Below are 71,817 nucleotides of genomic sequence, written 5' to 3' on the forward strand. Positions count from 1 at the left end.
CATGTCCTATACTCGGGAGTGCTCAACATGTAAAGTCTGCTCTTCCCCCAAATAACTCATCACCTCTGTATTTGTAACTTATCTGCAGAAGGGAAAGCTATCCCTGCACATTTCATCCTATTCTGCCAAGAAGTAAAAATGTTATTGCTAATTTCTTCAAACTACCCTCCCCCCCCATGCAATGGGATGTAACACAAACAGAGCTGTGCCTATGTTTCTGAAATCTGGCACACAGACTCCTCTCCTAAGGCCCTACTAAGCCTGCACATTTCATCCATAGCTCAGGAATGGTGCGTGGGGGGGGGGGAGTTGTAGCCATCGTTTTATTGCCCAGGCTATAAAACGATCAAGGCACAAAGACCCAGGTTTCCAAATCTCAATTTGGGTTGGCACCCAAGCTGAAACAGATATCCTCTGAATCGGGCCATTTTCTGAAGTGCTACATCAGGATCCAAGTGAAACCTTGCGGTCAGTGCAGACCTTTAATAGAAGCAGTCGCTGAACACGAAGAACATCAGAGATCAGATACTGTTATGGGAAGACTAAGGGCAGTAGTAGTAGTAATAACAACAATGACAACAATTTCTCATGGTAATTTTAACACAACCCTGTAAGGTCAGTATTATTATCGCCCATATTGCTGATGAGGGGACTGAGGCTGAGGCGTGGGGGTGGGGGGACTTGCCTAAGGCCACCAAGTGAGTTCATGGCAGTGACGAGACTTGAACCAGGGACTTCCTGATTTGTAGCTACACGTGCCTTTGATTTGATAGGGTTCTTTCCTCTCTGGGATATGAACAGAGTTGTCTGATTCTGCTGGGATTTGTACACATTACAGATACGGCCTGCAATCACCTTTCAGTTTGTCATTCTTGATCAAGAGGCACTTGGTCCTCAGCATCCCCTGGGTTGCCTCAGGCAGGGGCCAGAACAGCACCAGCTGCCAAATCAGAGGCACAGAGAGAATTTCCCTCCTACATCAGAGACAAGCAGAACTGACTGCGCAGGCCCCAGCAGGGGAATTAGATCTTAGCCAGAAAGGACCAGACACCGAGTGACCAGACACCACCCGGGCCGACACGGAAGGGCTCAGAGTGTACTTAGATTAAGCACGTTTTGTCCAGGATTTCTTTGTTACTGACTTGCTAGGTGGAAATCCATGGGGGACTCCTCAAGAATTACTGTCATTTTGATAATTCCAGGGTAGTGAAACAATCACAGCCCCAGAACGCTGGGCTCCCTTCGCACCGTTGAGCGGGGGGGGGGGGGACAACAGTTGGTGTCAATCTTTGCGTCACTCTGGGCCAGTTGGACTTGTCTTAATTTTCAGATTCTGGCCTTTGGCCTGTGTCAATCCGATCACCTGAACCTGATGGTGCAAAAGTTTATCTGCACGATGGAGATGGTGCCTGCTTGCAGCAGTGCAGGGCTGGGCAATACGGCACTGCTAGAGGACATGACTGGTCCGTCTGCAGTCATAACATCCTGCAGGGTGCAGAGGGCCGATGATGGTGGTCCACACACAGAGACCTGTGGGTTTCCTGAATGTTTGGGGAAGCTTTTGTTTTTTGAGGCCCTGTTCTCACTGCCATGCCAAAGTGTCCACTCTGGAACTGCGGGGCTCAGGTGGTTTACTGGATTTCAGGAGAGCTTGGGGCTATGAAGCAGGCTGGATACCACCTGGCGCTCCAGAGGCATGAGGATCAGGACAAATGTGCGTCAGCACAGTTGAGAGCACAATATCATGCCTGCCTACCATGTGGTGGTGGCAGAAGGGAAGGAGGCCACATTCTTGGCCCCCATTGCACCCACAAGTAGATGGATTTGACTGGAGCTGTCAGTGTCTGCCCTTGGCGCTGGGTGAAGCAGAGCCCCTAAAGCCAAGGTTCCCCCCTCAGGAATCAAGGCAACAGGGAATGTCGCCTGCCATGCCCAGGCAGATGTTCTGGTTGAGTGCTAGAGCAGCGCCCTGAAAACGTTAATGTGGACGGGGACCTGCGGGAACCCTCAGACCTTGGATGACACATTGCCTTAACCCCGTCTCAGATGACCCACTCTGCACTTTAATTGACCCTTGGCCTTCAGTCTTCTCAGGCTCCAGACAACATTGTGTGTGTCAGTGTTCCCCTATCTAGGGACTTCCAGATATTTTGGATTTAAACTCCCATCATTTGGATTTAAAATCCCATCACCAGTTTGGCCATTGGCTATGATTTGGATTCCAGAAAACAGACAAAAACTAGACAGCATCAGGTAGAGGAAGGCGGGTCTATACCAGGGATGCAAAACATCTCCAGGTTCAATTACATTTGAGTAGGGGTGTACGAAATCCACTTACCAGTCTGGTCCAGGGCATCCGCGGGGGTGGGGGAGGTGATTCGTCCCTTGCCCTGGAATCCTCCTTGGCCAGCTCCACTCCACGGCAAGTCCGTGGAGCCACCAGATGGGCTCGTCCACTTCCGGGCTGTGGACGCAAATGGACTAATAAAGTAAGAAAAAGCAAGACAATACAATGAAGGCATAAAACATACATTCCGTCAATCACCGGGAAGCCCATACTCTTCTCAGATCAGCTAATCAGATTGGAGCAGCGATGGACATACTCCAGTGGCCTGGCCCGTAGCATCTGTGCCGCTCGGCCTAGAGTGAGGTTCTGCCCCGGGAGGGCGCCAACACCGATTCGAGGGTCGGGGAGGGCGGGGTTGCTGTAGTCTATAGGAATGCAATCTCCCTCTCTAGGGTTTCTGCTCATTCGAGTGCAGATCTTGAGTGTTTGTATCTTGTGTTGGGTACCTGGGACAGATTAGGGATTCTGTTGGTGCGCTGCCCACCCCGCTGCCCATCAGACTCCCTGCCTGAGCTGACGGAGGAGGTCTCAGAGTTGGTGTTGAGGACCCCAAGTTGATGGTCCTGGAGGATCTCAACTTCAATGCCATGGCCACTGTATCTGGAGCGGCTCCGGACTTCATGGCCGCCATGACAACCATGGGGCTGTCCCAGCATGTCATCAGCCCAATGCATATAAAAGGACACACGCTTGATCTGAAAGTGGAGGAATCAACATCTGTCCCTTTGTCATGGTGAGATCACTTCCTGCTGAGGTTTAGTCTCCTGGCAGCCTTCCCCCTCTGCAAGGGTGGGGGACCTATTAAAATGGTCCGCCCACAGAGGCTAATGGATTCCGATGGATTCCAGAGGGGGATTTTCCTGCTGGTATGGCTGGTGCTCCTGTCGAAGCACAGGTCGCTCTGTGGAATGCAGAGATGACTCGGGCAGTTGAGGCGACCGTGCCCAAGCGCCCTCTCCCTCTGAGCAGAGCCCGGCCAGCTCCTTGGTATACACCTGAGCTGAGGGCAATGATGCAAGAGGGGAGATGGCTAGAATGCAGGTGGAGGAAAACTCATGCTGAGTCTGACCAAACACAGGTAAGAGCTCACTATCGAGCCTACTCTGTGACGGTGAGGGTGGCAAAGAGACAGTTCTTTTCTCTTAGCATTGCATCTTCTCAGTGTCATCCAGCAGAGATTTTCTGAGTGGTTCATGGCCGGTTACATTCTGGACCAGGGAGAGAGACAGTGGAACCTCGGTTGCACGCTGTGATGAGTTTTCAAGGCACTTTGAAGATAAAGTCGTTCAGATTTAGGGATGGCAGAGAATTTCTCCATGAATCTCCAGGAGGCCGAATGCCAACGCATTCGGCCCCCAGAAATTGTTGGGGAAATTCTCTGCCCCCCGCCCCCCCGGGATGGGACTTACCTCTGTCGAATGTCCCTCTCGGCGGCGGGTCCCGGTGGTGTTTCAGCGGCGACGGGGGCGGAGGCCGGTCTTCCGACTGGCTACCACCGCTGCCATTTCCCCATAAAGTAAAAAAAAAGAAAAAAACGTTATAGGCTATGTAACGATTTACGTAGCCTATCACGGCTAGATGGGCGCCGCCATTTGCATTCCTTATTTGGGCACGGGTAGTCTACATAAAGATTTACGTAGACAATGGCGAAAATAAGCGCAACGCAAATGGAGGCGGCTATGGCAGCTGCCATTTGCGTTCCCTTTTTTTCTGCCATGATAGGCTACGTAAATATTTACATAGCCTATCACGGCAAAACAGAGGGGCACAAATGGCGTAGTGGCTGCCATTTGTGCCCCTCTGTTTTGCTGTAATAGGCTACGTAAATATTTACATAGCCTATCACAGTGGGAAAAAAGGGAACGCAAATGGCAGCCGCCATTTGCGTTGGCTGTTGTTGTTTTTTTGCTGTGATAGGCTACGTAAATATTTACGTTGTCTATCACGGCAACATACAGAGATGCAAATGGCGGCGACTACGGCAGCCGCCATTTGCGTCCCTGTGCAGGCTGCCCAGCGGCTGGATGTCCGGCTGCGGGTGGCCCCAGCCGGTGGCTCCACAGAGTCGCCGCAAAGCGGAGCCGGTCAGGGAGTATTTCGGGGGGAGGAACGGAGCACCTCCCCCCCACTGCAAATGTCACCCTTCGAAAAGGTAAGTGACTTTCGTACATCCCTAGTTGCAGGACAGCTCCAGGCACTCTTGAATGAAACAGATTATCTAGATCCATTTCAATCGGGATTCAGGCCTGGATTTGGAACGGAAACTGCCTTGGTCGCCCTGTGGGATGACCTCTGCCGGGAGAGGGGCAGGGGGATTGCGACCCTGTTGATTCTTCTGGACCTCTCAGCAGCTTTTGATACCATCGACCATGGTATCCTTCTGGATAGGTTGTCTGGGTTGGGAGATGGAGGCACTGCACTGCAGTGGTTCCGCTCCTACTTGGACGGCCAACTCCAGAAGGTGATGCTGGGGGATTATTGCTCTGTGCCATGGAAATAGTGCCATGGGGTTCCACAGGGCTCTATTTTATCCCCCATGCTGTTTAACATCTACATGAAACCGCTGGGGGAGGTTATCCGGAGGTGTGGGCTGAGGTGCCATCAATATGCGGATGACACCCAGCTCTACCTCTCTTTCTCATCAAACCCAGGTGAGGCAGTGGCTGTTCTGAATCAGGGCCTGGGCACAGCAATGGACTGGATGAGGGCCAATAAACTGAAACTCAATCCAGACAAGATGGAGGTACTGTTAGTGGGTGGTTCGTCTGCCCGGCTAGGTGATGTTTAACCTGTTCTGGAGGGGGTTGCACTCCCCCTAAAGGACCACGTTTGTAGTTTGGGGGTGCTCTTGGATCCAGAACTGTCACTTGAGGCACAGGTGAACTCAATGGCACAGAGCACTTTTTATCAGGTTAGGCTGGTCTACCAACTACGCCCTTATCTGGACAGAGATAGCCTAGCTACAGTTATCCACGCTCTGATAACTTCTCGTCTGGATTACTGCAATGTGTTATACGTGGGGCTGCCTTTGAAAACAGTCCAGAAACTTCAGGTGGTCCAAAATAGGTCAGCAAGATTGTTAACAGGGACTGGCCAGTGAGCTCATATTACACCAGTACTTTTTCAGCTGCACTGGCTGCCAGTCCATTTCCAGGCCCGATTCAAAGTGCTGGTGGTTGTTGTTAAGTCGTTAAGTCGTGTCTGACTCTTTGTGACTCCATGGACCATAGCACGCCAGGCCTTCCTGTCCTCCGCTCTCTCCCGGAGTGTGCTCAAGTTCATAAAGTGCTGGTATTAACATTCAAAACACTTAATGGCTTGGGGCCAGGTTATCTGAAGGATCGCCTCCTCCCATATGTGCCTGCCCGGACCTTAAGATCATCGTCAGCAGCCCTTCTCCGTGAGCCCCTGCCAAAGGAAGTGAGGTGGGTGGCTACTAGGAGGAGGGCTTTTTCTGCTGTGGCACCCCGGCTGTGGAATGAGCTCCCTAGTGCGGTTCGCCTGGCACCTACATTGTATTCCTTTCGGCGCCAGGTGAAGACCTTTTTATTTTCCCAGGCATTTTAGCATTTTAGCTTTCTAGACTTTTAGCTTTGCTGTTTGAAATCTGTATTTTAAACTCCTGCACTGCTGCTAGGTTTTATTGTGGTTGTATTGTTATATTGTGGTTTTAATGCTTTATAGTTTTATTGTGTGCTGTTTGGTTTTAATTTTTGTGGACCACCCAGAGAGCTTCGGCTATTGGGCGGTATAGAAATGAAATAAATAAAATAAATAATATTTTATTTTATTTATTTAGGGACCTCGACTTGCACCTGCCCTGGAGTGAAAGCCGGGTGTAGATGCACCCCCTGTGAGTCTTGCAAGGAGTGGGGAGGGGGATGTCCCACCTTTTGCTGACGCCCTGTGAGCCATTTGGCTGAGCACAACCTAGCCGGCTGAGACTAGCACCTCCAACCCACTGCCAGCTTCCTGAGCCATTAGCCAAAGTTGGGAAGGAGTCCAGTGCGATGTTTTCCTGCCCTTAACATGTCTGGCTTTCTCCCCTCCTCCTAATGCACACCCATGTACATCTGGTCCAAAAGCCCCTTTGCTCGGAAGGAGGGAGAATGCTCAGGGATCTCAGGTGCGTGAAAGCCTTCCTCTCCCCCTCTCGAATACAGACCACAAATTAAGATGGTTTCACTTCTTTATTACGCAGTTAAATGGCAGCCAAGCACTGCACAATGAAACCACTGACAGAGGAGGGCGTAGCTCAGTGGTGGAGGCCCTGTTTTGGATGGCGAAGGACACACAGTTCGGTCCCCCAAATCTCCGGACAGGGCTGGGAAAGAGCCCCTTTCCGAAACCCCAAGGAGTTTCTGAGTGACGACAATTATCGTTAGGCTTCGATGGTCTGTCTCGGTAGAAGGCAGCCGCTGAGGTGGCTCGTTGTCTTCTGCTTTGCTTCCTTGACAGAGCACCTGAAGAGGGACTGCTTGGCCTTCTGTGGTCTGGAATATAAGCTCACAACGCACACGTCAAATTGTACAGATAGGCAATGCTGGGTGTGCTGACTGGGGCTGATGGGAGCTGTAGTCCAGCACATGTGGAGGCTGCCAGGTGGGGGAGGCTGCTCCACAGCACTGGCTCAGGCTGCTGCTGGCGTGTGCGTTTGTGTGGAGAGTGACTGTTCCTATGTGCTCATATCACATCACAGGAGGTGACGACACACGGGAGGGGGGGGGGAACCAGACAGATCTATAGCTTCATGTGCACCACGTCGCTCTGCCCTAATTGCATCCAACGCCCACCCCCATTTTACATGTTAAAACGTAAAAGCTTCTTCTGTTTTTGGACAAGAACATGAGGTGGGCCAATCCCCTTTTCAAAAATCCCACCAAAAAAGAAGCGGGGGGGCTTCCGGACGTGGCTTTTATCATGCCATTGCCCTGCCTCAGCCCCATAATTTTTACGGAGAGCCCAGGCATTGTTAAGGATGGACGAAAGTCCCTTACCTGGTCCCGCAGCTTGCTTTGCGGTGGGGGGAGGCACTTTGGTTATCCCCCCGAAGTTCTTGGCGGGGGTGAGGCACCCCGCCCCTCCCAGCCAAAATTCAGGCCAGGGGGAGGCGCCCCATCCCTCACCGCTGAAATTCAGGCCGGGGGGGAGTGCCCCGTCTCCCCGGCCGCGAAATAAAAAAAGTAAAGTAAAACAAAAAACAAAAAAACATGTGATAGGCTACGTAACGATTTACGTAGCCTATCATGGCTAGATTTTCAAAGTCAGCCGTGATAGGCTACGTAAATCTTTATCTAGCCTATCACGGGTGACTTTGGAAAAAAAAAAGCGCGTACGCAAATGGCAGCGCCCATGGGCGCCGCCATTTGCGGTCCTTATTTGGGAATGCAAATACTGCATGTAAGTGTTGCCCTTATTTTTGCCATAGTCTACATAAATCTTTACGTAGACTACCCCTGCCCAAACAAGGAACGCAAATGGCGGCGCCCATGGGCGCTGCCATTTGCGTACGCGCTTTTTTTTTTCCAAAGTCACCCGTGATAGGCTAGATAAAGATTTACGTAGCCTATCACGGCTGACTTTGAAAATCTAGCCGTGATAGGCTACGTAAATCGTTACGTAGCCTATCACGTTTTTTTTTTAATTTTATTTTACTGGGAAATGGTGGTGGCGGCGGCCGGTCAGAAGACCAGCCGCCGCCCCCGCCGAAACGCCGCCGAAACGCCGCCGGGACCCGCCACCGAGAGGGACATTCGAAGGAGGTAAGTCCCATCCCGGGGGGGGTGTGGCGGGGGTGTGGCGGAGAATTTCACCACCAATTTCGGGGGGCCGAATTCGTTGACATTCGGCCTCCCGGAGATTCGTGGAGAAATTCTCCGCCATCTGTAGGCATTGTCGCCTTTACCCTGTAATCCTCCCATGCTCTCCCACCTCTTCTTCTGAGGGAAATCCATTCAGGAAAGGCGGAAGAGCAGCACGAGGCCTTAGCACTGAGCCCTCGTCTTTACGTGAAGCACCCTCTTAAAGGCTGTCCATAACCCTCCCTCAGAGCCAGAGGCTCTCTCAGGGTCGTCTCTCCTCAGAGCATGGAGGCTGGGTCTCAGCAGGGCCTGCGTCCTGACTGCTCTCTCTTCCCGTCGGTTCTTCCTAATGGCTCAGAGGGGTGCCTGTCACAGAGTCTGTCACGAAATGTGCTCTGGGTAAGCGTTGCTTGACAAATCCCTTGACTGTCAAGTACTGGCTGTCCGTCCCCCCCCCCACATCCCCCAGCCATAGGGAGTAAGAGGAAAATGGAGCTCCAAGTCGGCCTCATGCTCCTTTTTGTGGGCCAGAAACCTGAACAGGCAGCTGAAGCAGGCACAAGAAAACTTTACTAATGAACACAACTATCTTTTAACAGAGGGGGGAAAGATCAGCCCCAAGCTAGCAAGATGTCACCTGAACAGTCATCTATAAACTGTCACAACAGACTAGCAGATGGGCTGTTCCTCTAACCCTGCAAACTTCCATCTGGCCTGCAAGATAAACAAACATCTGTTTAAGTGTTATGTGTCCGGGGGCGGGGTGTACCGTGGGTTAGTTATTGTTGTTGAACCCAGGCAGCTCCTGTAGATCTGGGGGTAGCAACAGTGGGTGTGCTGAAGAAAGAACAGTTGTGTTTGAGGCCTGGTGATTCTTGCAGTCATTGCTACTACCTATGCAACACTTTTTGGCAACAAGGATGGGGTCTGAGAGCTATACGGGCAGCATGGACTGTGAATCCAATGAATGCAGCTAACTGGTAAGCAGTCTGCTAGGCCCACTCCTGTGGGAAAACAATCAAAATGGCTGCCTTAGGTCATACTGAAGAGTTTGATGTGAGTCAACTTCTTCCTGGGATTCTTATGCAGAGCGGCTTTCTTTCAATCTGGAGGCAAATAAGATAGCTAATGCTGAACAAAAGCGAGCTGTGCTCTTAACTGTTTGTGGGCCACAGACATTGGCCATAATAGATTATTGGCCATAATCGGTAGTACATGCCCTGGTCTCCTCTCATTTAGACTACTGTAATGCGCTCTACATGGGGTTACCCTTGAAGACGGTTCGGAAACTGCAGCTGGTACAGAATGCGGCGGCTCACCTGATTAAAGGCAGCCGCCGGCGAGATCACATCACTCCAGTGCTGAAGGAGTTGCACTGGTTACCAGTTGTTTTCCGGGCCAAATTCAAGGTGTTGGTTTTGACCTTTAAAACCCTATATGGTTCCGGCCAAGCCTATCTTAAGGAGCGCCTCCAGCAGCACCAGACAGGCTGCTTAACAAGATCAGCCTCGGATAGCCTTCTCTCTGTCCCATCAGCCAGGACAGCTAGACTGGTGGGGACGAGGGAGAGGGCCTTTTCTGTGGTGGCCCCCAATCTGTGGAACTCCCTCCCTAGGGAACTCCGTCATGCCCCCTCTTTAATGAGCTTCCCTCATGCATTAAAAATGTTGTTGTTCAGGCAGGCATTTGGGGTGGATTAGGGTATTTTAGAAAATGTTTTTATTGTAGAATTTTATTGTTTTAAACTGTTTTTATTGTATGTTGTACATCGCCCAGAGTGGCTGGGTGACTAGCCAGATGGGCGATTAATAAATTTAATAATAAATAAATTAATAAATAAAATAAAAATAATAGGATCCCTCACTGCTCCTGTCTCCCCCAAACTAAGACATTTGATGAACTTCTGGGATTATTGAAGATGCATTTCTCACAAAATCCTTCAGTTATTGTGCATAGATTACAACTTCACAAACAAATGCAGCCATCTGGAGAGGGCATGGCCGCTTCTAGTGCAGAACTGCATCATCTTTCTCAACGCTGCAACCGTCAAGCAAGGAGGTGGGAATGTGATGGTTTGGGCCTGTTTTGCTGCCTCAGGACCTGGACAGCTTGCCATCATTGACACAAGCATGAAGTCTGCAGTGTTTCAGAAGGTTGCAGAGGAGAATGTGAGGCCATCCATCCATGAGCTGAAGCGGAATCAAAAGTGGCTCATGCAACAAGGCGATGATCCTAAAATACAAGCCGATCTACAAAAGAATGGCTGCGGAAGAAGAAATTCCGTGTTTTAGAATGGCTGTAGATGTACAGTATGGCTCCTTCCAAGGAAAGCTTCCACTTATAGTTGTGGAGGAGCAGAAGAAAGGCCAGGGTCTGAGGAATTGGGAGAACACAAGGGGAAGTCAGTGTCATTCCATCTGGATCCATCCATTGCACCAATCTGCATGAAAGCCAGGAATGAGCCTTTTGCATTGCGGGGAAAACTGAAGAAGAGCTTCATCCTCTCATCAAGCAAGGAGCACTAGAACCAGTTGCACAGACCCAGTGGGCTGCGCTCATTGTGCCAGCATTAAAACCTAATGGGGATGTGAGAGTGTGGGTGTGTTTCACCAGCGATTTACTCCAACCTGGCCGCATGTGGAGGTCACACAGTTTACATGATGTCATGGCCATCCAGCAGGTGTCCCGTACTTTATCGCAGAAAAACCAGTTCTTCTGAGACTGGTTAGAGTCTGACTTTTCCTCTTGACTTTGGCTTGGTTACAGTCCTGCTGGGGTGTGTTCCATCACCTGCACTTGCTTGGGTATCGTAGCCCTGCCCATGGGAGTGTCGCTCATCTGCCTGTGACCTCACTGACCCTTTCCCTCCCTGTTTTCTGGATGGTTCAACGCCATTTTGGAGCTGGATGGCAAGGGACCAACTTTTTAAAAAACATTGAAAATAAGCAAATTAAGCAAATAGATCACTAATGCATATAAGCGTGCTATCGCAGGCAAGCAAGTACTCCCACTACAGCCTGAAAATTAGGTTTATCTAGGGATATTGGAGAATTTCTCCACGAATCTCCGGGAGGCCAAATGCCAATGCATTCGGCCCCCCAAAATTGGTGGGGAAATTCTCCGCCCCCCCGCCCCCCCCCGGGATGGGACTTACCTCGTGCAAATGTCCCTAGCGGTGGCGGGTCCCAGCAGCGGTTCAGCGGCGGTTCGGCATTTCCAAGTAAAGTAAAAAAAAAAAAACGTGATAGGCTACGTAAAGATTTATGTAGCCTATCACGGCTAGATTTTCAAAGTCAGCCGTGATAGGCTACGTAAATCTTTACGTAGCCTATCACGGCTGACTTTGGGGGGGGGGAAAGCGCGTATGCAAATGGCGGCGCCCATGGGCTCCACCATTTGCATTCCTTATTTGGGCACGGGTAGTCTACGTAAAGATTTACGTAGACTACGGCGAAAATAAGGGCAACACAAATAGCGTTGCCCTTATTTTCGCTGTAGTCTACATAAATCTTTACGTAGACTACCCGTGCCCAAATAAGGAACGCAAATGGCGGCGCCCATGGGCACCGCCATTTGCGTACGCGCTTTTTTTTTTTCAAAGTCAGCCGTGATAGGCTATGTAAAGATTTACGTAGCCTATCTCGACTGACTTTGAAAATCTAGCCGTGATAGGCTACGTAAATCTTTATGTAGCCTATCAAGTTTTTTTTTTTTTTACACTTTACTTTTTTCTTTCGTGGCCGGGGAGACGGGGCACTCCCCCCCAGCCAGAATTTCGGCGGGGAGGGGCGGGGCGCCTCCCCACCCACCAAGAATTTTCGGGGGGGCAAACGGAATGCCTCCCCCCCACCCCGAACAAAGCTGCGGGACCAGCTAAGGGACTTTCGTCCATCCCTAGTAAGATTTGATCTGCCTGAAGAGGTGAGTCAGGAAGGGCTTCTAGCATAAGGACTTCCAATGGAGGAGGTACAACAAAATCTGGAATCTGAAGTGGTACCCGACTCAGTCCATCAGCATTAGCTCTTGCCTTTCCTGGTTTGTAGGCAAGTGTATAGTCATAAGCATGGAGCAGAATGCTCCAGTGCTGCATGTGAGGTTATAGTATGAAGGGAGTAGGCCTACCAGGAGAGATGATTCCTAAAAGAGGCTTGTGGTCTATGCGTATTTCAAAAGCATGGCCATAGAGATAGTTGTGGAACTTTTTGACTCCTGCAGTTAACAGCCGGGGCTTCTCTGCTCATTTGCTTTCAGTTTCTTTCAGTGGATGACATAGTCTTTGAATAATAAGCAGTTGGTGCCTCTGTAGCATCTGGAAATGTGTGGCTTAGCCTAGCACCAAGCCCATCATAAGAAGCATCAGTAGTAAGGATTAGTGGCTTCTTTTCATCATAATGTACAAGCACAGAATTTGAACTCAACAAGTGTTTCACATTCTGGAAAGCATTCTCATGCTGGCTGGTCCATTTCCATGGAGTTCTTTTTCCCAGCAAGCCTTGCAATGGCTCAGCAATGGTGGCCTTTTGTGGAAGAAACACATGGTAGAAATTGGGAAGTTCCCCGAAGGCTTGAAGTTCCTGCTTTGTTTTTAGAGCAGGGGCATCGTGAATTGCACGTATTTTGTCTTCAGTGGGGTGAATGCCAGAAGCATCGATACAGTGGCCCAAAAATGTTATGCTGGAGCTTCAGTTTCACATTTCTCCTTCTTTACATGAATGCTGGATGTGTCAGAACAATGTAGGACTTCTTGGAGTCATTCAGCAAGTGAATGACTTCCTCTGTTGAACCCATGATCAGGGCATCAGCAAAATATAGTAGAACACCTGGAATTCCAGAAAGTAGGATTTCCATGTATTGCTGGAACAGTCCAGAGGCCACAGAAATTCCAAATTGCAGACGCTTTAGTCGGAATGCCTCTCGATGAGTGATCATTGTTTGGGCACCTGCTGTAGCGTCATCAACGATCAACTACTGATACGTAGGCCAGATCAAGTTTTCCCTTCCCTTCACCAAGAAGAGCGAGGAGTTGATAGAAAGCAGGCACTGGATATGGATGCTGCTTAAGTGCTTATTCACAGTGTACTTGTAATCCCCACATGGGCCATGTTTCCATGACAATGGAAGGGTGAAGCAAATGAAGAAATACCGGAGTTTTCCTGGAATCGGCAGGGCTCCGTGCAGGGCTCCACAAAGGACTGCACCGCACCGTTATAAGTCACTGACAGAAACATACTTCCGGGTGGGGGGACGGGACTGGAAGTGAATGTCATCAGACTGGCATGGGCTGCTCAACTAATAAGAGAGGCTCCCCCCTCCAGGATCTAGTCCCCTTAATGGCAATCTCGGGAACAAGCATTATTGACCACAATGGGAGTTACTTCTGAGTAGACTTCCCGGACTAATGTTCCACCCATTTTCCCCCTTCCTGCTTTCCCTCTAAATACCAGGCTACCACCTTTGCAAGCACACCTGAATAAATGTGCTATCGCACAATAGCACAAGTGTGTGATAGTGCATTTTCAGGAACAAGACTCATTGACTGCAACAGGAGTCAGCAGGCAACCCTGAATTAATGTGCTATCGCGCGATAGCGCAAATGTATGTTAGTGCTATTTTGTGATAGAGTGATAGCGAGATACTGACTTAGAGGGTATGTGTACTGATGGAAGATCTGTGCAATGGTGTTATAATGAGATAGCACCTTCACATGTAATGCAAAAGCTGAACTATGAATCTTGCAAAATGGGACCAAAGGACACAAAGGAATATTAGCTGTGGAGACTCCACAGGTGGAATTTCTGGTGAAGTGACCTGAGATAAACCTAGGGATGGATGAAAGTCCCTTACCTGGTCCCGCAGCTTTTTTCGGGGGGGGAGGCGCTCCGTTTCTCCCCCCAAAATTCTTGGCGGGTGGGGAGGCGCCCCGCCCATCCCCGCCGAAATTCTGGCCGGGGGGAGGCACCCCATCCCTCCCCGCCGAAGTTCTGGCCAGGGGGGAGCGCCCCGTCTCCCCGGCCGCGAAAGAAAAAAGTAAAGTAAAACAAACAAAAAGCGTGACAGGCTACGTAAAGATTTACGTAGCCTATCACGGCTAGATTTTCAAAGTCAGCCATGATAGGCTACGTAAATCTTTACGTAGCCTATCACGGCTGACTTTGGAAAAAAAAAGCGCGTACGCAAATGGCGGTGCCCATGGGCGACACCATTTGTGTTCCTTATTTGGGCACGGGTAGTCTACGTAAAGATTTACGTAGACTATGGCGAAAATAAGGCCAACGCTATTTGTGTTGCCCTTATTTTCGCCGTAGTCTACGTAAATCTTTACGTAGGCTACCCGTGCCCAAATAAGGAACGCAAATGGCGGCGCCCATGGGCGCCGCCATTTGCGCACGCGCTTCCCCCCCCCAAAGTCAGCCGTGATAGGCTACGTAAAGATTTACGTAGCCTATCACGGCTGACTTTGAAAATCTAGCCGTGATAGGCTACGTAAACCTTTACGTAGCCTATCACGTGTGTGTGGGTTTTTTTACACTTTACTTGGAAATGGCATCGGCGGCAGCCGGCCACCGAAACACTGCCGAACCGCCTCCGGGACCCGCCACTGCGAGGGACATTTGGCCACGGTAAGTCCCATCCCGGGGGGGGGGGGTGTCAGAGAATTTCCCCACCAATTTTGGGGGGCCGAATGCGTTGGCATTCGGCCTCCCGGAGATTCGTGGAGAAATTTTCCGACATCCCTACCTTACATTCTTAAATCTCTGAGCCCTTCTGCCTCACAGGGAAGCCAAGAGTGGCACAAAGGTTTCCCTCCTCCCTCTGCTGTGCAAAGAGAGCTCAGTGTTCTGGGGCTATGTGTATTTCGCTACCCTGGAATTGTGAAAATGACAGTAATTCTTGAGGAATCCCCCATGTATTTCCATCCAGCAAGTCAATAACCAAGACATCCTGGAGACAACCTGCTTAATAACAAGACACGTGGGGCTGGGGTGGTGTCTGCTCACCTGGGGGCTGATCATTTCTTGCTAAGGTTTAATCCCACTGCTGGGGAGTGTAAACTCCGCTCCCTGTCAGGTTGTCTTTGTCACTGACCCAGGAAAGAAAGTCTCTGTGCCACTGATGACTTGGCTGCTGGAGGTGCTGCTGTTTTGGCTCCTGCCGCAGGCCACCCAGAGGATGCTGGGCACCACCTGCCTCTTGACCAGGCCGAAGGAACTGCAAGACTATCACAGCCCGGGAGACCTCCTTGTCAGTGGGAATTTCCCACTTGGCTTTTATTCTTATTCGAAGCCATCAGACTTCCGTAGGTTAGCCCCACCAAACCTCCTCACTTCTACTTTGTAAGTTTCCACAAGAGGGAGGTGGGATAGACGTTTGCCTGTTTTGCTTTCATATTGGTGGGCTCCTTCTAGGGATGGGGGAGAATTCCTCCATGGACCCCAATGAGACCGGATTCCAAGAATCTGACTCTCAGGTGTAACAGCAGCAGCAACAACGGCCTCCCTTCCGCCCTAAATTATGCTGCTGAAAGGAAGGAAGTTGGGGGTAGGCAGGAGCGGGGTCTTGTGTCCAAGGATTGCGAGCCCCCTTCAATTTTGGCGCTGAAAAGAAACTGAAAAGAAAAAAGAATAGTTTCATTCTAAGTTTGTGTGTCTTTTTTGCACCAGGCTCCGGTTGCGGGACCTTTGGGGGGCTAGTAAAAAAAAGGAAGTCGAGGAAGTCAGACCTTTGTTCCCTCTCGTTCAGTCTCACCTGCACTGAGAGGCAGCGGCTTTCCTTCCCTCTCCTACCTAGAAATGCTTCCAGGGATTGACCCTGCGGGCTTCCATGTGCAAAGCAGGTGCTCCTTGGGTCCTTTACCTAAGATTTTGGTTCTCATGTCTTCCGAATAAAGTCAGAAAGGAAGCGGCCTCATACTGGGTCAGCCCATAGATCTTCTCTAGCTCAGTACGTAGCAGTTGCTCTCCAGGGTGTGACGCCGGGGGTCTCTCTTATGGTGGCCTGTATATGCCAGGGATGGATCCTGGGACCAGCTGCATTTGATTGATGTGCTCTATCACTGAACTACATTCCTTCCTCTAAAGAGTAAACAAGTTTCTGCTCCTCATGGTTCTCAATGAAGGACTGATTTAAGTAGGAAGGTGTTCTATGCCATGTCAGGGCTTTGGCAGCTTTGGGTCAATCTTGCCTGCAATGACTGGCAGCTGCTCTCTAGGGTTTCAGAGAGGGCTCTTTCTCAGTCCTCCTGGGAGATTCCAGGGACTAAAGCTGCCTTGACCACTGAGCTATGGTCGTGCTCCACAGTAGTTCTGAATCACATGTGTAAAATCTTGCTTCACTACAAAGAGTTACTGGAGATGTAGTGATGAATCCTGGGTTAACTTTGCTTGTAAAAGAATTGGACAAATTCCTGGAGGACAGGCCTATTGGAAGCTCAGAAATAGAGATTCCACTGTTGGTGGCAGTCTACTGCTGATCATTCAGGAGCTGCTGAGAGGAGGGAGAAGAAGAAATTATGGCTGCTATGTTCATATCTCTCTTGTGGGGCACCCAGGAAGCATCTAAGTTGACCACAGTTGGAAAACGTATGATGAATGAGAGGGAGCACCTTGGTCTGATAGAACAGAGCTCATCTGATGTTCTTCTAACTATGTCCTTCAACCAATTCATGGAGAAGGCTGGTTGAACTGAGAACACTTTGCTATTGTTAATCCTGATAGAGCTGCACAGTGGGAAGGACCCTGTCAAATTGTTTATATATATTGTTTTTGCGCTTTGGTTTTATGTATAAGCCACCTTGGAAACATCTGTATCCTGGAAGTTGGAACATCAATAATGAAAATATATGGTAAAAAAAAAATTATAAATGAGCTGAATTAGATCTCTGATCCAGCAGGGCTTTTCGGGTGTTCCTGTGAAATGCATCCAGCAATAATTGGTGTCCCTCTGAGTCAAAAGAACAACTTGAATTTGTCTGTGAATCCTTCGTGTCGATGTCTGTGGTCTAGAAGTTTTGTGTCTGTACAAAAGGGTTAAACCAGATGGACGTTTTAACCCTGCACTTCTCGGCAGTTCTGTTGGGATCCTCACCCACCTCCCAATGTCACTCTCATCACTGCAGGATGACACTAAAGTACTACCCCCAACTCCTGGCCTTGGCATTCACCATCAAGCAGCTCAACAAGGATCCTGTTCTCCTACCCAACTGTACTCTTGGCTTCCGCATCTGTGACCACAGCAACATTGCAAGATGGATCTACTTGAACAGTCTGTCTCTCCTCTCCACACGGGGCCAAATGTTTCCGAATTATAAATGTCACAAGCATGATCAACTGCTCTCTGTTATTGGGGGTCTGGACTCCAAATCTTCAAGGGAGATTGCCTCCTTCATGGGAATCTTCAAGATCCCACAGGTGAGGGGATTCACCTGGGGATAGATGTAGGGGCCTGCAGAGCTCAGGAACACTAAGGTGGAAAGGCAAATACCTGAAAACATATCTGTCTGTGCAGTGCGTGGGTTGCTTTGATTCCGGGTGGCAGGACTGGGGGGCCTTCTTATTCTGGCTAACCTGCCACGCAATAGCTTTGGTGGTGGCTAGGAATCTCAGGTGGCTACTGCGTGTTTAGTAGCCACCCAGCCAGCAATCAGTCTGTTCAAAAGGTTTTGTATTGGGAACATAACATGGAGTTTTGCGACCTCTTAAAGAATCAGAAACGTGCAAGGTACCAAAAGGCTCCTGGTTGTTCTTTCTGCAGTTGACTCATGCAGCTTCCCCTCCGGGAATTGGGGGGAGCCCCTATGCCAGCAAGATAAAATGTGTCAGTGTTTCATGTATTGGGACACATTTCGATATACAATAGCTTCTGTTTCAGCCGCACACCTTATGATGCAAACAGAAAGTTTTTGGAGTGGTGGCACTTCAGGAATTTCTACTGAAGACCTGCTAACTTTGTGTGGACCTTTTTATGTTTTGTGTGTCATAATGTATGTTTGAAAAGAATGGAACCAGTGTGATCAAACTATCCTTGATGAGGAAGAAGCCAGAAAGCCCCCAATATGCTTACAATGAGTCACACTTCTTGAATATACACACTAGGGCCTATGCATCGCAATGGTTGGGAAATGTGTCTGGGTTACCTCCATAGAAGCACTGACATTTGTGGTGAGATCCACACAGGAGGAGGGGGCTAAACGTTCTCATCAAGCTTCACTCCATATTTCGATATCCATTTTAAAAAGGACAGCTTCCCTCTGGATAGCCCTTCATGCATCTGAAGTGGGCTGTTAAGCTCCATGGGAGCTTAAGTCATTAAAAATTGTGTCAGTCTTTACAGTGCCACAAAATTCTGACTGAACGGACTAACAGCAAATTCCTTCCTTCAGCTTGGATATGGCTTCTTCAAGACAACAGAATTTCCTTCCTTCTACCAGATTGATCCCAGTGAAACCTCCCAGTATGTGGGCTTAGTCCAGCTGCTCCTGCATTTCCACTGGAACTGGTTTGGGCTGGTTGCCTCAACTGATGACGCTGGTGAACATTTCATCCAGGCACTGACACCAATGCTCCAGCAGAATGACATCTGTGTTGCCATCACCGAAATGTTCAACCCAAGAAACCACCTCCTTCTACAACAAGCACTATCTGGCTCTGTTCCTCGTTCTTGGTTTGACCCTCAAGTGATGATTGCCTTTGGGGACCCCAATGTTATAAAGATATTAACAGTGTTCTTGGTTATTCATGAACGAAAGACCAAGATCTCATTTAGGAAGGTTTGGATACTGACATCCCACTGGGAAAGTTCTTCGACAGACCTGGCCAACCTCTTCCATGGTGCTCTTCACTTCAGAGTCCACAGGAGGGATGTGCCAGGATTCAAGCATTTTTTCTGGGCTTTAGATCCACACCAACCACAAGGAGATGTCTTTCTCCATCAATGGTGGGAAGATGTATTTGAATGTCAGTTTCTGAAACCAGGTCAAACATCTCCAAAGGCAGAGAGAAAATGTGCAGGGGAGGAGAAGGTACAGGATCTGGGGATCCATAAGTTGGAAATGACCATGTCCAGTCGCAGCTATAACACCTTAAATGCCGTCTATTCTGTGGCACATGCGCTACATTCTGTGTCCTCATCTGGACCCAGACGTGGAATGAAGGGGGAAGGCAAGTGGCTTCCGAATATCCAGCCATGGCAGGTAATGTCCTCCTTCATATCTGGCAAGCTTTTATAAGGTGCCTGGGTCTCAGTGGTCTGATCCTGGAAGCAAAGGGCAAGCCTGGGAGAAAGGCTATTAGTCCACTCTAAGGCTCCAAAGAAAGACATTTCCCATGGATATCCTTTCATGCCTGTCATTTCCCCTGAAGAGCCTTACGAAGGGAGTGAAGAGCAGCAGAGACTCACACTGTTTCTGTAACATTTATGTATTGACTAATGTGGCTATTGAGGAGCAAGAAATCAAGCAAGCCCTCACCCCAAAGCCATAGTGCTAATCTAGCAAGCATTGCTGGTCCCCCCACCTCAATTGGAAGAAGCAAACATCAGGCAACCCTCCCCCCACCCCCCGCCAGGCAGCTGCAGAACCCCAGGAGTTGCTTCCTTTGAGCATTCGAGTCTGAGGCCTCTGCCACCCATTCAAAGGCATGAGGGAGGCTCGTAGCAAGCAGATGCCAAAGGAAAAAGCCCAACCACTGGGCAAGCAGATCTGAGCAATTAGTGCCCCATGAACGCGTCTTGATGCATCTTAAGTGCACACTAAACAATGGAGTACAGAAAAAAAGAAGAAGTCTCATAACGTGATGGCACTTATGGTATTGACAGGTTTCAAGCCCTTCTGACCTGTGTATAGTCAGACAAAGTCAGTCTCCAAGTAAACAGGTTTTATTGAGCAAAGCAATCATTCTCTCAGCTAGTTGGGTGACAGATCTGGTCATCTTCTGACAGCCCAATGCTAAGGTCCCTGATCAAGCTGACACAACCCTAACCAGCTTATCTGAAGTTCACTCTGAGGGATGCACACCAGCAGAAGAGAACGTTGCAGTTCTGACTCTGCTCTACAGCACGAATCCGGAAGGGCTTCCTCAGTCCCGCCCTCAGGGAGGATCCTGCCCTAGAGACCTCCTGTCCTGGGCCAGCTTAAGGTGGAATGCCTTATTTCCTTGTGCTGCTCCTTCCTCTTGACTGTACACCTGATCCATGCATCTGTCACACTCACCTCCTCGCCCTCTGTGAGTTGCTGGGTTCTCACAGAAGGAGAAGTTAAGGTTGTGCTTTGATCCCACTGATTAGCCTGCCCTTGGGAAGGTCCTTCCATGTCTCTGTGAGCTACCTGAGGCTTGGGTTCCTCTTCCACAGTCTCTGCAGGGAGACTGGGCCCAATCCTGACAGGTATCTTGGAAGAGACCAGAACTCACTCCCAATTACCCCATTTTCTAATTCTCTCTTCCATTTCAGATTCTTGCCTCTTTGAGGAAAGTCCAGTTTAACAACAGCCTTGGAGAGGAAGTCTCTTTTTATAAAAAGGGAGAGAGATACGATATCGAGAACTGGATTTTCTTCCCAAACACATCCTTAGCTCCCAGGAAAGTTGGACAGGTGGATCCAGAAGCTCCCCCAGGCCAAGATTTCACCATTCACTCTGATGGGATTGTGTGGGCTACAGAGGTGAGTTTGTGGTGAATGTCACAGGAGAATCATAGAATCATAGAATAGTAGGGTTGGAAGGGGCCTACAAGGCCATCGAGTCCAACCCCCTGCTCAGTGCAGGAATCCAAGTCAGAGCATCCTTGACAGATGGCTGTCCAGCCTCATCTTCAACGCCTCCAGTGTGGGAGAGCCCACCACCTCCATAGGTCATTGGTTCCATTGTCGTATTGCTCTAACAGTCAGAATGTTTTTCCTGATGTTCAGCCGGAATCTGGCTTCCTGTAACTTGAGCCCATTATTCCGTGTCCTGCACTCTGGGATGATCAAGAAGAGATCCTGGCCTTCTTCTCTGTGACAACCTTTCAAGTACTTGGAGAGTGCTATCATATCTCCCCTCAGTCTTCTCTTCTCAAGGCTAAATGCCCAGTTCTTTCAGTCTCTCTTCATAGGGCTTTGTTTCCAGTCCACTGATCATCTTTGTTGCCCTCCTCTGAACCCTCTCCAGTTTGTCTGCATCCTTCTTATGCAGCCGGATTTCCGGCCACGGAGGGCTCTGGGTAAAAACAAAATAAAACACCCGCGTACGCAAATGGCGGCAGCTACGGCTGCCACCATTTGCATTCCTTCTTTTTGGCCGTCTTAATCTTCGTAAATATTTACGTAGACTATGACGGCGAAAATAAAGGGGAACACAAATAGCGTAGCGGGTGCTATTTGCATCCCTTTTTGATTCACTGTTTTAGCCTACGTAAATATTTATGTAAACAGCCAAAAAGAAGGAATGCAAATGGCGGCAGCCGTAGCCACCGCTATTTGGGTACGTGGGTGTTTTTTTTTTTTAAACCCACCCAACCATGATAGGCTACGTAAAGATTTATGTAGCCTATCACGTCTTTTTTTTTTTAAACCCACCCAGCCATGATAGCTACATAAATCTTTACGTAGCCTATCACGTCTTTTTTTTTTTTTTACCAAGACTGGAAATGGTGGTGGCGGCAGCCAGTTGGAAGACCAGCTGCTGCAGCCGGCGGCAGCGAAGCTGCCACCAGAGCCGCCGCCACTGCTGCTGCCCGGACGATCCGCCCCAAGTAAATCTCGTCCCGGGGGGGAGCCGTGGAGGGGCGGGGAGGGCAGGCCGTTCCACCACAGATTTCGGGGGGGGCGAATGGACTGGAATTCGGTAGGGATGGGGGAGAATTTATCCCCGAAACTTCGGGGGGCCGAGCGCCAACGCATTCGGTCCTCCGAAGGTTGTTCAGGGAGAAATTCTCCGCCCCCCCGCCCCCCGCCTCCCCCCAGGATGGGACTTACCTTTCACGAATGTCGCTCCCGCCGCCATTACAAGAAAGGTAAAACAAAAACAAAAACGCCCCTGTGATAGGCTACGTAATGATTTACGTAGCCTATCATGGCTAGATTTGCAAAGTCAGCCGTGATAGGCTACGTAAATCGTTACGTAGCCCATCACGGGGCTTTTTTTTTTTTAACTTTTCTTTTGAAGTTCGCACCCGGGGAGACGGGGCGCTTCTCCCCGGCCTGAATTTCGGCTGGGCGACGCGGGAAGCCTCCCCCCCAGCCTGAATTTTAGCTGGGCGAGGCGGGAACCCTCACCTCCCCGGCCTGAACTTCAGGGGGAGAAGCGAAGCGCCTCCCCCGCACCGCGAAGCAAGCTGCGAGACCAGGTAAGTGACTTTCGTACATCCCTACCATTCGGCCTCACCGAGATCTGTGGCGGAATTCTCTCCGTCCCTAGTTGTGCCCAGAACTGGACGCAGTACTCCAGATGAAGCCTAACCAGTGCTGAGTAGAGAGGAACTAGTACTTCCCGGGATTTGGAAGCTATGCTCCCATTAATGCAGCACGAAATAGCATTTGTCTTTTTTGCAGCCACATCACATTGTTGGCTCATATTTAGCTTGTGATCAACAACAATTCCAAGATCTTTCTCGCTTGTAGTTTTGTTGAGCCACATATCCCCCATCTTGTAAGGAGAAGGAAAGAATATCATAGTTCTGTCACTTGAGAAGAGAAGTTGCCTTTCTAGACGAGACCAAAGGCCTATGGAGTCCAGTGATAAAGAAAAATCTTTGCATGCAAAACCCCAGGTTCAGCCCAGGGCATCTCTAGGAAAGAGTGGAAAAATCCTCTCCTTCCATGCCCAGAGAGCCGCTGCCAGTCAGGGCTGACTATACAGGGTTAGTTGGATCAAGGACCTGACTTGGAAGAAGGGAGTTTCCAATGATCCTGCTTCTGTCTTAGAATATTTTTATATCACCATTTATTATGATGGTTCTAAAGAACCTGCAAGTTGGGATGGATGGACCCATCTCTGTCCAGGACGCAAAGGAGCTTGACGAGCTGCCCCTCCGCTCGCGCAACCCTGATCCACTCAGTGAGCCTCCCTGCTTCCCTGATGAGCCGCACGAGCCATGCCTCCTTTCCACGCCAAGTACTCCAGCAGTCAAGCCTTTGTGCTTCATGCACACAAGGGCTTAATGGCTGGAATCCTCTGCATGGCGCACCCCCCCACACTGCCAAGCACTCTAGCCCTGTCCTCTCAAGGAGGCCAGAGCTAGAGCACTGGATTGCTGCCAAGGCCCTTCCTGCCATGCCGGTTGTCAAGAGCTTCCTTGACAGCCGGCTGAGGAGGGACGGGTCTTTAGCGGGGCTGCCAGCCTCTCGCCAAGCTCTGGGGTGCTCGGTGGCCAGGTCCAGAAAAGATTCAACCTTCCTAAATTGGTGGTCCTATCCATCGTGTGATGGGAAACTTGTCTGAGTAACGCCAAGTGCTTTTTAGTGCGCTGCCTATCACATGTAAAACCTCAACGATTTCTCTCTTCCCTTTAAGAAGACACCCCTTGCCAGGTGTGTAGAGCAGTGCTCTCCAGGGCACCGGAGAAGAGTTCCAGAGGGGAAGCCCGTTTGCTGCTATAGATGCGATCGTTGTCCGGAAGGGACAATTTCTACCTCGACAGGTACCACAAACTTTGAGAGCCATGTAAAAGTGCAGAACATACTGTGGCAAGAGTCGAGTGAGGGCATAGGAAAACCAGAGTCAAGAAAAAGAGTGAGCCATTTCCCTGGGAATATTTTCTCCATAAATCCCACTATAATTTCCTAACTCAGTGGTTTAGTGGTTTGCAAGGTCTTCACAATTTCTTGAAGAAATCTTCTATTTAAATAATAAAACAGTGACTCTCATTACATTATTAATACTCGCAAGTATAGAATCTGTTGCGGTTTCTTAGATACTCACATTGGCCAATCTCTCCATACTGTATTTTTTAACACCGTACCTCCATTTTCAAATGTTTTGGGATCAGAGCTGAAGCTGTTTGGGCAGAACATCGATCAGGGCAGGTGGTTGGTCATCTTTGGAACACCTGGAGCATGTTTTCCCAATCTCAAACACGTTGCCCTTTCAATTGATAGCTATTACTTCAAGGAGTTTGCCAGCCTTTGCACCAACAGATCTCCTAAGAGGACAGTCCATCAGCTGAAGAAAATTACAGATCATTATTTCTTTACCCATTCAGGAGGCACTGCAGGTGTCCGATAGGGGTTCACTTCATACAGTCCCCAGATTTTCACTTCTACTTACAGCTTTAGGGGGTTTCTTCTTTACAGAATATTAAACATGAGCCTGGTACATGGGGCCATGACATGGAGGTGAAAAAAAGCAATTTCATAATTTTTCTGACTCTTGTCATATGAAATATGATGCTGATGTTTAAAGATAAAATAATAAAATGGAAGTTGTCCGGTAGGTGGAAAGAAAGCTATGGAATTGCTATTTCCATTTCCTTCTTTTGTTGGTTGAACTGCCGCTAGGGGTGCACGAAAGCCACTTACCTGGTCTCGCAGCTTGTTCGCGGTGGGGGTGAGGCACTTCGCTGCTCCCCCTGAAGTTCAGGCAGGAGGGGGGAGGCTTCCCGCCTTGCCCGGCTGAAATTCAGGCCGGGGAGGAGGCGCCTCGCCTCGCCTGGCCGCGAAATAAAAAGATAAAAAAAAAAACGCCCCCGTGATAGGCTACGTGACGATTAACGTAGCCTATCACGGCTAGATCTGCAAAGTCAGCCATGATAGGCTACGTTAATCGTCACGTAGCCTATCACGGGTGACTTAAAAAAAAAAAAAAGTGCCTACGCAAATGGCGGCCCCCATAGGGAGCCGCCATTCGCGTTCCTTATTTGGCTGCTGTAGTCTACGTAAATCTTTACGTAGACTATGGCGAAAATAAGGGCAACGCAAATAGCGTTGCCCTTATTTTCGCCGTAGTCTACGTAATCTTTACGTAGACTACAGCGACCAAATAAGGAACGGGAATGGCGGCTCCCTATGGGGGCCGCCATTAGCCGTATGCGCTTTTTTTTTTTTTTAAGTCACCCGTGATAGGCTACGTGATGATTTACGTAGCCTATCATGGCTGACTTTGCAAATCTAGCCGTGATAGGCTACATTAATCGTCACGTAGCCTATCACGGGGGCGTTTTTTTTTTTTTTACTGTTATTAGAATGGCGGCGGTGGCAGCCGGTCGAAAGACCGGCTGCCGCCTCTGCCCCTGTCGAAGACCTGACGAACCGCCGCCGGGACCCGCCGCCAGGAGGGACATTCGGGAAAGGTAAGTCCCATCCCGGGGAGGGTGCGGGGTGCGGGGGGGTGCAGAGAATTTCTCCCCAAAACTACTTCGGGGGGCCGAACACGTTGGCACTTGGCCCCCCGAAGTTTCGGGGAGAAATTCTCCCCCATCCCTAACTGCCGCGTATAAGAACATGTGTGTCACTTTTGAGATGCTTCCATTCCTTTTGCTCATTCCAGATGCAGATCGCTGTACCCCATGCCCAGAAGATCAACACCCAAACAGGAACCAAGACCAGTGCATCTCCAAGAAGATCCATTTCCTTTCCTATCAAGAGACACTGGGGTTGGTTTTAACTTCTCTTGCCCTTGCCCTGTCTCTGCTCACAACTGTAGTGCTGGCAATCTTCATTAAATCCCGTGACACACCAATAGTCAAAGCCAACAACCGAAACCTCACCTATGTACTCCTCATCGCCCTCCTGTTCTGCTTCTTCTGCTCTTTCCTGTTCATTGGCCGACAAACCACGGTCACCTGTCTTCTCCGACAAACTGCTTTCAGCCTCACCTTCTCTGTAGCTGTTTCTTCCGTGTTGGCAAAAACTGTGACGGTGGTTCTGGCCTTCATGGCCACCAAGCCAGGAAACATGGCAAGAAAACTCTTGGGGAGACAACTGACAAACTCCATTGTCCTGGCCTGTCCCCTCATCCAGGCTGTGATCTGTGCTGTCTGGCTGGTGACCCCTCCCCCGTTCCCAAATTTGGACTTCCATGCCTTGGCTGGAGAGGTCATAGTGGAATGTAATGAAGGCTCAGTCACCATGTTTTACGCTGTCCTGGCTTACATGGGCTTCCTGGCTCTCATCAGCTTCACTGTGGCTTTCCTAGCCAGGAAATTGCCTGACAGCTTTAACGAAGCCAAGTTTATCACCTTCAGCATGCTGGTGTTTGGCAGTGTGTGGATCTCTTTTGTTCCAACTTACCTGAGCACCAAGGGGAAGACCATGGTGGCTGTGGAGGTCTTCTCCATCCTGGCCTCTGGGGCCAGTCTCCTGGGTTGCATCTTTCTCCCCAAATGCTACATTATTGTGCTGAGGCCCCATCTCAACACCAGGGATCATCTTATACGGAAGAATGATTAAAAGAACTATCACTTTCGGAATATGCCTTGCTAGTCTAGTTCCCTGTCAATTATATCTACAGTGGCAAGAAAACGTTTGTGAATCCTAACAATAATTACAGAAATTCCATAGTTTAAACACAATAGCCTTCATCAATCAGAGCCAGTCCTTTTCTAAACATCTAATACAGTTTATTTCCCACTTGCATGTCTTGTGAAATAAAACAATGTATAAATAAGGCATATAATGAGTACTTAAGAGTCAGGAGATGTACAAAAGTAATTGAACCCCTGGTTGCATCAGCACAATTAAAGGGATTAATTAGAATCAGGTGTTTAATTAGGCAGACCTTCAGGGGTGAGTTTGGGAGGCCCTACCCTATATGAGGATCAGAAACTTCGGGAGTTTGGTATTGACCATACGGTTGTGTGTAAACATGTCATGCCATGATCAAAAGACATCTCTGAGGACTTCAGAAAAGTAGGTATTGCTGCTCAACAGTCCAAATAGGATTATAAAACAATTTCTAAGGATTTGGGGCTCCACCAATCCCCTGTCAGATCGACCGTCCAGAAATGGAGATGGTTCAAGGCCACAGTCACTCTACCCAGGAGTGTTTGTGCTACCAAACTTTCTCAAAGAACAAACTGGCACATTATCCAAGAAGTCAAAAACAACCCCAGGGTAACATCCCAGGATCTGCAGGCCACTCTCGCCTAGGCGTTCATGACTCAATGATCAGAAAAAGACTTGACAAGAACAGTGTTCATGGGAGGATAGCCAAGAGGAAACCACTGCTCTCTAAAAAGCACATTACTGCCCATCTGAAATTCGCTAAAGATCACATAGATGATCCCCAAGACTTCTGGAACAATGTTCTCTGGACAGATGAGTCAAAGGAATAACTTTTTGGCCTCAATGAGAAATGTTATGTTTGCCAAAAAAACAAACACTGAATTCAAACAGAAGAGCCTCATCCCAACTGTCAAACAAGGAGGTGGGAATGTCATGGTTTGGGCCTGCTTTGCTGCCTCAGGGCTTGGACAGCTTGCCATCATTGACACAAGCATGAAGTAGGGATGTCAGAGAATTCTGCGACAGATCTCGGTGAGGCCAAATGCCAGTGTATTCGGCCCTCCAAAATCCATGGCAGAACGAAGCCTCCACCCCCCCAACCCATGAAAGGCGTGTGGAGCCGAGCCCCCAACCCATGAAGGTGCGTGAAACGGAGCACTTACCTGCTGCCGTCCGCGCTGACTAGCGAATGGTGGCCGCCCTGTGGCCACTATTTGTTTCTTCTTCATAGCCGTAGTAGGCTACCTAAGTATTTACGTAGCCTATCACAGCAAGCCAAAAAAAAAAAAAGCATACCCAAATGGTGGCAGCTATGGAAGCTGTCATTTGCGTTCCCTATTTTTCACCATTTTATCCTATGTAAATATTTATGTAGGCAGTTACGGTGAAAAAAAGGAAACCGCAAATGGCGTAGTGGGCGCTATTTGTGTTCTTTCTTTTTTTCTCTGTTTTATCCTACGTAAATATTTACGTAGGCAATTAATTACGGCGAAAAAAGGGAACCGCAAATAGCGGAGTGGGTGCTATTTGCGTTCTTTTTTTTTCTAGCCATTTTTATCCTACGTAAACATTTACATCAGCAATTCATTATGGCAAAAAAAAGGGAACCGCAAATAGCGTAGTGGGCACTATTTGCGTTCTTCTTCTTTTCGCTGTTTTATGCTACATAAATATTTACATCAGCAATTAATTATGGCGAAAAAAAGGGAACGGCAAATAGCGCCCATTACAATATTTGCGTTCTTTTTTTTTCTCACCGTTTTATCCTACGTAAATATTTACATTGGCAATTAATTACGGCGAAAAAAAGGGAACCGCAAATAGCGTAGTGGGCGCTATTTGCGTTCTTTTTTTTTCTTCGCCATTTTATCCTATGTAATTATTTACGTTGGCAATTAATTACGGCGAAAAAAAGGGAACCGCAAATAGCGTAGTGGGCGCTATTTGCGTTCTTTTTTTTTCTTCGCCATTTTATCCTATGTAATTATTTACGTTGGCAATTAATTACGGCGAAAAAAAGGGAACCGCAAATAGCGTAGTGGGAGCAATTTGCATTCTTTTTTCCCCCGCCGTTTTATCCTACGTAAATATTTACATAGGATAAAATGGAGGGGAAAAAAAAGAACACAAATAGTGCTCACTATGCTATTTGCGGTTCCCTTTTTTTCGCCGTAGTTGCCTACGTAAATATTTACGTAGGATAAAACGGTGAAAAATAGGGAACGCAAATGGTGGCCGCCGTAGCCGCAGCCACTTACGTACACTTTTTTTTCTTTTGGCTTGCTGTGATAGGCTACATAAATACGTAGCCTATCATGGCAGCCTGTAAGGACGCAAATGGCGGCCGCTACAGCAGCTGCCATTTGCGTCCGCAGCAGCCTGTCTGCGGCCGGAAGTCTGGCTGCGGACGGCCCTGGCCAGCTGCTCCGCAGAGCCGCTGTGGAGCGGAGCCGGCCGGGCAGGATTCTGGGAGGGAGGACCGGATCGCCTCCCCCCCATTGAGGATTCCTGGGGGAGGGACGGAGCGCCTCCCCCCCACCGTGAATCAGTTCCATGAAAAGGTAAATGACTTTCATACATCCCTAGCATGAAGTCTACAGCGTTTCAGAAGTTTGTAGAGGAGAATGTGAAGTCATCCGTCCATGAGCTGAAGCTGAATCAAAAGTGGGTCATGCAACAAGGTGATGATCCTAAAATACAAGCAGATCTACTAAAGAATGGCTGCAGAAGAATAAATTCCATTTTTTGGAATGGCCTAGTCAAGCTCCGGACCAAAACCCCATCAAAATGTTGTGGCAGCACCCGAGGTGAGCTGTTCATGCAAAGTAGCCCGCAAATGTCACTGAGTTGAATGGGTCAGAATTCCTCAAAACTGATGTGAGAGCCTGACCAACAGTTACAGGAAACAGTTACTTGAAGTAGGGATGGACGAAATACTTACCTCCAGGTTCGGGGGGAGGGTCCGCGGGGGGGAGGCTATCCGTCCCTCCCCCCAGAATCCTACACGGCTGGCTCCACTCCACGGCAATTCTGTGGAGCCACTGGCCGGCTCTGCAGCGCCAGCGATACGCCACCATTGCCGTATCTCTGGCTGAGGGGGAATGTCTCTGGACATAAATGGCGTCCAGTACACCATTTGCGGCTGTAAAGGTCTTGGATTAAGGTAAATGCATCTGTAAATGGCTGCATTTAGCTTAAACTAAGACCTTGATGGCCGCAAATGGCGTAGTGGACGCCATTTGCGCCCCTGCTTTTTCATGCGATAGGCTACGTAAATATTTGCCTAGCCTATCGCGTGAAAAAGCAGGGACACAAACTTCCTTGTGCAGGGGCCCCTCTATGCCACCTGCCATTTTCAGAAGGACGGTTCACAAGTTACTGAGGGGAGCATGTGTCCTGTTCTCGCTTGGGCTCAACATGTAAAGTCTGCTCTTGCCCAAAATAACAGGGCACCTATTTATTGGCAACATAGCTGCAGAAGGGAAATCTATCCCTGTGAATTTCATCCCATCCTGCCAATAGGGATGGACGAAAGTCACTTACCTTTCCTCAAAGCTTTTTGCGGTGGGGGGGAGGCGCTTCACTGCTCCCCCCGCAAAGTTCAGGCCGGGGGGGAGGCTTCCCACCTCGCCCGGCCGAAATTCAGGCCAGGGGGGGAGGCTTCCCACCTCGCCCGGCCGAAATTCAGGCCGGGGAGGAGGCGCCTCGCCTCGCCCGGCCGTGAACTAAAAAGTTAAAAAAAAAAACGCCCCCGTGATAGGCTACGTGACGATTAATGTAGCCTATCACGGCTAGATCTGCAAAGTCAGCCGTGATAGGCTACATAAATCATCACGTAGCCTATCACAGGTGACTTTAAAAAAAAAAAGCGCATACGCAAATGGCGGCCCCCATAGGGAGCCGCCATTCGCGTTCCTTATTTGGTCGCTGTAGTCTACGTAAATCTTTACGTAGACTACGGTGAAAATAACGGCAACGCAAATAGCCCTATGGGGGCCGCCATTATCCGTACGCGCTTTTTTTTTTTTTTAAAGTCACCCGTGATAGGCTACGTGACGATTGACGTAGCCTATCATGGCTGACTTTGCAAATCTAGCCGTGATAGGCTACGTTAATCGTCACGTAGCCTATCATGGGGGCGTTTTTTTTTTCTTTTATTGGAATGGCGGCAGCGGCAGCCGGTCGAAAGACCGGCTGCCGCTCCTGCCCCGCACGAAGACCCGCTGAACCGCCGGCTGGACCCGCCGCCGGGAGGGACATTCGCCAAAGGTAAGTCCCGTCCCGGGGGGGGTGCGGGGGGTGGGGGGGTGGAGAATTTCTCCCCGAAACTTGTTCAGGGGCCGAACACGTTGGCGCTCGGCCCCCCAAAGTTTCGGGGAGAAATTCTCCAACAACCCTACCTGCCAAGAAGTAAAAATAATATTGGTAGTTTCTTTAAACTAGCCCCCGCCCCCCATGCAATGGGATGTAACACGAACGGAGCTCTGTCCACGTTTCTGAAATCTGGCATGCACATTTCATGCACTCCTCTCCTAAGAGCCTACAGAGCCTGCGCTTTTCATCCGAAGCTCAGAAATGGTGTGTGGGGGTGTGTGTGTAGCCATCGTTTCATTGCCCAGGCTAGTTTATCGAGGCATGAAGGCCCAGGTTTCCAAATCTCAATTTGGGTTAGTACCGAATTCAGAGCAGATATCCTCTGAATCAAGCCGTTTTTTGAAGTGCTACAACATGATCCAAGTGAAACCTTACAGTCAGTGCAGACCTTTAACATTTAGGTTAATCTACCAGCTTTACATCCACAAATGGCGCCCACTATGCCATTTGCGTCCCTGTTTTTTGACGTGATAGGCTACGCAAATATTTGCATAGGCTATTGTGTGAATGGGGACGCAAATGGTGTCCAGTACTCCATTTGCGTCCGGAGACTGACTTACAGTGATATGGCATGGCAGTGGCTGCCGCCTGTATCGACATTCGCCAGGGATGCAGAGCAGGCGGCCGGCTCCGCAGGATCGAGGCAGCGATGGATCCGACCCGGATGGATTCTGTGGGGAGGTGGAGGTGAGTGCTCCGTTCCACCATGGGCCCCAGTGGGGTCTGTGGCGGAATTCTCCCCCATCCCCAGTGTTCCATAGACCTCAGTGAAACTGTGCCTCCTAGTGGCTATTGTAATAGCGCACCAATGAATGTACACAGTAGGGACAATCCAGGATATTTAAATGTTTGAATAGCGCATTATCTTTGGATCTTTCTAACATGGGAGAAGCAGGAAATGCCACTGGATGTGCCCTGGATGTGCCAGCATCATGAAAATGACCCGCATACCCACCACAAGTGCATGATAAAAGCCTCGTGCGATGGTGCCCTGAGAAGTTTCTCTTTAGGGGAAGTTACAACGAGATTCCGGAAGAAAGGGAGAGTTCCTTTGGCTGACGTCTGTAGACTGTTTTAAAGTTGTGTTGTTTTAAGCTGTGTTGTTCTTTGGTTGGGTTTTTATTTTATTTTTTATTTTATTTTTGGTAAAATGTTTTTAGTTCAAAGTTGTTTTTAGTTATATGTTGTTTATATGTAGTGTCCACAGGTTTTTTTGTAAATGGCTTTCAAACGTCATATATTTTATTTTAATGTTTTAACTTTTGTAAACCGCCCAGAGAGCTTCGGCTAGGGGGTGGTGTAGAAATGGAATAATAAACTAATTAATTAATTAATAATACAATTTCCTAAAAATTAGAGGCTGAAATGATGGCAGAAACTTGGGAAGCTGTTTGAGAAAAACAAGTCCCGTAATATTTCCACAGATAAAATTTGAGTCCCGTAATATTTCCACAGATAAAATTCCCTCAACTAGGCAGAACTGAACTTTGCTCCCTCAAGACCGATAACGAAGCTCCCAGACAGCCAACCAGACCTGCCCATCACTGACTATGCTGACAGGCGGAGGCTCTGCAGGGTCTCAGAGAGAGGTCCTGCCCAGCTCTCCCTGGAGATCCGGGGGATCTAACAGGGGCCTTTTGCATGCAAAGCAGGGGCTTTATCACAGAGCTATGCTCCTTCCCCCACAATCAATTGAAGATTCCAGATCTCATGGTTCTGGATGTAACATCACGTTTCCTACTGTCAACACTGTGGGGAGTGGGGGGGAAACCATGGGGCCTGGCTTCATACCGTAGGGGGCTTGGTTTAGGAGAAAAGTGTTGACCCCAAACTCGCGTGTGGTGCCCCGAGCCCACCATGATCCATGTTCTCTGACAGGAAGTGGAGGAAAAGCTAATCGATCTATCATCTATCTATCTATCTATCTATCTATCTATCTATCTATCTATCTATCTATCTATCTAGAACTAGGATGTATTTAACAAGCAGGAAAATGAATACACCATTTCAAGGCTTTAAACAATAGCACTGAGGGGATAGAGTATGATTCTTGTATGGTGCGCAAAGGTCAGGTTATTTCTTAAGAACTGTCTCTAGGTCTCCAGTCGAGGACCCAGAGGTAGCTGAACCATCTCCGGGGAAGGACAGGATGCTACTTCGGCTGGTGCTGCCCTTCCCAGTCATTTCTTAGCCCCATGAGGACCTCTCTTCTCCCTCTCTCCCTGTCCCCCATTTCCTCAGGGACCTTCTTCACAATCTCATTCTCCTTTTATTCCTAAAACAAAACTCACCTGGCTGAAAAAATGGTTGAACGCGGGGGATTCCAGTCGGGGGCAGCACTGCAGAGTGAAAAAGGGGCTGCCTGAAAATAGCAGCATGGGAAGCTGCCTGACACCAAGTCGGGCCCTTGGCCCACCCCACTCAGTGTCGTCCACTCCAGCCTTCCCAACCTGGTGCCCTCCAGGTGATTTGGACTTCAGCCCCAATCAGCCCCACTCAACATGGCCAAGGGTCAAGAATGCTGCGAGCTGATATCCAAACCATCTGGAATGGCCCAGATTGGGGAAGAATGGAATACATGCAGCTATCTCCACTGACTGGCAGTGGCTTTCCAGTCCCAATCCTACCTGGAGATGCTGTGGATCACACCTGGGGCCGTCTACATGAACAGTGCCTGATCCCCCACTGACCATGGTCCCCCAGAATCCGTGCCCTTCCATGGGGGCTGGGGTGGTGTCTGATCACTTGGTGCCTGGTCCTTTCCAGCTAAGATCTAATTCCCCTGCTGAGGCCTGTAAAATCAGCTCTCATTCCGTTTCTGTTTGTCTCTGACCTAGGAGGGCAGCTTTCCCTGTGCCACTGTGGATTTGGCTACTGCTGTTGCTGCTTTGGCCCCTGCCTGAGGCCACCCGAGGTTGCTGAGGGCCAAGTGCCTCTTGAACAAGAATTATGACCTGAATGAAGATTATTACAGGCCATGTTTTAAAGTGCATACATTTGGGAGCCAAGCCATTTAGGACGTTGAAATTATGTACTGGCATCGAGAACTACACTGGGAGCAAATCACCCTGGCCATGCCTTGTTTTCTTAAGCCTAGAAATTACACCCAGAGTGAGGGACCCAGAGCCATCCCAAGACCATTTCCTGCCCGAGAGAGAACAGCGAATGGCACACGCAGACTTACACGCCTAACACGCACGCACCCCCCCAACACACTCAATACGCACCTGTAGCAGAACATCCCACAAAATCGTCTCTCTCAGTGTAAAACTACAAGAATCAGAACACATTGGGAAGTGGCGATGTGTTGTCCTTTCCTGACACCCCAAAGTAGTGGCTGTCTCACTCTCCCAGGTGGTAGGACGGATCCCGGTGGGACAGGACCTTTTCAGTGGTGGCACCATGATGGTTGTAAACATTCCCTCAAGTGTTTGGTTGGTTCCTACTCTATTTGAAAAGGATTGTGGGAATATTATTAATAATAATAATACTTCAAGTCTTCTAAGTGCCCCACAAGCATTAGAGAGCCAGTGTGGGGTGGTAGTCAGAGTTTTGGAATGGGACCTGGGAGATCCCGGTTCTAATCCTTGCTTGGCCAGGAACCTCATTGGGTAACTTTAGGCCAGTCACTGACTCTCAGCCTAAACTACCTCACAGGGTTCTTGAGGTAAACAAAATAGAGGGGAAGAGGACAATGTGAGCCGCCTTGTGTTCCTAGCAAGAGAAAAAAAAAGGCAGGATATAAATGTAGTAGTACTACTACTACTAGTAGTAGTAACAACAACAACAACAACAACAACAACAACAACAATTTCTCATGGTAATTTTAACACAACCCTGTAAGGTCAGCATTATTACCGCCCATATTGCAGATAAGGGACTGAGGCTGAGGGGTGGGGGTGGGGGGACTTCCCTAAGGCCACCAAGTGAGTTCATGGCAGTGGCGAGATTTGAACCAGGGACTTCCTGATTTGTAGCTACACGTGCCTTTGATATGATAGGGTTCCTTCCTCTCTGGGATATGAATGGAGTTGTCTGATTCTGCTGGGATTTGTGCACATTACAGATGTGGCCTGCAATCACCTTTCAGTTCGTCATTCTTGATCAAGAGGCACTTGGTCCTCAGCATCCCCTGGGTGGCCTCGGGCAGGGGCCAGAACAGCACCGGCTGCCAGATCAGAGGCACAGAGAGAATTTCCCTCCTACATCAGAGACAAGCGGAAGCTGAAAAAGACCCGACTGCACAGGCCCAGCAGGGGAATTAGATCTTAGCCAGAAAGGAACAAACACCGAGTGACCAGACACCACCCAGGCTGACATGGAAGGGCTCAGAGCATACTTACATTAAGCACATTTTGTCCGGGATTTCTTTGTTATTGACTCACTAGGTGGAAATCCATGGGGGACTCCTCAAGAATTACTGTCATTTTGATAATTCCAGGGTAGTGCAACAATCACAGCCCCAAAACGCTGGGCTCCATTCGCACTGTTGAGCGGGGGGGAAACGACAGTTGGTGTCAATCTTTGCTTCGCTGTGGGCCAGTTGGTTGTTGTTGTTTATTCAGTCAGTCGCTTCCGACTCTTCGTAACTTCATGGACCAGCGCACGCCAGAGCTTCCTGTTGGCCGTCACCACCCCCAGCTCCCCCAAGGTTGAGTCCGTCACCTCCAGAATATCATCCATCCATCTTGCCCTTGGTCGGCCCCTCTGCCTTTTGCCTTCCACTTTCCCTAGCATCAGCATCTTCTCCAGGGTATCCTGTCTTCTCATGATGTGGCCGAAGTACTTCAGTTTTGCCTTAATATCCTTCCTGCAAGTGAGCAGTCTGGCTTGATTTCCTGGAGTATGGACTGGTTTGATCTTCTTGCAGTCCAAGGCACTCTCAGAATTTTCCTCCAGCACCACAGTTCAAAAGCATCTATCTTCCTTCGCTCAGCCTTCCTTATGGTCCAGCTCTCACAGCCATAGGTTACTATGGAGAATACCATTGCTTTAACTATACGGACCTTTGTTGTCAGTGTGATGTCTCTGCTCTTCACTATTTTATCAAGATTTGTCATTGCTGTCCTCCCAAGAAGTAAATGTCTTCTGATTTCCTGGCTGCAGTCAGAGTCTGCAGTAATCTTTTTGCCTAGAAAGACAAAGTCTGTCACGGCCTCCACGTTTTCTCCCTCCATTTGCCAGTGATCAATCAAGCTGGTTGCCATAATCTTGGTTTTTTTGAGGTTGAACTGCAACCCAGGTTTTGCACTTTCTTCTTTCACCTTTGTCATGAGGTTCCTCAGCTCCTCCTTGCTTTCAGCCATCAAAGTGGTATCATCTGCATATTGGAGATTGTTAATGTTTCTTCCAGCGATTTTAACTCCAGCCTGGTAGCCTGGTATTTAGAGGGAAAGGCAGGCGGAATGGGTGGAATGGGGCATTGGTCCGGGAAGTCTCCTCAGAAGTAACTCCCATTGTGGTCAATGAGGCTTGTTCCCGAGATTGCCATTAAGGGGATCCTGGAAGGGGGAGCCTCTCCTATTGGCTGAGCAGTCTGCCAACCAATACGAGCCACTAAGAGACTGCCAACCTGCCAGGCTGATGTCGTTCACTGCCAGTCCCCCCAGCCCACCCGGAAGTATGTTTCTGTCAGCCACTTATAACGATGAAGTGCAGTCCTTTGTGGGCCCTGCATGGAGCCCTGCCGATTCCATGAAAACTCTGGTATTCCTTCATTTGCTTCACCCTTCCATTGTTGTGGAAACATGGCCCATGTGGGGATTACAAGTAAGAATGTACGAAAGTCACTTACCTTTTCGCGGAATTGATTCGCGGTGGGGGTAAGGCGCTCCTTGCCTCCCCCTGGAATCCTCCCTGGGGGGGGAGGCGATCCATAGGCTATTTATGTAGGCTAAAACAGCAACTCAAAAAGGGACGCAAATAGCGCCCGCTACACTATTTGCGTTCCCCTTTATTTTCGCAGTCATAGTCTACATAAATATTTATAAAATAAGGAACGCAAATGGCACTGTAGCCGCTGCCACTTGCGCACGGTTTTTTTTTTTACCAAGAGCCCTCCGTGGACGGAAATTTGGCTGGGGACGGCTCTGGCCTGGGCCTGGCTGGCTGCTCCATGGAGCTGCTGCGGAGCACAGCCGGCCGTGGAGTATTCCGGGGGGAAAGAACGGATTGCCTCCCCCCCCGTCAAGGATTCCGGGGGGAGGGATGGAACACCTCCCCCCCATCAACATAATCCATGGAAAGGTAAGTGACTTTCGTACATCCCTAAAACCAGACTTGGAACAACCAATTGGTTCAAAAATGGGAAAGGAGTATGACAAGGATGTATACTGTTGCCCTGCTTATTCAACTTATATGCAGAGTACATCATGAGAAACGCCGGGTTGGATGAATCACAGGTCGGAATTACGATTGCCGGGAGAATTATCAACAACCTCAGATACGCAGACGATACCACCTTAGTGGCAGAAAGCAAAGAGGATCTCAAGAGCCTCTTGTTGAGGGTGAAAGTGGAGAGTGCAAAAGCTGGTTTGAAACTCAACATTAAAAAAAACTAGGGGTGCACGAAAGTCCCTTACCTGTCCTCGAAGCTTTTCGCAGTGGGGGGGAGGCGCTTCGCTGCTCCCCCCACGAAGTTCAGGCCGGGGGGGGAGGCTTCCTGCTTCGCCCGGCCGAAATTCAGGCCGGGGGGGAGGCTTCCCGCCTCGCCCGGCCGAAATTCAGGCCGGGGAGGAGGCGCCTCGCCTTGCCCGGCCGTGAACTAAAAAGTAAAAGAAAAACAAAAAACACCCCCGTGATAGGCTACGTGATGGTTAACGTAGCCTATCACGGCTAGATCTGCAAAGTCAGCCGTGATAGGCTATGTAAATCGTCACGTAGCCTATCACGGGTGACTTAAAAAAAAAAAGCGCGTACGCGAATGGCGGCCCCCATAGGGAGCCACCATTCGCGTTCCTTATTTAGTTGCTGTAGTCTACGTAAACATTTACGTAGACTACAGCGACCAAATAAGGAACGGGAATGGCGGCTCCCTATGGGGGCGGCCATTATCCATACGCGCTTTTTTTTTTTTTAAAGTCACCCGTGATAGGCTACGTGACGATTTACATAGCCTATCACAGCTGACTTTGCAGATCTAGCCGTGATAGGCTATGTTAATCCTCACGTAGCCTATCACGGGGGCATTTTTTTTTCTTTTATTGGAATGGCGGCGGCTGCAGCCGGTCAAAAGACCGGCTGCCGCTCCCGCCCCGGACGAAGCCCCGCCGAACTGCCGGCCGGACCCGCCGCTGGGAGGGACATTCGCCAAAGGTAAGTCCCGTCCCGGGGGGGGGGTGCGGGGGCGGGGGGGTGCGGAGAATTTCTCCCCGAAATTTGTTCGGGGGGCCAAACACGTTGGCGCTCGGCCCCCCGAAGTTTCGGGGAGAAATTCTCCGCCAATCCTAAAAAAACTAAGATTCATGGCATCTGGCCCCATCACTTCCTGGCATATAGAAGGGGAAGAAATGGAAGCAGTGACAGATTTTACTTTCTTGGGCTCCAAGATCACCGCAGACGGTGACTGTAGCCATGAAATTCAAAGACGCTTGCTCCTGGGGAGGAAAGCTATGGCAAACCTAGACAGCATAGTAAGAAGCAGAGACATCACCTTGCCGACAAAGGTCTGTCTAATAATCGAAGCTATGGTTTTCCCAGTAGTAACGTATGGCTGTGAGAGCTGGACTATAAGGAAGGCTGAGCACCGAATAATTGTTGCCTTCGAATTGTGGTGCTGGAGAAGACTCTTACGAGTCCCCTGGACTGCAAGGAGGTCAAATCAGTCAATCCTAAAGGAAATCAACCCTGACTGCTCATTGATGGAGGCAGTGGAACTAGGGAACCATTTCCAGGTGCTTGAGGATGAGACTGGAGGACAGCCTGCAGAGGAAGAATTACAGGGGAACCTGCATGAGAGTGAGCAAGAGGCTGAAAGTCAGTCAAGCAGAGGTGATGAAACCCAGGCTTGCAACAAGAAGAAGAGAAGGGTAGTAATAATGGGAGACTCCTTGTGGCATGAGATCAAAACCCAAGTATGTCGCAAAGACCCATGGACTCGCCAGGTACGGTGTCTCCCAGGAGGATGGATTAGAGATGTGACTGAAGGGTTGCCTGCACTCATAAAGCCCACTGACAGGTATCCCTTTCTTCTCATACATGTGGGAACAAATGATCCCACCAAGCGGAGCTACGAAGAAATCACGTCAGACTTTGAAGCTTTGGGAAGGAAACTCAAGAACTTTGGGGCCCAGATAGTTTTCTCATCCAACCTTCCTGTAGTTAGAAGGGGAATAGAAAGGGACAGAAAAATACGCCGGGTGAATGACTGGCTACGAAGGTGGTGTCGTCATGAGTGATTCGGATTCTGGGACCACGGGCTATACTTCCTGGAAGATGGGCTGTTCGCAAGGGATGGGTTGCACCTCACAAAGGCTGGGAAGAATGTGTTTGGTCACAGCATGAAGAACTTCATCAGGAGGGCTGTAAACTGAATCCTACGGGGAAGGGAGATATAAAGCTGGGGGTAACAGTGGACATAGGCTCATGCAATGCAACAGAGGGAACAGCTCCAATAGCACCCAATAATAGTCTTCACAAACATGTAAGAAGAAAGCCAGACTATAAAGCACATGGTCTTCCATGTCTATACACTATTGCCCACAGTATGGGAAACAAACAGAAAGAACTTGAACTCTTAATACAGGAGGGAAATTATGACTTGAGAGGTGTAATGTGTAACTGAAACTCACAAGTCAGCGTGGACAGCAGCAGGTAAGTGCTCCATTTTGCGCACTTTCCATGGTTTGGGGGGGTGGGGTCTTCGTTTCACCACGGATTTCAGGGCGCCGAATGCACTGGCATTCGGCCTCATCAAGATCCATGGCAGAATTCTCTGACATCCCTAACTTAGTGGATAAAATAGCAGTTACAGGAACTCTGGGGGAAAGCGACCAAGTCATACTTGAGTTCTTGGTTCTAAAGGAAGCAAAAGCTGAGTGTAGCCAAAAACGTACCCTGGATGATAGGAAAGCTGATTTTAATAAACTCAGAACAATGATAAGTGAGGTCCCATGGCAAGTGGCTCTAATAAGAAAAGGAGTCCAAGATGGGTAGGAGTTTTTAAAAAAGGAAATTCTAAAGACACAATTACGAACAATTTTAACAAGAAAAAAAGGTGGAAGACAACAGAAGAAACCAATGTGGCTTCACAACAAGCTTCACAACAAGCTTCCACATACAGGAAGTGGATGGAAGGCCAAGCAACAAAGCAAGAGTACAGGCCGGTAGCACAGAATTGCAGCGATGGCGTCAGGAAGGCTAACGGTGAGAACGAGCTGAGGTTAGCGAGGGATGCTAAAAGCAAGAAAAAGACTTTCTTCACCTACGTACACAGTAGGGATGTATGAAAAGTACTTACCTTTCCAATCCGGAGCGTCCGCGGTGGGGAGGAGGCAGATTCGGCGGCGGTGGTTGCAGCGGCAGCAGCTGGTTTCCTGGCCGGCCGCAGCCAGGCTGCTGCCACTGCCATTTCCATCCTTGCTGCAGCTGTGATAGGCTACGTAAGAATTTACGTAGCCTATCACGGCTAACCCCCTCCCCAAAAAACCCCAGCGTACACAAATGGCAGCGGCTACGGCGGCCGCCATTTGCGTTCCCTATTTTTGGCCGATTTATCTTACGTAAATATTTACGTAAGATAAAACGGCGAAAAAAAGGGGAATGCAAATAGCGTAGTGGGCGCTATTTGCATTCCTTTATTCTTTGCCGTTTTAGCCTACATAAATATTTATGTAAGCTAGAATGGAGAAAAATAAAGGAATGCAAATAGCACCCACTACGCTATTTGCGTTCCCCTTTTTTTTGCCGTTTTATCTTACATAAATATTTATGTAAGATAAATGGGCGAAAAATAGGGAACGCAAATGGCGGCTGCTGTAGCTGCTGCCATCTGTGTATGCTGGGTTTTTTGGGGGGGGTTTAGCTGTGATAGGCTATGTAAATTCTTACGTAGTTTATCACGGCTGCCTGGCTAGATGCAAATGGCGGCCGCTATGGCGGTCGCCATTTGCATCCACAGCAGCCCGTCCGAGGCCGGAAATCTGGCTGCGGATGGGCCGGAGCCAGCCATAGAGGATTCCAAGGGGGAAGACCGGATCGCCTCCCCCCGCATCGAGGATTCCGGGGGGAGGGATGGAGCTCCTCCCGCCCCACCGCAAAAGATTCCGCAAAAAGGTAAGTCAGTTTCGTACATCCCTAGTGATGATTCAAAGCCAACATAGATTTATCAAGAACAAATCGTGCCAGATTAATCTGATTTTTTTTTATTAAGTAATGTTCCTTGTGGTGGACTGTGGGAATGTTGTGGACATAATACACCTCAACTGCAGCAAAGCTTTCGACAAAGTGCCCCTTGATATCCTGATGAGCAAACTAGCACAAAGTCGGTTAGATGAAACAACGATCAGGTGGCTCCACAGTTGGCTACAGAATCGGACTAAAGAGTGCTTATCAATGGGACCTTCTCCAACTGGGGAGAGGTAAGAAGCGGGGTACTGCAGGGCTCAGTCCTGGGCCCAGTGCTCTTCAACATTTGTATTAATGACTTGGATGAGGAGGTGCAGGGAATACTGATCACATTTGCAGTTGACTAGGGATGTACAAAACACTTACCTGCATCCACGGTGGGGGGGGGGCATTCTGTCCCTCCCCCTGAAATCCTCCCTGGCTGGCTCCGCTCCACGGTGACTCCGCAGAGCCACAGGCCGGGCCCCCCTGCAGCTGGACATCCTGCCGCTGCTGGGCTGCGCAGGGACAAAAATGGCGGCCTCCGTAGCTGCCGCCATTTGCGTCCCTGTCTTTTGCCGTGATAGGCTATGTATATATTTACGTAGCCTATCACGGCCTCCGCAAGGATGTAAATGGTGTCCCTGCATTAGCCGTAATAGGTTACGTAAATACTTACATAGCCTATCACGGCCATTCGTGGGAAGGCGAATGGCGGCCGCAGACGCAGACGCCATTCGCAGAGCACCGGACGGCCGCAAACAGGTAGGCTCCGTTCCGGGCCCATTTCGGGGGGTGGCAGGGGGAGTTGCTTCATTCTGCCACGGATTCTGGGGGGCCTAATTAACTGGAATTCAGCCTGCCTGGAATCCGTGGTGGAATTCTCCAACACCCCTAGAGATGACACAAAATTGGGAGGGATAGCAAACACCCTGGAAGACAGAAACAGAATTGAAAGTGATCTTGATAGGCTGGAGTGCTGGGCAGAAATCAACAGAATGCCATTTAATAGGGATAAATGCCAAGTTCTGCACCTAGGAAAAAGAAACCAAATGCACAGTTACAAGATGGGCGATACTTGGCTGAACAATACTACAAGCTACAAGGACCTTGGAATGGTTGTCTATCACAAGCTGAATATGAGCCAACAATGGTCTCAATGGTCTTATAGAATCATAGAATCATAGAATAGTCGGGTCGGAAGGGGTCTACAGGACCATCGAGTCCAACCCCCTGCTCAGTGCAGGCATACAAATCAGAGCATCCCTGACAAATGGCTTCCAGCCTTGTCTTGAATGCCTCCAGTGTGGGAGAGCCCACCACCTCCCTAGGTAATTGGTTCCATTGTCGTCTTGCTCTAACAGTCAGGAAGTTTTTCCTGATGTTCAGCCAGAATCTGGCTTCCTGTCACTTGAGCCCATTATTCCGTGTCCTGTATTCTGGGAGGATGGAGAATAGATGCTGGCCTTCCTCTCTGTGACAACCTTTCAAGTACTTGAAGAGCGCTATTCTATCTCCCCTCAGTCTTCTCTTCTCAAGGCTAAACATGCCCAGTTCTTTCAATCTCTCTTCATAGGGCTTAGTTTCCAGTCCCCTGATCATCTTTGCTGCCCTCCTCTGAACCCTCTCCAGTTTGTCTGCATCCTTCTTAAAATGTGGTGCCCAGAACTGGACACAGTACTCCAGATGAGGTCTAACCAGAGCTGAGTAGAGGGGAATGAGTACTTCCTGGGATTTGGAAGCTACACTTCTATAAATGCAGCCCAAAATGGCATTGGCCTTTTTTGCAGCCACATCAGATGGTTGGCTCACATTCAGCTTGTGATTGACAACAATGCCAAGATCCTTCTCACTTGTAGTGTTCTTGAGCCACGTATCCATCTTGTAAGTGTGCATTTGGTTTCTTTTTCCTAGGTGCAGAACTTGGCATTTGTCCCTATTAAATGTCATTCTGTTGTTTTCTGCCCAGTAGGGATGTACGAATCACTTACCTGTTCCGGTCGAGGCATCCGCTGGGGGGGGAAGGCACTCCGTCCCTCCCCCCAGGAATCCTCGATGGCTGGCTCCGCTCTGCGGGGATTTCGCTGAGCCGCTGGCCGGCTCCGCCAGCAGCCGGACATCCGGGCACTGGCTAGTAGGGACACAAATGCCAGCTGTCGTAGCCGCTGCCATTTGCTTCCCTGTATTCAGCCATGATAGGCTACGTAAAGACTTATGTAGCCTATCATGGCTGGGTCAAAACAACAACAACTGAAATTGAGGTATATTATGTCCACAGCATTCCCACAGTCCACAAGGGAGGTTACCTGATCAAAAAAAAAAGAAAAAAGAGATCAGATTCATCTGGTAGGATTTGTTCTTGACAAATCCATGTTGGCTTTGAGTAATCACTGCATTGTTTTCTTTCTTTCTTTTGAATCTATTTTTATTTTATTTTTATAAATGAAATAAACAATACCAACAACATAATCGGAATCTTCAGTTTCCAACAATACAATATTCTGGGGAGGGGGGGAGAGCAAAAGAAGAAGGGGAAAAAAGAAGAAGAAGAAGAAAAGGATTATATCTTAAAGCAAACCAAATATCCAAATATAAACCCACTTGCAGATTATACCTATACAGCACTCTTCCAAACATTGCAGGTATTATTAAATCTTCAATCCTCTGCACCACCAATGATGAACCTTATCTTTCAGTGTCATAACTTCCGTCTTATAGCAAGGGAACGGGATCAAACAATCCATTTCCATTGGCCGTATATTACCATTCAATTAACATGGTAGTTGAACAAGTTTTGAACAACTTTCACCCAGACTTGAATCTGCCATTTTGGGCAAGATCATTGAGTGGGTGGTGGTGTTTTAGTTGAAGGCACACTTGGAAGAAGCTGATTATCCAAACCCATCTCAATTGGGCTTCAGGCCTGGGCATGGGACAGAAACAGCCTTGGTCGCTTTGGTGGATGATATGAGGAGGGCTTTGGATAGGGATGAATGCTCCTTCCTTGTTCTCCTCGACCTCTCAGCGGCTTTTGATACCATTGATCACGGTATCCTCCTGGACCGCTTGGAGGGGTTGGGCATTGGAGACACCGTATTATGGTGGTTCCAGTCCTTCCTCTCTGGCAGGTACCAGAGGGTAGCACTGGGAGAGGAGGTGTCGGATCTGTGGCCACTCACGTGTGGGGTGCCACAGGGTTCCATCCTCTCCCCGATGCTATTTAACATCTATGTGAAGCCGCTGAGGGCTATCATCAGGAGTTCTGGGGTGCAGTGTCATCAATATGCGGATGACACACAGCTCTACCTCTTGTTCAAATCTTGACCAGGGTTGGCCGTAGAATCCCTGTCCAAATGTCTGGAGATGGTGAGTGGCTGGATGGGGAGGAATAAGCTGAAGCTGAACCCTGACAAGACCGAGGTACTTTTGGTGGGAGACAAGAGGAGGTTGGGGGATGCTGACCCGGTGTTGAAGGGGTATGGCTACCATTGAAAGACCAGGTCCGCAGCCTGGGGTTCATTTCAGATTCCCAGCTGTCCATGGAGGCTCAGGGGTCAGCCGTGAGCTGGACAGCATTGTATCAACTCCTTCTGATATGGCAGCTGCGCCACTACCTTCCCGACCATCTGCTCCCATCGTAGTACTTGCCCTGGTCGCCTCTCATCTGGTGCAGAATGCAGCGGCTCGCTTGAGTGAAGGCAGCCGCCAGCATGGTCACATCACTCTGGTGCTGAAGGAGTTGCACTGGTTACCAGTTGTTTTCTGGGCCAAATTCAAGGTGTTGGTTTTGACCTTATAACTCTATACAGTTCCAGCTAGGGATATCAGAGAATTCTGCCATGGATCTCAGGGAGGGCGAATGCCAGCGCATTCGGCCCCCCGAAATCGGTGGCGGAACGATCTGCCCCCCCCCCGGGACGGGACTTACCTTGGGCGGATCTTCCTGGCGGCTGCGGCAGCAGTGGTTCGGCGGTTCGGCGGTTCAGCGGCGGCGGCTGTGGCGGCCGATCTTCTGACCAGCTGCCGCCATTTCCAGTTAAAAAAACAAAAACAAAAAAAGTGATAGGCTACGTAAAGATTTACGTAGCCTATCACAGCTAGATTTTTAAAAAACACCGTAATAGGATACGTAAATGTTTTTATTGGAGAATTTTATTGTTTTATTGTATGTTCTACATCGCCCAGAGTGGCTGAGTGACCAGCCAGATGGGCGATTAATAAATTAATTAAATAAATAATAATAATAAATAAATGTTTACATAGCCTATCATGGCTGATTTTTTTTAAAAAAACAAACAAACGCGTGTACGCAAATGGCGGCGCCCATGGGCGACGCTATTTGCTTATGCGTGTTTTTTTCTTGCGTATTTGCGTATGCGCGTTTTTTTTTAAGTAGACTAAGACGGCAAAAGTAAGGGAAAGGCAAATAGCGTAAATTTTCACCGTCTTAGTCTACGTAAATGTTTACATAGACTAAGACGTGCCAAAATAAGGAACGCAAATGGCGGCACCCATGGGTGCGCTATTTGCATATGCACATTTTTTTTCTTTTAAATCAGCCATGATAGGCTACGTAAACATTTACTTAGCCTATCACGGCTGACTACAGGGATGCAAACGGCGGTGGCAGCTACGGCCGCTGCCATTTGCATCCCTGCTAGCCAATGGCCAGATGTCCGGCCGCTGGCGGAGCCGGCCAGGGGCTTCGCAGAATCCCTGCGGAGTGGAGCTGGCCAGCCAGGATTCCAGGGGGGAGGAACAGAGCGCCTCCCCCCCCGGCCAGAATTTCGAGGGGAGGGATGGAGCGCCTCCCCCTCACCACGAATGTCACCCTTTGAAAAGGTAAGTGACTTTCGTACATCCCTAGTTCCAGCCCAGCCTATCTCAAGGAGCGCCTCCAGCAACACCAGACAGGCCACTCAACAAGATCAGCCTTGGATAGGGATGTCAGAGAATTCCGTGACAGCTCTCGGTGAGGCTGAATGCCAGTGCATTCGGCCCCCTGAAATCTGTTGCGGAATGAAGCCCCTGCCCCCCCAACCCACGAAAGGCATGCGGGATGAAGTCCCCGCCTCCCCCACCTCACAAAAGGCGTGCAAAACGGAGCACTTACCTGCTCCTGTCCACGCTGCTTTGCGAATGGTGGCCATCCTGCGGCTGCCATTTGCTTCCTCCTCTTCAAGCAGTGAATTTACGTAGCCTATCACGGCGGGGGGTGGTGGAAACCCCAGCATATGCAAATGGCAGTGGCTACTGCCATTTGTGTATGCTGGGTTCCCCCCCCCCCCGCCGTGATTGGCTACGTAAATACTTACATAGCGGATCACGGCAGGAGGAAAAAAAACCCAGCATACACAAACAGCGGTAGCCGCCGCCATTTGTGTACGCTGGGGTTTTTCCCCCTGCTTTGATAGGCTACATAAATATTTATTTAGCCTATCATGGCTCAATACAGGGATGCAAATGGTGGCGGCTACGACAGCCGCCATTTGCGTCCCTGCAGGGCTGCCCAGCGGCCGGATGTCTGGCTGCGGGTGGCCGGAGCTGGCCGGTGGCTCCGCCGCTTGGCCACGGAGCGAAGCTGGCCAGGCAGGATTCTGGGGGGAGGGACGGAGCACCTCCCCCCCAACGAGGATTCTGGGGGGAAGGACGGTGCGCCTCCCCCCCACCACGAAGCAGATCCGCAAAACAGGAAGTGACTTTCGTACATCCCTACTATGAAATGGACCAGCCAGAGTGAGAATGCTTTCCAGAATGTCAGAGACTTGTTGAGTTCAAATTTTGTGCTTGTACATTATGATGGAAAGAAGCCACTAATCCATACTACTGATGCTTCTTCTTACAGGGTTGGTGCTGGGCCAAGCCACAAATTTCCAGATGCTACAGAAGCACCAATTGCTTATTTTCAATGACTATGTCATCCACTGAAAGAAACGTTGCAAAAAAAAATTGACACAGAAGCCCTGGCTGTTACTGCAGGAGTCAAAACGTTTCACAACTGTCTCTATGGCCGTGCTTTTGAAATACGCACAGACCATGAGCCTCTTCTAGGAATCTTCTCTCCTGGTAAGCCTACTCCCTGCATACTATCAGCTCGCTTGCAACACTGGACCATTCTGCTCCATACTTATGATTATACACTTGTCTGCAAACCAGGAAAGGCAAGAACTAATGCCGACAGATTGAGTCGGGTGCCACTTCAAATTCCAGATTTTGTTGTACCTCCTCCACTGGAAGTCTTGATGCTCCAAGCCCTTCCTGACCCACCTCTTCAGGCAGTTCACATTGCTAGGCTGACTGCTCGAGATCCTGTACTGGCTTCTGTTTTAAATTCGGTATGGAGGGTATGGCCAGATGAGGAACTGCCAGAGGAATTTAAGCCCTTCATATGCCATCAGCATGCGATGTCTGCCCATAAAGGTTGTCTGCTATGGGGAAACTGTGTTGTTACTGCAGATAAAGGTCATCAAACCATCTTGACATTCCTGCATGCAGCTCATCCAGGGATCATTTGTATGAAAGCATTGGCCAGAAGAAATGTCTGGTGGCCAGGTATTGACTCAGATATGGAAAACACTGTAAATGAGTGCAATACTTGTCAAGCCACTAGGCACAATCTACCAAGGGCACCTGTCTCTCCATGGGAAGTGACCAAGAATCCCTGGTCAAGAATCCATATTGATGTTTGCAGGACCATTTCAAGGAAAGCACTTCTTGGTTGTGGTACATTCTTACTCAAAGGAGCAAGGTAAGGGATTCGTACATCCCTAACCTTGGATAGCCTTCTCCCTGTCCCATCAGCCAGGACAGCTAGACTGGTGAGGATGAGGGAGAGGGCCTTCTCTGTGGTGGTTCCCACTCTGTGGAACTCCCTCCCTAGGGAAATCCACCATACCCCCCTCTTTAATGAGCTTCCTCCATGCACTGAAAACTTGATTATTCAGACAGGCATTTGGGGTGGGTTAGGGTATTTTTTTAAAAAAAAATATGTGTAATTTTACGGTTTTAAATTGTACTGCTGTACATCGCCCAGAGTGGCCGAGTGACCGGCCAGATGGATGATTAAGAAATGTAATAAATAAAATAAAATAAACACATATTAATAAATATTAAACATCGAGAGCATCTGGGTTGAAATAAATGGAGCAAAGAATAAAAGGAACCTGGTGGTCAGTGTCTACTACCGGCCACCCAATCAAGGAGAAGACAAGGATGAAACTTTTGAAAAGCAAATAGCCAATGTTTTAAGGAAGCATGATGTAGTAGTAATGGGGGACTTCAATTTCCCTGATATTTGTTGGGAGACAAATTCTGCAAAACATGGCCCCTCCAGGAAATTCCTGACTTGTGTGGCAGATAACTTCCTCCTACAGAAAGTAGAGGAAGGAACTAGAGGATCGGCTATCCTTGACTTGATCCTAACCAACAGAGATGACTTAGTGGATAAAGTAGCAGTTACAGGAACTCTGGGGGAAAGCGACCATGTTGTACTTGAGTTCTTGGTTCTAAGGGAAGCAAAAGCCGAGTGTAGTCAAACGCGTACCCTGGATTTTAGGAAAGCTGATTTTCATAAACTCAGAACAATGATCAGTAAGGTCCCATGGCAAGCGATGCCAGCGAGAAAAGGAGTCCAAGATGGGTGGGAGCTTTTAAAAAAGGAAATTCTCAAGGCACAATTACAAGCAATTCCAACAAGAAGAAAAGGTGGAAGACAACAGAAGAAGCCAATGTGGCTTCACAAAAAGCTTAGGGATGACCTGAAAACAAAAAAGGACACATATAGGAAGTGGAAAGAAGGCCAAGTAACAAAGGAAGAGTACAGGCAGATAGCACAGAATTGCAGGGATGGCGTCAGGAAGGCTAAAGCTGAGAATGAGCTGAGGTTAGCAAGGGATGTTAAAAACAACAAAAAGGCTTTCTTCAGCTACGTGCATAGTAAAAGGCAGAGGAAAGAAATGGTGGTTCAGCTATTAAATAAGGATGGCAAAACGATAACAGAGAAGAAGGCCAGGATCTCTTCTTGATCATCCCAGAGTGCAGGACACGGAATAATGGGCTCAAGTGACAGGAAGCCAGATTCCGGCTGAACATCAGGAAAAACTTCCTGACTGTAAGAGCAATACGACAATGGAACCCATTACCTGGGGAGGTGGTGGGCTCTCCCACACTGGAGGCCTTCAAGACGAGGCTGGACAGCCATTTGTCAGGGATGCGCTGACTTGGATTCCTGCATTGAGCAGGGGATTGGACTCGATGGCCTTGTAGGCCCCTTCCAACCCTACTATTCTATGATTCTATGATTAAAGGTTTAGCCAGAAAGGAATAGTAATAATCATAATCCCATAATGATGTTTAATAATAATAATAATATAAAGAATTTTAAGAAAGATTAAAAAATTAAAAAAGCAAACCATTTGTATAAGTAATATCATATCTAACAATATATTTTTATGTGTACAGGCATTTTATTACAATATAACATAAAAAAGGAGAAAGGAAACAGAAATATGCAAACATTTAGTCTGGCATACTGCCTAGACATCTTATCAACTATAACCCAAGCAGCACTTCAAAAGCACACTAAAGATTGCTAAATTCGAACTCCAGAGGCTGAGAGAGTTCGTTCCCTTGTTTTAATTTTAATACCACTAAGGAATGACTCTGCAGCATCAGATTTTAAAAACCTTTTTATCTGGCCTTCAAAACAAATGCAGAATGCAGCTGGATATTTAATATGATATTGCAGGTTAATTTGCTTTTCCAAACTTCTTGCCTTGGTCAGTTGCCTTCTTCTGTCAGCAATTTCTTGAGCATAATCAGGGAAGAGCATGATTTTGTCATTTGCTGGTCCCCTCTGAAGCTCACCTCGTTCTCTTGCCAGACACATAAGATAATTTTTTGTAGAGACTCGTGAAAATTGAAAAATAACAGTCCCAAAAGTCCCTTTAGTGCCACGTATTGAACCAGGAACACGATATGCATGCTCAATATCAAGCAGAAAATCAGATGCTAAAACCAATAGCTCATGCAAAAGTTTATCCATAAATTCAACCAAACATATATCAGTAGCCACGTCTTTCATACAAGGATACAAAGATTCGCTCTATGTGTGAAGGCCTCCAGTTGAGAAATTTGAGCAGACAAAATATTATGAGATGCTTCCATGGCAGTTTCATGAGCAGTAACCCGATCTTCGAGAGCATTAACCTTCGATTCCATCTTTTGAAAAGAGATATTAATTAAGTCCACAGCCCCTTGAGGGCAATGATTGAGTCCTGAAGTGTTTCAAGCTCCTTTGACTGCACTGATAGCTGAGAAGACATAGTTTTTATCAAAGCAAGCAACTCCTCTTCATCTCTGGTATTTCCAGAAATCTTTGCCGGGGGAGTAATTGGGGGTGGGGGTAGATGGTGTTCCCAAGCCTTTCTTTTTTTTCCTTTGGTACTGCCATCCTCCACTTTCAAAAGCACAACAAGCAAGTATGATTGCAGAAACAGAAAAACAAACACTTAAGCAGATTTAATTGCAAGTCCTCAGATATTGCTGGTAGTTTAAATTCAGAAATACTATTTGGAGTCGTCTGTCCTTACGTCTCCTTATGCTAGGAGTTTCAAACAGCATTCAGTAGATGATACTCCAGCGTCTAACCTTAGATTCCGGACCCTCTGTTTCTCCGCAGAAGCAGCTATTCTTCCAAGATTTCTTCCGGATGGTACTGTAAGCTTCCCCTTTTAATTCCAGGGGAAGATAAAAAGGTTTCTCAACCTTTTCATAGCTGTTTGAGATAAGCAACCTGCAGAGCTCCACAAGTCACTGCCGGGACGACTTGGCTCCGACTGGATGTTCCAAGAAAAAAAAAATCACTGCATTGTTTTCAAGGTGCTTCCAGATGGATTGCTTTATCAACTGCTCCAGAATTTTCCCAGGAATTGATGTCAGACTGACTGGTCTGTAGTTCCCAGGTTCCTCCTTTTTACCCTTTTTGAAGATAGGGACAACATTAGCCCTCCTCCAGTAATCTGCCACTTGCCCCGTCCTCCATGATTTCTCAAAGAGAATAGACAGCAGTTCTGAGAGTTCTTCTGCCAGTTCCTTTATTACTTTAGGGTGCATCTGGCCCTGGAGATTTGAACTCATTCAAAGTAGTTAGGTGTTCCTTGACCATATGCCTATCAATCTGAAGCTGCAATCCTGCCCCTTCAGCCTGTACTTCACCTTTGCCAGGGGACTCATAGACTCTCTTTCGGGAGAAGGCTGAGCCAAAGTAGGAATTGAGCACTTCTGCCTTTTCTTTGTCATCTGTGATTTTACTATGCACATAGCTGAAGAAAGCTTTTTTGTTGCTTTTAGCATCCCGCACTAACCTCAGCTCATTCTCAGCTTTAGCCTTCCTGTCACCATCCCTGCAATTCTGTAGGGATGTATCGATTCCCCACCATCTGTTCCAGTGGGGAATCTGGGGGGGGGGAGGCGATCCATTCCTCCTCCCAGAATCCTCACAGAGCAGCTCATTTCCGCAAGGATTCTGTAGAGCTGAGAGCCGCCCCATTCCGCCGTCCGCATGCCCCGGATTCCTCTGGTTTTTTTTGGCTTCCTGAACTTACGTAAATAATTCTGTAAGTACCACCGAAAAATCCTTTTCACATGCCCACCATCAGTCTCTGTAAGGGTAAAGCCCTTCGTGGGGATTCCCTACGTAACTTCTGGTCAGCTGACCTCACCTGACCTGACCTCACCTGACCTCACCAGACCTCACCGGACCTGACCTGACCTGACCTGACCTCACCTCCACAGGCAATTAACAGAAAAGATGGAGGATTTCCATGGACTTCGCGACACAGTCCCAGTGAAAGAAAGCCTCAGGAAAATGCCTCATAAAAAAGGTAATGCCATTTGCGTTCTTCTTCCTCCATTTCTGATTTATGGATTTCTTTTCATGTTTATTTTCGTAAAATCTGCCATTTGGTGGACAAAAAAAAATGGATCCACATCAGCTCTGGTCCAGGTAGACCGGGCCGCCCCATTCTGAGGAGGATTCCATAGACGGGATTTGTCAGAATTTGATCCTATTTAAAATTTGGGCGGAATTCTCTGACATCCCTAAAATTCTGTGCTACCTGCCTGTACTCTTCCTTTGTTGCTTGGCCTTCTTTCCACTTCCTATATGTGTCCTTTTTTTTTTTTTTCAAGTCATCTCTGAGTTTTTAGTGAAGCCATATTGGCTTCTTCTGGTGTCTTCCACCTTTTTTTCTTGTTGGAATTGTTTGTACTTGTGCCTTGGGAATTTCCTTCTTTAAAAGCTCCCTCCCATCTTGGACTCCTTTTCTCGTTAGAGTCACTTGCCATGGGACCTTACTGATCATTGTTCTGAGTTTATGAAAATCAGCTTTCCTAAAATCCAGGGTAGGGGTTTGGCTACACTTGGCTTTTGCTTCTTTTAGAACCAAGAACTCAAGGATAACATGGTCGCTTTTCCCCAGAGTTCCTGTAACTGCTATTTTATCCACTAAGTCATCTCTGTTGGTCAGGATCAAATCAAGGATAGCTGATCCTCAAGTTCCTACCTGTACTTTCTGTAGGAGAAAGTTATCCGCCACACAAGTCAGGAATTTCCTGGAGGCGCCGTTTTTGCAGAATTTGTCTCCCAACAAATATCAGGGAAATTGAAGTCCCCAATTACTACTACATCATGCTTCCTTGAAACATTGGCTATTTGCATTTCAAAAGTTTCATCCTCATCTTCTCCTTGATTGGGTGGTCTGTAGTAGACTCCGACCAGGTTTCTTTTATTCTTTGCTCCATTTATTTTGATCCAGATGCTCTCGATGGGGCTACCAGGCTCATCCTCCTGTATGTCTGTGCAGAGATATGTATTTTTCACAAACAGTGCAACCCCACCTCCCTAGGGATGTCAGAGAATTTCGCCACGAATCTCAGGGAAGCTGAATGCCAGTGCATTCGGCCCCCCCAAATTGGTGGCAAAATGGTCTGCCCCCCTGCCCCCCCGAGATGGGACTTACCTTGGGCGAATCTTCCTGGCGGCGGCGGCGGCGGCTCTGGCGGCTGTTTGGCGGCGGTAGCGGAGGCCGGTCTTCCGACCGGCTGCCGCCACCGCCATTTCCAGTAAAACAACAACAACAACAACAAAACGTGATAGGCTACGTAAAGATTTACATAGCCTATCACGGCTAGATTTTTAAAAAATACCGTGATAGGCTACATAAATCTTTACGTAGCCTATCACGGCTGAGTAAAAAACAAAAACAAAAGACCGCGCGTACGCCGCCATTTGTGTTCCTTATTTTGGCATGTCTAGTCTATGTAAACATTTACATAGACTACGGCAAAAATAAGGGGAATGCAAATAGCGTAGTGGGTGCTATTTGCGTTCCTTTTTTATTCGCTGTTTTACCCTACATAAATATTTACGTAGGCTAAAACGGCGAATCAAAAAGGGATGCAAATAGCGCCCCCTACGCTATTTGTGTTCCTCTTTATTTTCGCTGTCATAGTCTACATAAATATTTACGTAGATTCAGATGGCCAAAAATAAGGAACGCAAATGGCGGCGGCTGTAGCCACCTCCATTTGAGTACGCGGTTGTTGTTGTTGTTTTTAAACCCATCCAGCCATGATAGGCTACGTAAATCTTTACATAGCCTATCACGTCATTTTTTTTTAAAATCCAGCCATGATAAAGATTTATGTAGCCTATCATGTCTTTTTTTTTTTTTAACAAGACTGCAAATGGTGGTGGTGGCAGCCGGTCAGAAGACCGAGTGCCAACGCATTCGGTCCTCCAAAGGTTTGGGGAGAAATTCTCCGCCCCTCCGCCCCCCCCGGGATGGGACTTACCTTTTACGAATGTCGCTCCCGGCGGCGGGTCCCGGCGGTGGTTCGGCAGCTCTTTGTCAGGGGCGGGGGCGGCAGCCGGTCTTTTGACCGGCTGCCACCGCCGCCATTACAAGAAAAGTTAAAAAAAAAACACGCCCCTGTGATAGGCTACGTAACGATTAACGTAGCCTATCACGGCTATATTTGCAAAGTCAGCCGTGATAGGCTACGTTAATCGTCACGTAGCCTATCACGGGTGACTTTAAAAAAAAAAAAAGCGTAAATCTTTACGTAGACTACAGGGACCAAATAAGGAACGCGAATGGCGGCTCCCTATGGGGGCCACCATTTGCGTACACGCTTTTTTTTTTTTAAGTCACCCGTGATAGGCTACGTGATGATTAACATAGCCTATCACGATTCTGGATTCAGTTTCAAGCCCTCCTGATGAAGTTATTCATGCTGTAGCCAAACACATTCTTCCCATCCTTTGTGAGGTGCAACCTCTCCCTTGCCAACCATCCGTCTTCCAGGAAGTATAGCCCGTGGTCCCAGAATCCAAATCTCTCATGACGGCACCACCTTCATAGCCAGTCATTCACCCGGCATATTTTTCGTTCCCTTTCTATCCCTCTTCTAACTACTGGAAGGATGGATGAGAAAACTATCTAGGCCCCAAAGTTCTTGAGTTTCCTTCCCAAAGCTTCGAAGTCTGATGTGATTTCTTCGTAGTTCCGCTTGGCGGTATCATTTGTTCCCAAATGGATGAGAAGAAAGGGATACCTGTCAGTGGGCTTTATGAGTGCTGGCAACCTTTCAGTCACGTCTCTAATCCATCCTCCCGGGAGACAGCATACCTGGCGAGTCCACGGGTCTTTGCGACATACTTGGGTTTCAATCCCACACAGCAAGGAGTCTCCCACTACTACTACTCTTCTCTTCTTGTAGCTGTAGGCCTTGGTTTCATCGCTTCTGCTTGGCTGACCTTCAGCCTCTTGCTCGCTCTCATGCAGGTTCCCCTGTAATTCTTCCTCTGCAGCCTGTCCTCCAGTCTCATCCTCAAGTACCTGGAAATGGTTCCCTCGTTCCATTGCCTCCACTGATGCTGAGTGTCTTCTAGTTCTTCTGCTCCTGTCACCTTTTTCCAAGGAGTATCCTCTAGTTCACTTTTCCTCACCTCAGCAGTTTCCTCTTCTGCCTCAGCTTGCTGTTGCTCTTCTAGCTTCTGTTCTTTGCTTTGCTGCTGTAGTTCCACCATTCTGTCCAAGGACTCTTCATGTTCTCTTATTCCCTGGAAGGTCGACACTCGCCGCTCCAGTGCTCTTACTTTTTCTTCCAGCAGCGTAATCAACTTGCACTTGTTGCAGGTCTAGGCCATGTTGTTATCAGGCAAGAAAACAAACATGGCACACACCTTGCAGGTCCCCATCACTGGAGAGTCCTGTCCTTCCATAGTCTCTTTTCCCTTTTTGTGTCTAGCTTCCTGGTTGTCCTAGAGTAGCCTGTGCCTGGTCCTCTACTCACTGTAGGTTAAAAACAGAGTCCCACTGGTAAGGAAGTGTGTGTAACTAACAAGACAAATAAATTTTTAAAAAAGTTAGGGGCCTCCCCCCTTATAGGGCCCTTCCAACCCTACTATTCTATGATTCTATGAAATAGGGATGGCAGAGAATTCTGCCACGGATTTCAGTGAGGCCGAATGCACTGGCATATGGCCCCCTGACATCCGTGGCTGAACGGCCTGCCACCCCACCCCCCCGCAGATCCCCCCCCCGGGATGAGACTTACCTGGGGCGGATGTTCTGGACGGCGGCGGCTCCAGTGGAGGCTTCGGCGGCTTCGGCAGCTGGTCTTCCAACCTGCTGCCGCCGCCGCCATTTGCAGTCTGGTCTTTTGTTTGTTTGGGTTTTTTACATAGATGTGATAGGCTACGTAAAGACTTACATAGCCTATCATGTCTGGGTTAAAAAAAAAAACGCGTACGCAAATGGCGTTGTCTACGGCCGCCACCATTTGCGTTCCTTATTTTTCGCCGTCTTGGTCTACGTAAATATTTATGTAGACTATTACGGCGAAAATAAAGGGGAACACAAATAGCGTAGTGGGCGTCATTTGCGTTCCTTTTTGATTCACCGTTTTAGCCTACGTAAATATTTACACAGGCTAAAACAGAGAATCAAAAAGGAACGCAAATAAATATTTACATAGGCTAAAACAGCGAATCAAAATGGAACGCAAATAGCACCCACTACGCTATTTGCATTCCCCTTTATTTTCGCCGTAATAGTCTACGGAAATATTTACGTAGACTAAAACAGCGAAAAATAAGGAATGCAAATGGCAGCTGCCGTAGCCGCCGCCATTTGCGTACGCATTATTTTTTTTTAACCCAGACGTGATAGGCTACGTAAATATTTACATAGCCTATAACGGTTGAATATAGGGACGCAAATGGCGGCGGCTACAGCTGCCGCCATTTGCGTTCCTGCTACCCAGCAGCTGGATGTCCGGCTGCTGGCAGAGCCGGCTGGCGGCTCCGCGGAATCCCCGCGGAGCAGAGCTGGCTGGGCAGGACTCCGGGGGGAAGGACGGAGCGCCTCCCCCCCAATGAGGATTCTGGGGGGAGGGATGGAGCACCTCCCCCCAACCCCGAAGCAGATCCGCGAAACAGTAAGTGACTTTCGTACATCCCTACTATGAAATGGACCAGCCAGACTGAGAATGCTTTCCAGAATGTCAGAGACTTGTTGAGTTCAAATTTTGTGCTTGTACATTATGATGGAAAGAAGCCACTAATCTGTACTACTGATGCTTCTTCTCATGGGGTTGGTGCTGGGCCAAGCCACAAATTTCCAGATGCTACAGAAGCACCAATTGCTTATTTTTCAAGGACTATGTCATCCACTGAAAGAAACATTGCAAAAAAAATTGACACAGAAGCCCTGGCTGTTACTGCAGGAGTCAAAACGTTCCACAACTGTCTCTATGGCCATGCTTTTGAAATACGCACAGACCACGAGCCTCTTCTAGGAATCTTCTCTCCTGGTAAGCCTACTCCCTGCATACTATCACCTTGCTTGCAGCACTGGACCATTCTGCTCCATGCTTATGATTATACACTTGTCTGCAAACCAGGAAAGGCAAGAGCTAATGCCGACAGATTGAGTCGGGTACCACTTCAAATTCCAGATTTTGTTGTACCTCCTCCACTGGAAGTTTTGATGCTCCAAGCCCTTCCTGACCCACCTCGTCAGGCAGATCACATTGCTAGGCTGACTGCTCGAGATCCTGTACTGGCTTCTGTTTTAAATTCGGTATGGAGGGTATGGCCAGATGAGGAACTACCAGAGAAATTTAAGCCCTTTGTATGGCATCAGCATGTGATGTCTGCCCATAAGGGTTGTCTGCTATGGGGAAACTGTGTTGTTACTGCAGATAAAGGTCGTCAAACCATCTTGACTTCCCTGCATGCAACTTATCCAGGGATCATTTGTATGAAAGCATTGGCCAGAAGAAATGTCTGGTGGCCAGGTATTGACTCAGATATGGAAAAAACTGTAAATGAGTGCAATACTTGTCATGCCACTAGGCACAATCTACCAAGCGCACCTATCTCTCCATGGGAAGTGACCAAGAATCCCTGGTCAAGAATCCATATTGATTTTTGCAGGACCATTTCAAGGAAAGCACTTCTTGGTTGTGGTACATTCTTACTCAACGTGGCTTGAAGTAGTCTTAGAACCATCACATACATCCGCTGCAGCCATCACAGCACTGAACCACTTATTTGCAAGCCATGAGTTACTTTAATCTCAGACAATGGGAGTGCATTTACATCTGCTGAATGTAAAACATCTGCGGACAAGAACCTTATTTGGGCTGTCCCCATTGCACCGCATCATCCCCGAGCAAATGGCCAAGCTGAATGGGTGGTGCAGACAAAAAAGATGCCCTGAAGCACGTTGCGCGAGGAGACTGGCCAACACGCCTTGCCAGCTTTCTCATTGCTCAGCATTTTACTCCATGTGCAACAGCAGGAGTCAGTCCTGCAGAGTTACTTATGGGCAGCATCTAAAATCTTGCTTTCACTGTCTCCACCCAGATTTAGCTGAAGGCTTGCAAAGCAAAGGGGAGCAAGCTCTGCATGCTGCCTTCTCAGCTTCTACCCTCCGTTCATTTGCCCCACAAGTTCAGGTGTTTGCTAGGAACTATGGTGCTGGACTGAGATGGGTTCCTTCCTCTGTCACTGAGGTCACTGGACCTGTGTCATGCAAGGTCCAGTGTGCAGGTGGGTCAGTGTGGCATCGCTATGTTGAACAGCTAAGAAGGCGTTCTCCCCAGAGTGGGTTGTCTTCAGCAGAGGTAGGTGCTGAAGATCTATCTGGGACTGGTTTCTCTCACCACAGGTTGAAGGGCCAGAACCACTAAGTGGTGGGAGCAATACTCCTTCCTTACCCATGGCAGTTACTGAAAGAAAGTCATCTGAGCAATCTACACCTACTAGTCAAGTGCAGAGACCATGCCGGGAAAGGGCACCTCCTCGCTGGTTAATATAAAGACTATGATATCGAAGGGAGGAGGAACGTTATGTATCGGAGGGATGGGGTACTGTGGGTTAGTTATTGTTTTTGAACCTTGGCTGCTCCTGTAGAGCTGGGAGTAGCACCAGTGGGTGGAGAGTCTGTGAAGTTCTGACATTTGTGTGTGCTGAATAAAGAACAGTTGTGTTTGAGGCCTGCTGATCCTTGCAGTCATTCCTACCACCTATACAACATTAATCTTATACACAGAACTTGCATACGGTGGAACTCCAACTATCACTGAATTCTGCCACAGCCAACTCCGCCTCCCTCTCCACAGCCATCCATCTGGGCGAAAAAAAAACCTTTGGAAAAAGCCCAGACTCCATCTTGGTTGTTGTTGTTGTTCAGTCGTTCAGTCGTGTCCGACTCTGCGTGACCCCATGGACCATAGCACGCCAGGCCTTCCTGTCCTGCGCTCTCTCCCGGAGCGTGCTCAAGTTCATATTCATTGCATCCGTGATGCTATCTAGCCATCTCATCCTCTGCCGTCCCCTTCTCCTTTTGCCTTCAGTCTTTCCCAGCATCAGGGTCTTTTCCAGGGAGTTTTCTCTTCGCATTAGGTGGCCAAAATATTGGAGCTTCAGCTTCATTATCTGTCCTTCCAATGAGCACTCAGGGTTGATTTCCTTTAGGATGGACTGATTTGACCTCCTTGCAGTCCAGGGCACTCGTAAGAGTCTTCTCCAGCACCACAGTTCGAAAGCATCAATTCTTCGGCGCTCAGCCTTCCTTATAGTCCAGCTCTCACAGCCATACATTACTACTGGGAAAACCATAGCTTTGATTAGACGGACCTTTGTCGGCAAGGTGATGTCTCTGCTTCTTACTATGCTGTCTAGGTTGGCCATAGCTTTCCTCCCAAGGAGCAAGCATCTTTTAATTTCATGGCTACAGTCACCGTCTGCGGTGATCTTGGAGCCCAAGAAAGTAAAATCTGTCACTGCTTCCATTTCTTCCCCTTCTATATGCCAGGAAGTGATAGGGCCAGATGACATGATCTTCGTTTTTTTAATGTTGAGTTTCAAACCAGCTTTTGCACTCTCCTCTTTCACCCTCAACAAGAGGCTCTTGAGATCCTCTTCGCTTTCTGCCATTAGGGTGGTATCATCTGCATATCGGAGGTTGTTGATAATTCTCCCGGCAGTCTTAATTCCGACCTGTGATTCATCCAACCCAGCATTTCTCATGATGTACTCTGCATATCAGTTAAATAAGCAGGGTGACAATATGCAGCCTTGTCGTACTCCTTTCCCAATTTTGAACCAATCGGTTGTTCCATGTCTGGTTCTTACTGTTGCTTCTTGACCCTCGTACAGGTTTCTCAGGAGACAGGTAAGGTGGTCTGGTACTCCCATCACTTTCAGAATTTGCCACAGTTGGTTGTGATCCACACAATCAAAGGCTTTAGCGTAGTCAATGAAGCAGAAATAGATGTTTTTCTGGAATTCTCTTGCTTTCTCCATGATCCAGCGAATGTTGGCAATTTGATCTCTAGTTCCTCTGCCTCTTCTAAACCCAGCTTGTACTTCCGGTAGTTCTCGGTTCGCATACTGCTGAAGCCTAGCTTGTAGGATTTTGAGCATCACCTTGCTGGCATGTGAAATGAGCGCAATTGTGCGGTAGTTTGAACACTCTTTGGCGTTGCCCTTCTTTGGAATTGGAATGTAAACTGACCTTTTCCAGTCTTGTGGCCACTGTTGAGTGTTCCAGATTTGTTGGCATATTGAATGCAGCACTTTAACAGCATCATCTTTTAGGATTTTAAATAGCTCGGCTGGAATACTGTCATCTCCGCTAGCTTTGTTGTTACTAATGCTTCCTAAGGCCCACTTGACTTCACTCTCGAGGATGTCCGGCTCAAGTTCAGTGACCGCACTATCATGGCTATCAGGGACATTCAGGTCTTTCCTGTATAGTTCTTCTGTGTATTCTTGCCACCTCTTCTTAATCTCATCTGCTTCTGTTAGGTCCCTGCCTTCTTTGTCCTTTATCATGCCCATCTTTGCACAAAACGTTCCCTTGAGATCTCCAATTTTCTTGAAGAGATCTCTAGTCTTTCCCATTCTGTTGTTTTCCTCGATTTCTTGGCATTGTTCATTTAAGAAGGCCTTCTTGTCTCTCCTTGCTATTCTCTGGAACTCTGCATTCAGTTGGGTATATCTTCCCCTTTCTCCCTTGCTTTTCGCTTCCCTTCTTTAGTGAGCTACTTGTAAAGCCTCATCAGACAGCCACTTGGCTTTCTTGCATTTCTTTTTCTTTGGGACGGATTTCGTTGCTACCTCCTGAACAATGTTACGGACCTCCGTCCATAGTTCCTCAGGCACTCTGTCTATCAGGTCTAATCCCTGAAATCTATTCCTCACCTCCACTGTATATTCATCAGGGATATGATTTAGGTCATACCTGAACGGTTTAGTGGTTTTCCCGACGTTCTTCAATTTAAGCCGAAATTTTGCAAGAAGCAGCTCATGATCTGAGCCACAGTCAGCTCCAGGTCTTGTTTTGACTGACTGTATGGAGCTTCTCCATCTTTGGCTGCAAAGGACATAATCAATCTGATTTCGATATTGACCATCTGGTGATGTCCATGTGTAGAGTCGCCTCTTGTGCTGTTGGAAAAGAGTCTTTGCTATGATCAGCATGTTCTCTTGGCAAAACTCTATTAGCTTTTGTCCTGCTTCATTTTGTACACCAAGGCCATGCCTGCCTGTTATCCCGGTGATTTCTTGACTTCCTACTTGAGCATTCCAATCCCCTATGATGAAGAGGATATCTTTTTTTGGTGTTAGTTCTAGAAGGTGTTGTAGGTCTTCATAGAACCGATCAACCTCAGCTTCTTCGGCCTCAGTGGTTGGGGCATAGACTTGAATTACTGTGATGTTGAATGGTTTGCCTTGGATTCGTACTGAGATCATTCTATCATTTTTAAGATTGTACCCCAGTACTGCTTTTCCCACCCTTTTGTTGACTATGAATGCTACTCCATTTCTTCTAAGGGATTCTTGCCCACAATAGTAGATATGATGGTCACCTGAATTAAATTCGCCCATGCCTGTCCATTTTAGTTCGCTGATTCCCAAGATGTCGATGTTCAATCTTGCCATCTCATGTTTGACCACCTCCAGCTTACCTTGATTCATTGATCTGACATTGCAGGTTCCTAAACAATATTGTTCTTTACAGCATCGGATTTTCTTTTCACCGCCAGACACATCCACAGCTGAGTGTCCTTTCGGGTTTGGCCCAGCCGCTTCACTCTTTCTGGCGCTACTTGGAAATACCCTCTGCTCTTCCCCAGTAGCATATTGGACACCTTCCGACCTGAGGGGCTCATCTTCCGGCGTCATATCTTTTAGCATTGCGATACGTTCCATGGGGTTTTCTTGGCAAGAATACTGGAGTGGGTTGCCATTTCCTTCTCCAGTGGACCACATTTTGTCAGAACCCTCTGCCATGACCTGTCCGTCTTGGGTGGCCCTGCACGGCATAGCTTATGGCTTCACTGAGTTACGCAAGCCCCTTCGCCACAACAAGGCAGTGATCCATGAAGGGGTCCATCTTGGTGCTCAGCCTCAAATGGGAGTAAGGCCAAAACATGACAACTCAACTGGATACTGCCTGTAGTATCAGAGGCAGTAAGCCTCTGTACACTAGTTGCTGGGGAACATGGGTGGGAGGGTGCTGTTGCACTCATGTCCTGCTTGTGGGTTTCCCATTGACAGCAGGTTGGCCACTGTGTGAACAGAAGGCTGGACTAGATGGACCCTTGGCCTGATCCATCATGGCTCTTCTTATGTTCTTAAATCTCTGAGCCCTTCTGCCTCACAGGGAAGCCAAGAGTGGCACAAATTTTCCCCTTCTCCCTCTGCTGTGCAAAGAGAGCTCAGTGTTCTGGGGCCGTGTTTATTTCCCTACCCTGGAATTGTGAAAATGACAGTAATTCTTGAGGAGTCCCCCATGTATTTCCATCCAGCAAGTCAATAACCAAGACATCCTGGAGACAACGTGCTTAATATAAAAGCACCCTGAGGCCTTCCACATGGGGCTGGGCTGGGGTGATGTCTGATCACTTGGGGGCTGATCATTTCTTGCTTAGGTTTAATTCCACTGCTAGGGACTGTAAACTCTGCTGTTTCGCAGGTTGTCTTTGTCACTGACTGGGGAGGGAAGGTCTCTCTGTGCCACTGATGACTCGGCTGCTGGAGGTGCTGCTGTTTTGGCTCCTGCCTCAGGCCACCCAGAGGATGCTGAGCACCACCTGCCTCTTGACCAGGCCGAAGGAACTGCAAGACTATCACAGCCCGGGAGACCTCCTTCTCAGTGGGAATTTACCACTTGGCTTTTATTTTTATACAGAGTTACCTGACTTCCATAGTTCAGCCCTACCATACATCAGCACTCTTCCCTTGTAAGTTTCCACAAGAGGGAGTTGGGATAGACTTTTGCCTGCTTTGCTTTCACATTAGTGGGCTCCTTCCAGGCTTATCACAATTTGGCTTCAACCCATAAGGAGAGTCAGAGACTTGAGGCTTCTTCACTGGCTTGCTAGGGACATAAGAAGTTGCCTCATAGTGAGTCAGACCCTGGGTCCATCTAGGGCAGTACAGTCGACACTGCCTGGCAGCAACCTCTCCGGAGTTTCAGGCAGGAGTGTTTCCTGGCCTACTTGGGGGAGCCGGGGATTGAACCTGGGACCTTCTGCAAACAAAGCATGTCCTCTGCCACGCTGAGCTGCAGCCCCATTCCGAGCAAGAGGAGAATTCCCCGTTGCCCCTCTGGAACAATCAGTGGTGCTGTGGTAAGGTCACAGGCACCCTGGGAACTAAAATTTCCAGGGAGTGAAGAGCCAAGCCCTGCTGCAAGGCAAGAGATGTGGAAAGTGGTGTGTGTATGCGCACTCATGTGCGTGCATGACAGAAAACTTGGAGGCTGGGATTTGGAGCCTCAACTGGCAGATTAGGGGGAACATTTGGACCTTCGTCCACCACCAGTGAAGTGACTGGAGACTGGCCTGCTTGCAACTGAGTTTAGAATAAATTACTTTCAGATTTTGAGCTTGCTTTACAAAGCCCTGCTCTGAACTGAGCTGAGTGACCTACGGAGAGTTTGCTGTCATCTATCCACATCCCTGCTCACTAAGAGAACAACTCACCACACTCTGGGCTCTTGAGTAGGAGGGTAGGCAGAAAAAAGCTGAAATGTGGTTTCATGTTAAGAATTGGAAAACAACTAAGAAATGCCCCTCCGAGCCTATTTCATCTAGTCTGGATCAACTGATAGGTCTCTGGCTGATCTGCAGTGGATCAGCAATCATTGCTGACTCCCAGTTGTATAACAACAGCAGCAACAAGGGACTCTCTTCTGCCCTAAATTATGCTGCTGAAATGACGGAAACTTTGGGGTAGCCAGGAGTGGGGTCTTGTGTCCAAGGACTGTGAGCTCACTTTAATTCTGGTGCTGAAAAGAAAGCCCTGGGCTCAGAATACTTTCATTCTAAGTGGGTGTGTCTTTTTTGCACCAGGCTCCAGTTGCAGGACCTTGGGGGGCTACTAGAAAAAAAGAAGGCGATCTCGCAAGCTCGAAGTCTGCCCACTCCTGACCTAAACGAGTGGTTCCCAGCCTTGCATCCCCAGCTTTTAGACCTCTATCATCCATGGCCAGGGAGAATGGGAGTTATAGTGCAACAGCATCTGGGGACCTGAGACTGCAAAACACAGAAAGCATCCCCGTGGCTGGGTGCTTTGGGCATTTTGCAGGATGCATAAGGAATTGTGTAGCATGCAATAATTGTATGGTTTTTCTAGCCCAAGAGATAAGTCCTCCCATAATCAAAGGCTGAAATAATCAACAGTTAGTCAGTAGTATATTTATTGCAAGGAATAGGCTATTACAAAAAACATCAAACATACTGAAATGCATGTTGCACTCAACACTGACAAATTTTTGAACGGACTGAGCGACCTTGGGGGTTGCCTTCGAGGAAGTCAGACCTTTGTTCCCTCTTCTTCAGTCTCACCTGCACTGAGTGGCAGCAGCTTTCCTTCCCTTCCCTTCCCTTCCCTTCCCTTCCCTTCCCTTCCCTTCCCTTCCCTTCCCTTCCCTTCCCTCCCCTCTCCTACCTAGAAATGCATCCGGGGATAGAACCTCAGGGCTTCCATGTGCAAAGCAGGTGCTCCTTGTGTCCTTTACCTAGGATTGCGGTTCCCACGGCTTCCAAATAAAGCCAGAAAGGAAGCAACCTCATCCTGGGTCAGCCCATAGATCTTCTCTAGCTCAGTACATAGCAGTTGCTCTCCAGGGTGTGACACCGGGGGTCTCTCCCATGGTGGCCTGTATATGCCAGGCATGGATCCTGGGACAAGCTGCATTTGATTGATGTGCTGTATCACTGAACTACATTCCTTTCTCTAAAAAGTAAACAAGTTTCTGGTCCTCATGCTTCTGAATGAAGGACCGATGCAGGTAGGAAGGTGTTCTATACCATCTCAGGGCTTTGGCACATTTGGATCAATCTTGCCTGCACTGACTAACAGTTGCTCTCTAGGGTTCCAGAGAGGGCTGTTTCTCAGTCCTGCTGGCAGATTCCGGGGACTAAAGCTGCTTTGACCACTGAGCTATGGTCCTTCTCCACAATAGTTCTGAATCACATGTGTAAACTCTTGCTTCACTACAGAGAGGTACTGGAGATGTAGTGATGGATCCTGGGTTGACTTTGCTTGTAAAAGGATCAGACAAATTCCTGGAGGACAGGCCTATTGGCAGCTCATAAACATGATAGTTAAATAGAGATTCCAGTGTTGGTGGCAGTCTACCACTGATAATTCAAGAGCTGCTGAGAGGGGTGGGAGAAGAAGAAATTACGGCTGCTATATTCATATCCATCTTGTGGGGCATCCAGGAAGCATCTAAGTTGACCACAGTTGGAAAACGTATGATGAATTAGTGGGAACCACCTTGGTCTGATACAGCAGAGCTCATCTGATGTTCTCCTATCTATGTCCTTCAACAAATTCATGGAGAAGGCAGGTTGAACTGAGAACAATTCGCTGTTGTTAATCCTGATAGAGCTGCACAGTGGGAAGGACCCTGTCAAACTGTTTTTATATATTCCTATTGCACATTGGTTTTATGTGGAAGCCACCTTGGAAACATTTATATCTTGAAAGGTGGAACATCAATAATGAAAATATGTAGTAAAAAAAATAAATTATAGATGTGGTGAATTAGAACTCTTATCCAGCAGGGCTTATCAGGTGTTCCTGTGAAATGCATCCAGCAATAATTGGTGTCCCTCTGAGTCAAAAGAATAACTTGAATTTGTCTGTGAATCCTTCGTGTCGATGTATGTGGTCTAGAAGTTTAGTGTCTGTACAAACGGGTTAAACCAGATGGACGTTTTAACCCTCCGCTTCTCCGCAGTTCTGTTAGGATCCTCACCCACTGCCCAATGTCACTCTCATCACTGCAAGATGATACTAAAATACTACCCCCAACTCCTGGCCTTGGCGTTCACCATCAAGGAGCTCAACAAGGATCCTGTTCTCCTACCCAACTGTACTCTTGGCTTCCGCATCTGTGACCACAGCAACATTGCAAGATGGATCAACTTGAACAGTCTGTCTCTCCTCTCCACAAGGGGGCAAATGTTTCCGAATTATAGATGTCACAAGCATGATCAACTGCTGTCTGTTATTGGGGGTCTGGACTCCAAATCCTCAAGGGAGATTGCCTCCTTCATGGGAATCTTCAAGATCCCACAGGTGAGGAGATTCACCTGGGGATAGAGGTGGGCAGCCTGCAGGGCTCAGGGACACTAAGGTGGAAAGGCAAATACCTGAAAACAGATCTGCCTGTGCAGTGTGTGGGTTGCTTTGATTCTGGGTGGCAGGAGTAGGGGGCCTTCTTATTCTGGCTAACCTGCCACGCAATAGCTTTGGTGGTGGCTATATCGAAATCAGATTGATTATGTCCTTTGCAGCCAAAGATGGAGAAGCTCTATACAGTCAGTCAAAACAAGACCTGGAGCTGACTGTGGCTCAGATCATGAGCTGCTTCTTGCAAAATTTTGGCTCAAATTGAAGAACATCAGGAAAACCACTAAACCGTTCAGGTATGACCTAAATCATATCCCTGATGAATATACAGTGGAGGTGAGGAATAGATTTCAGGGATTAGACCTGATAGACAGAGTGCCTGAGGAACTATGGACGGAGGTCCGTAACATTGTTCAGGAGGCAGCAACGAAATCCGTCCCAAAGAAAAAGAAATGCAAGAAAGCCAAGTGGCTGTCTGATGAGGCTTTACAAGTAGCTGAGGAAAGAAGGGAAGCGAAAAGCAAGGGAGAAAGGGGAAGACATACCCAACTGAATGCAGAGTTCCAGAGAATAGCAAGGAGAGACAAGAAGGCCTTCTTAAATGAACAATGCCAAGAAATCGAGGAAAACAACAGAATGGGAAAGACTAGAGATCTCTTCAAGAAAATTGGAGATCTCAAGGGAACGTTTTGTGCAAAGATGGGCATGATAAAGGACAAAGAAGGCAGGGACCTAACAGAAGCAGATGAGATTAAGAAGAGGTGGCAAGAATACACAGAAGAACTATACAGGAAAGATCTGAATGTCCCTGATTGCTATGATAGTGCGGTCACTGAACTTGAGCCGGACATCCTAGAGAGTGAAGTCAAGTGGGCCTTAGGAAGCATTAGTAACAACAAAGCTAGCGGAGATGGCAGTATTCCAGCTGAGCTATTGAAAATCCTAAAAGATGATGCTGTTAAAGTGCTGCATTCAATATGCCAAGAAATCTGGAACACTCAACAGTGGCCACAAGACTGGAAAAGGTCAGTTTACATTCCAATTCCAAAGAAGGGCAACACCAAAGAGTGTTCAAACTACCGCACAATTGCGCTCATATCACATGCCAGCAAGGTGATGCTCAAAATCCTACAAGCTAGGCTTCAGCAGTATGCGAACCGAGAACTACCGGAAGTACAAGCTGGGTTTCGAAGAGGCAGAGGAACTAGAGATCAAATCGCCAACATTCGCTGCATCATGGAGAAAGCAAGAGAATTCCAGAAAAACGTCTATTTCTGCTTCATTGACTACGCTAAAGCCTTTGATTGTGTGGATCACAACAAACTATGGCAAATTCTGAAAGTGATGGGAGTACCAGACCACCTTACCTGTCTCCTGAGAAACCTGTACGAGGGTCAAGAAGCAACAGTCAGAACCAGACATGGAACAACCGATTGGTTCAAAATTGGGAAAGGAGTACGACAAGGCTGCATATTGTCACCCTGCTTATTTAACTGATATGCAGAGTACATGATGAGAAATGCCGGGTTGGATGAATCAGAGGTCAGAATTAAGATTGCCGGGAGAATTATCAACAACCTCCGATATGCAGACGATACCACCCTAATGGCAGAAAGTGAAGAGGATCTCCAGAGCCTCTTGTTGAGAGTGAAAGAGGAGAGTGCAAAAGCTGGTTTGAAACTCAACATTAAAAAAACGAAGATCATGTCATCTGGCCCTATCACTTCCTGGCATATAGAAGGGGAAGAAATGGAAGCAGTGACAGATTTTACTTTCTTGGGCTCCAAGATCACCGCAGACGGTGACTGTAGCCATGAAATTAAAAGACGCTTGCTCCTTGGGAGGAAAGCTATGGCCAACCTAGACAGCATAGTAAGAAGCAGAGACATCACCTTGCCGACAAAGGTCCGTCTAATCAAAGCTATGGTTTTCCCAGTAGTAATGTATGGCTGTGAGAGCTGGACTATAAGGAAGGCTGAGCGCCGAAGAATTGATGCTTTCGAACTGTGGTGCTGGAGAAGACTCTTACGAGTGCCCTGGACTGCAAGGAGGTCAAATCAGTCCATCCTAAAGGAAATCAGCCCTGAGTGCTCATTGGCAGGACAGATAATGAAGCTGAAGCTCCAATATTTTGGCCACCTAATGCGAAGAGAAAACTCCCTGGAAAAGACCCTGATGCTGGGAAAGACTGAAGGCAAAAGGAGAAGGGGACGGCAGAGGATGAGATGGCTAGATAGCATCATGGATGCAATGAATATGAACTTGAGCATGCTCCGGGAGAGAGCGCAGGACAGGAAGGCCTGGCGTGCTATGGTCCATGGGGTCACGAAGAGTCGGACACGACTGAACGACTGAACAACAACAAGGAATCTCAAGTGGCTACTGCGTGTCTAATCCCAGCCAGCAATCAGTCTGTTCAAAAGGTTTTGTATTGGGGGATGTAACAAGGAGTTTTGCGACACCTTAAAGAATCAAAAACGTACAAGATGCCATAAGAATCCTTGTTGTTCTTCCTGCAGTTGACTAATGCAGCTTCCCCTCTGGGGATTGGCGGGAGCCCCCTATGCCAGCAAGATAAAATGTGTCAGTGTTTTATGTTTTGGGACACATTTCCATATAACATAGCTTCTGTTTCAGCCATACACCTTAAGATACATACAGAAAGTTTTTGGAGGGGTGGCACTTGGGGAATTTCTAATGAAGACCTGCTAACTTGGTGCAACATTTTCTATTTTTTGTGTTGTGATGTATTTCAATATGGAATGGAACCAGTGCGACCAAACTATCCTTTATGGGGAAGAAGCCAGAAAGCCCCCAATATGCTTATAGAGAGTAACACTTCTTGAATATACACAGAAGGACCTGTTCATTTCAGTGGTTAGGAATTGTGTCTGGGTTACCTCCATAGAAGCACTGACATGTGCGGTAAGATCCACACAGGAGGAGGGGGCTAAAAGTTCTCATCAAGCTTCACTCTATATTTCGATGTCCATTTTAAAATGGACAGCTTCCCACTGGATAGCACTTCACTATCTGAAATGGGCTGTAGTAGTCCATGGGAGCTTAAGTCATTAAAATTTGTGTCGGTCTTTAAAGTGCCACAAAATTCTGCCTCAACAGACTAACAGCAAATTCCTTCCTTCAGCTCGGATATGGCTTGTTCGAGACAACGGAATTTCCTTCCTTCTACCAGATTGATCCCAGTGAAACCTCCCAGTATGTGGGCTTAGTCCAGCTGCTCCTGCATTTCCACTGGAACTGGATTGGGCTGGTTGCCTCAACTGATGACATTGGTGAACATTTCATCCCGTCACTGACACCAATGCTCAAGCAGAATGACATCTGTGTTGCCATCACCGAAATGTTCAACCCAAGAAACCGCCCCCTTCTACATCAAGCACTATCTGGCTTTGTTCCTCGTTCTTGGTTTGACCCTCAGGTGATGATTGTCTTTGGGGACCCCAGTGTTATAAAGATATTAACAGTGTTCTTGGTTATTCATGAACAAAAGACCAAGGTCTCATTTAGGAAGGTGTGGATCATGACATCCCACTGGGAAAGTTCTTCGACAGGACCAAAATTAGAACTGGCCAAACTCTTCCATGGTGCTTTTCACTTCAGAGTCCACAGGAGGGATGTGCCAGAATTCAAGCAATTTCTCTGGGCTTTAAATCCACACCAACCACAAGGAGATGTCTTTCTCCGTCAATGGTGGGAAAACATATTTGACTGTCAGTTTCTGAAATCAGGCCAATCGTCTCCAAAGGCAGCGAAAAGATGTACCGGGGAGGAGAAGGTGCAGGACCTGGAGGTCCACAAGTTGGAAATGACCATGTCCAGTCTCAGCTACAGGATCTTCAATGCCGTCTATTCCGTGGCACATGCACTACATTCTGTGTCCTCATCTGAACCCAACCGTGGAATGAAGGGGGAAGGCAAGTGGCTTCCGAATATCCAGCCGTGGCAGGTAATATCCTCCTTCAAATTTGGCAATTTTTTAGAAGGTGCCTTGGTGGTTTCTCAGTGGTCTGATCCTGGAAGCAAAAGGCGAGCCTGGGAGAAAGGCTATTAGTCCACTCTAAGGCTCCAAAGAAAGACATTTCCCATGGATATTCTTTCATGGCTGTCATTTCCCCTGAAGAGCCTTAAGAAGGGATCTGCCTTGTTGTGGCGAAGGGGCTTGCATAACTCAGTGAAGCCATAAGCTATGCTGTGCAGGGCCACCCAAGACAGACAGGTCATGGCAGAGAGTTCTGACAAAATGTGGTCCACTGGAGAAGGAAATGGCAACCCACTCCAGTATTCTTGCCAAGAAAACCCCATGGAACCTATCACAAGGCTAAAAGATATGATGCTGGAAGATGAGCCCCTCAGGTCGGAAGGTGTCCAATATACTACTGGGGAAGAGCAGAGGGTATTTCCAAGTAGCTCCAGAAAGAGTGAAGCAGCTGGGCCAAAGCCGAAAGGACACTCAGCTGTGGATGTGTCTGGTGGTGAAAAGAAATCCGATGCTGTGAAGAACAATATTGTTTAGGAACCTGGAATGTCAGATCAATGAATCAAGGTAAGCTGGAGGTGGTCAAACATGAGATGGCAAGATTGAACATCGACATCTTGGGAATCAGCGAACTAAAATGGACAGGCATGGGCAAATTTAATTCAGGTGACCACCATATCTACTACTGTGGGCAAGAATCCCTTAGAAGAAATGGAGTAGCACTCATAGTCAACAAAAGGGTGGGAAAAGCAGTACTGGGGTAAAATCTTAAAAACGATAGAATGATCTCAGTACGAATCCAAGGCAAACCATTCAACATCACAGTAATTCAAGTCTATGCCCAAACCACTGATGCCGAAGAAGCTGAGGTTGATCGGTTCTATGAAGACCTACAACACCTTCTAGAACTAACACCAAAAAAAGATGTCCTCTTCATCATAGGGGATTGGAATGCTCAAGTAGGAAGTCAAGAAATCACCGGGATAACAGGCAAGCATGGCCTTGGTGTACAAAATGAAGCAGGACAAAAGCTAATAGAGTTTTGCCAAGAGAACACGCTGATCATAGCAAACACTCTTTTCAAACAGCACAAGAGACGACTCTACACATGGACATCACCAGATGGTCAATATCGAAATCAGATTGATTATGTCCTTTGCAGCCAAAGATGGAGAAGCTCTATACAGTCAGTCAAAACAAGACCTGGAGCTGACTGTGGCTGAGATCATGAGCTGCTTCTTGCAAAATTTCGGCTTAAATTGAAGAATGTAGGGAAAACCACTAAACCATTCAGGTATGACCTAAATCATATCCCTTATGAATATACAGTAGA

The 71,817-nt window shown here is 48.1% G+C and overlaps 1 protein-coding gene across 1 annotated transcript; it reads left to right on the forward strand.

Moving 5' to 3' along the window:
* The first annotated feature begins 17,264 nt into the window (after window positions 1-17,264).
* On the forward strand, window positions 17,265-27,686 carry LOC146355644 (vomeronasal type-2 receptor 26-like). Its single transcript, XM_084829953.1, has 8 exons — window positions 17,265-17,555; window positions 18,716-18,913; window positions 19,285-19,336; window positions 19,506-19,551; window positions 20,494-20,526; window positions 22,286-22,466; window positions 23,633-23,759; window positions 25,604-27,686. Exons 1-8 carry the CDS (start codon window positions 17,265-17,267, stop codon window positions 26,503-26,505), a joined length of 1,830 nt encoding a protein of 609 aa, XP_084686079.1. The 3' UTR covers window positions 26,506-27,686.
* The last annotated feature ends 44,131 nt before the right edge of the window (window positions 27,687-71,817 follow it).

The sequence above is a fragment of the Heloderma suspectum genome, chromosome 2 (genome assembly GCF_057233095.1).
Source record: "Heloderma suspectum isolate Gila_16-S chromosome 2, 16-S_ref, whole genome shotgun sequence".
Taxonomy (NCBI): Eukaryota; Metazoa; Chordata; class Lepidosauria; order Squamata; family Helodermatidae; genus Heloderma; species Heloderma suspectum.

Coding starts and splice junctions, on each gene's coding strand:
- LOC146355644 (XM_084829953.1), top strand. CDS start 17,265: ATGACACTAAAGTACTACCCCCAACTCCTGGCCTTGGCATTCACCATC. Junction 17,556..18,715: donor GAATCTTCAAGATCCCACAG/GTGAGGGGATTC, acceptor ATGCTCCAGCAG/AATGACATCTGTGTTGCCAT. Junction 23,760..25,603: donor GACAATTTCTACCTCGACAG/GTACCACAAACT, acceptor TGCTCATTCCAG/ATGCAGATCGCTGTACCCCA.